The 72,089-nt window shown below is 45.1% G+C and overlaps 1 protein-coding gene and 2 pseudogenes across 2 annotated transcripts; all 3 read left to right on the top strand.

The window, feature by feature from the left end:
- The first annotated feature begins 338 nt into the window (after positions 1-338).
- Positions 339-38,968, top strand: LOC136508493 (putative F-box protein At3g23260). 2 transcript variants are annotated; one of them, XR_010771986.1, is made up of 5 exons: positions 339-687; positions 6,473-6,589; positions 6,768-6,874; positions 38,215-38,291; positions 38,430-38,968. XR_010771986.1 is itself a non-coding variant. In XM_066503176.1 (2 exons), exon 2 carries the CDS (start codon positions 853-855, stop codon positions 2,035-2,037), a length of 1,185 nt encoding a protein of 394 aa, XP_066359273.1. In that variant the 5' UTR covers positions 339-687; positions 844-852; the 3' UTR covers positions 2,038-2,223. The 2 variants fall into 2 exon arrangements, 1 of the variants encoding a protein (XP_066359273.1); XM_066503176.1 differs by lacking the exons at positions 6,473-6,589; positions 6,768-6,874; positions 38,215-38,291; positions 38,430-38,968 and adding an exon at positions 844-2,223.
- Positions 38,969-41,065: 2,097 nt separating this feature from the next.
- Positions 41,066-44,215, top strand: LOC136508970 (F-box/LRR-repeat protein At2g43260-like; annotated as a pseudogene).
- Positions 44,216-52,814: 8,599 nt separating this feature from the next.
- Positions 52,815-54,205, top strand: LOC136509580 (putative F-box/kelch-repeat protein At1g62270; annotated as a pseudogene).
- The last annotated feature ends 17,884 nt before the right edge of the window (positions 54,206-72,089 follow it).

Genomic DNA, 72,089 nt, shown 5'->3' on the forward strand with positions numbered 1-72,089 from the left:
ATTTCTAGCATATCTTCTAAGTGTTCATCAGCAACTTCACAGCTCCGATGTCTTTCTTTAGGTATTTGACAATGCAGGTACTTCTAATGTCTTTAGCAATTCCTCGACCAGTTTGATAGATTTATGTGGTTGATACTTTCTCCCCTCTCAAATTGACACGCGACATAATCCCGATCACATCCTAAGACAATAATAGAGCAAATAATTAAAAGAGTACTCCATCACAGACAGTAAAAGCACGCTCAATCAATCCTCACTAGGCTCCAACTAAAACACCCTCTGTCCATCCAAGAGATCCCATCTTCTCACCTACCTAATGTCGAAGGGCATGGGCCAACTCCACCCACGGCTTCTTCCAGCCACCTTCCGTGGTTCACCGGTTCCACCTACCTTAAGCTTAGATAGTCGACACAGATCGGAAGTGATTGACCTTCTTGTTGACTCAGGGACAGCATAACAGTGTTCTACGGGCAGACAGCATGATAACAAGAGGCAGTTCACTTTCTTCTTCCTAACCCGCCGCCGCGCCGTTGACTTCCAACGCCACTGCTGCTTGCCTGGTTCCCTCGAGCAAGAAGCTCATCTCCCGACGGCCGATCTAACGCCACCGGGCCGGGGAAAGCGCGAGCCGTCCTCGATCTCTTGCGGGCAAAGAGCTCCGGCGCCGGAGTCCATCACGATCCCTTGGTAAGCAGAGAACATCGCATCCCCCCTTTATCTGCTGTCTCTGTCTGCCACACATCTCCGTTCCTGAACTGTTGCAACCCAAATCGATGCGTTCCTCTTCCTCCTCGGCGTCCTCGCTGAGGTTATGGAAATGACCTCACCTCACCTTGGCCCCAGGCCCCAGCGATGGCGTCGTCGTCGGATGGGCAGGGCAGGCGCGCCAAGCCCGTTCGCGCCGCCACCAGCATCGGCGTCGGTGCTCTGCCCCTGGACACCCTGTACGACATCCTGCTCCGCCTCCCGGCCAAGGAACTCTGCCGCCTCCGCCTGGTCTGTCGGTCATGGCGCGCCCTGCTCTCCGACCCAGCGTTCGCCGCCGCCCACGCAGCACGCTACCCTGAGCCACTCATCCTCGTCGGCAACAACGACAATCCTTTACTAGATTCAGAAAACGGTGACTGGAAATACCAAGGCGTCATCAGCGTTATGGATCTGTCCGGGCACGTAGTCAAGAAACTGCGTGTGGACGGTCACATCACGAGCATGTCGCTCCACCTCGCCTGCGTCAAGAAGACCGGGGACGGCAGCTGCCGGCTGGTGAACCCAGCCACCGGAGCCGTGCACCACGTGCCCAGAGAGGATCCGGTTTATGGCTACAGCGACAGATTGTGCCCGTTTGGGCAGGTTGCCAGCACGAGAGAGTACAAGGTGCTTCGAAAGGTTTCGTATTCGCTCAATGGCAACTCTCGTGTTCTCTATGAGATCTGCACCATTATCGGCAGGAGCAGTGCCGTTCATGGTCAGGCGCAGTGGAGGATGATTCAGGATCCTCCATGCTGTATTGATATTGATTGGTGCGCCAAGGCCAGTGTGGTCATCGATGGAGTTGTCTACTTCCTAAGCAAGAATGCATATTCTGCTGGTGGTTCTGAGCAGGATTGGATAGCGTCATTTGACCTTGAGACAGAGAGGTGGAGAACAAATATCAGGGGACCCCAAGGCCTTATCGTCTACAATGGACTGGTTGTTGACAAGAAGCTTTCATTAGTCAACCTAAATGGCTCACTGGTTATTGTTCATCTCCCGTATCTCTTTATGGACCTTTGGTATCTGTTGGACTCCGACGAGGGCCTCTGGGTCAGGCAATACAGCATTCCGATCAAAGAGTACTACCGCCGCAGTATTTCCAGTTCCTTTACTCCCTTGATTGTGTTAGACGATGGGAGGATAGTGATACATATCGATGGGTTGGGATTGGGAATGTTGAAGATTTATGACTCAAAAACCAACAAGTTGTCGAGTGTTGCGGAGACGGGTCTCAGCAGTGCAGTTAGTGTGTACACAGGAACCTTGTTGAGCTTAGAGTGGTGAGGCAAGTATGTATCTTGTGGTACTGTATTTATTTGTCCGTCTGGTTTATGTGAAAGACACTGGCTTTTATACTTTCTTTGGTCCTTATCACTATGATAGAAACTGTTTCTTGTTTCTGTTGGCGAGGAGTTTGTGAACTGAAACATGCATGTTCAGAGAGTAATAATTTCTGCCTTTTAAACTAAACTGCACCGTGTCTAGATTTGCTGTCATTGCTGATTACTGTTGCCAAGGCTGACAAGGGCTATGTATGCTCCTTTCTCCATTGTTATCAATCCGTTATTAATCACCATTAGATTAGTTTTGTTTAGAGATTCCCATTGACAAGAAGTCAGTCGAGTAATTGTCAATGGAAGCCCCCGTCCCCGGGGAGAATTTTGAAAATGGCATGCAAGGTGAGCTCTTTTCTGTAGGTGGAGGGTATTCCTGTTAGTTATGGAGCAAAACAGAGATTTGATTGTATTCTAATAACATGAATTGAGTGGTATTATGAAAATATAACATCATGTGAATTGGTCTACAGTTTGTATATCTTTAATGATAGAAGAAGGAGCGATCAATATATTCTTGACTTGGTTCTGAACTTCTGATCCCCAGCCCAAAAAGATCAGGCTGTGAAAGTCCAGCTTGTTGGATCAGGCTGTGCAAACTGTAAACTCACTCTCTCAATTATTAATTGAAGAGCTATTTGGTTGCCTGTTTGGTTCTACTGCACCACAACGTTTCTAGCTCTGGTGGCCTGTTTACATGGTTTTGTGAAACTACATACATACAAGAATTGAGGTTAGTAAGTGACAAGATCCAGAATACTCAAGATTTTGCAAAGTTGAGGTTTTAGAATGAGTTATATGTTGTAAAAAGGTTTCATTATTGAGTATATGAAAATATGATATAGGTATTGGATTGTCACTTAAGGCTTCACCTGAGAAAGCAGCGCTCTGCCTAGTGATCTGTTCACCAAGGAGGGGCACAAATCTCCTGGGACTTTGCTAAGACTGGAAATCAAATTAATTTTTTAGAACAAATTGCATGAAAATGTTTTAAGCAGCTCATGACATGACTGGATATATATTCAAACAGAAATACTCCACATCGGTCGCCTATTGGCTTAGCCATCAGTTGACCGCGCCCGTGTCCGACGCCCCGACCTCCCCCTCCCCCCCCCCCCCCCCCCCCTCTCTCTCTCTCTCTCTCTCTCTCTCTCTCTCTCTCTCTCCGGCGACCTTCTCTCGATGGCCGCAGCCACGCCTGGCGAGCTCCTCCTGCGCCCGCGCCGGCCATGGCGGATCCGATAGCGGCCGTGGAAGATCCATTGAGGTAGGCCTCTACCTCCTCCTCCTCCTCCAAGCTAGGGTTCCTCCGGTCTCTCCCCCTCTCCTTCCCAACTCCGGCGGGCATAGAAGGGCCTGGGCGGCCGGGGGGAGGCAGGGCGGCCAGGCGATGGGGAAGGAGGCCGGGCGGCTTAGGGGCCCTGGCGGCGGTGGTGGCGGCTGAGCCAGGGAGGGCAGGGGCGCCATGGTCGGAGGGGGAGGGGAAGAAGGCGGCCGCCGCCGGCGCTAGGGTTCCCTAGCTCTCGTGGCGGGGCGGTGGGCGGGGGCGGGGGCGAGTACAAGGACAAGAGCGCGGCCGTTGGTGAGGAAGAAGAAGACCAAGTGGGTGAGTGCGAAGACCAGGCGGGTCGGGAGGTTGAAGACGACTGCTGCACGGTGGATTAGGATCCAATGGATCTCACCATCGCCTGATGGATATGCAATGTTTTAGGCGACTGCGCCGGAGACACACCCATATCTCTTCTCTCACAACTAAAAAAACTAAAGAGTGGACAACGTTTTAGTGCGACGTTCTATCGTGGGTCCATCGTTCTACGTATCGTTCTGGATCCCGCACCCGTCGCTCCTATGCCCGTCCCTTGCGACAAAAAAAGGAAACAAACCTCGCTCCGTGATTTCATATGGAAGGAAACAAACCTCGCTCTCGTGATTCGTCTGCCCGGCTCCGCATCCACCGCGCCCTCATCGTCACCCTCACCGCGCCTCCGCTGCACGCGCCCACCCAGCTCCCGCAAACGCACCGGTCCCATCGCCGCCGCCGCATACCGCCCCGTCTACGGCGTGCCGCCGACCGGCCCCTGCCCCGTCGAGGCCGACGCCCGCCCCGGTCCCGTCACGACGCCGCCGGCCCGTCTGCATAGGCGTTCGGTCGAAGCCGCCCGCACCGGTCCCGTCAAGCCACCGTCGCAGACTGCCACGCCTATGGAGGCGTCCAGTTGCCGCCACCCCGCCAAGGCCTCCGCTCCCGACCTGCCCCTGCAACGCCTTGTCTGCGGAGGCATTCAATGTCGGCGCCGGCGGCTGCTGCGTCAATCTCCTCAAGTTTCTAACCTCCGCCTGCCGCTGCCGAGGAAGAGACTGCCTCCACCTGCAGCTGCCGAGCCTGAATGAAACAAGAACGGGACGACCCAGTGGTGGAGCGTGCAGCCCAAGCAAGGGGGGACCATTTTGCAAGCATGTGATGAATAAGAAGACACCTTGCGGCAGTCCGAGAGCTTTGTAGGCTGGCAAGAGCTCTATTGCGGCATGCCAAGTGCAGAGCCATCTGCAGTGAGAGATGTATAGCCATGGAGACACTGCCACTCTGACGTAGAAAAGCAGAAGGGAGAAATGGAGACTGAATGTGGATTGCGTTGTTTGCCATGCCTACGGATGGACTGATTGCTTGCTAGCTGCCATGACTCTGTACTATTATTAAGTCATGGCCTTGTATTTGTATTTCTATTCTCTCTGAACAGTATATGGACTTTAGAAAATTTCCAGAATCAAGGGGGGGGGGGGCCATGGCCCACTATGGCCCCCACGTAGCTCCGCCGTTGGGACAACCTGAAGCAATAGGTACCAGGAAGATGAAATTTAGTTCTTTTTATCGCATCTACAGTTTTTTAATTGGCTGCAAACGACTAAACAGAGAAAGAGAACAAATAACCAATACATTTCTATTGCATCTACAGTGCAAAACTAATAAACGGAGAAAGAAAACAAGACCAATACATACATCATTTCTTAATTGATTTGAGTTTGTTTCTTCCTAATAAGATAGGCGTACAACTTAGGCAGCGAGTCGCATGTTTTGATATTTATTGTGTGCTGCAAAAATTACATTCCATATGATTATTGAAAGAAGGGCTTTATGGGTTATCTATATATATGTACTGACATAGCAAATGATGAATCAGAACCATACTCTGCAATATCGCACTAAACTGAATGTGGCAACTGAGTCTAAATTCTCAAACCAAATCAATCCTGAAGAACTGAAATACAAGCCATAGATTTAACAGAGCTTAGCTCCACCCATAATCAGAGCTTAGATAACTCAGATGAGAATGAACCCAAACATGAAACCCAGCATTCTTTTAGATTGAGCTCTGATCCTCTTCTTCTCTATGTGAAAAGCTTACACAAACTTGAAAAAAAAAATTGCAGTAGAGAATTCGGGAATAGAGTAGAGCTGGGATTTTAGATAATCTCATTATGCCGCCATCACCAGTCTCTGCATATTAGCAGAACAGTTTACACACACATGCAGACAGATGAGGGAGTACTTGCCTACTTGGACGTCTCATTTTTTAAAAAGACTATAAATATAAAAATTCTAAAAATAAAAATGATATTAATACTTGTGTGTATATGAGTCTCCCTTAACTGAGCCTTATTTACATGGAACAAAGGTATACATTATATCAGTTATTTTGGACATTATAAAAAAACATTGATCAGCTTCCTTGACATGCTCCTCCTTTTCCACACAAACTTCATTCTTGGTAAGTTCAGAAGCTTCTGCACAGCAAAAGGTTATCAGAATTGGTGATGGTGACACTCTGAACCTCCTTAGCTACTGAACATTTAGGAATGGAGACTGTGGGTTTAAGTTCAACAAAAAACCCATAACTCAGTAGCGTTCCAAGAAGAAGCGCAGTCAACAGGAAGACAAAAAGAGAGTAAATAGAGAAGGGCAGAGTTTGTGTAGGAACAACAACCCAATGCCAGAGTGCTACAGGATATTTAGAGCCTTAGATCCATTTTTTGTTCCCTTGAAATTCAGTGCAGATCTAAACTAGAAACAGAAAAAGGTGGCAGATCAGTATTGAAAACAACTATGTTATGAATCCAAGTCTCATTTGTTATTGCCCTGCTGGTATTGAACTGATCTCATGATGTAGTATAATTTCATACAGCAAATGACACAGTTTACTTGAAAAGGAAGTATGTTGCAGTACGATTTCGCTAAGCAAAAATGACACTATGTTGATGCTTTATAAAGTAACATTCGTAACAAAATGGTGTAGGATAAGATGGGAAGCCTGTAGACTATTACGACAAAGGGTGTTTTCATGTGTTGGGTGACTCCAAGTGTTAACATGTAGTTGTCCCTTTTATAGATAAACAGTGAAGACAAAAGTTGACAATAGACAGTGGAGGGCGTGTGAAAAGACAATATCTGTGCCTCAAGAACCTATATCACTTGTGGTCTAGGCTGACAAAGACAAGATCCTCAGGTAAGAGGTCTGTTAGCCTTAATTGTGAACAGATTCCCTTTGTATCTGCATCTGATTCATTTTGCATTAATTAATTTTAGTGATTTTCTCTTTGTATTTGCATCCGATTCCCTTTGCATTAATTAATTTTAGTGATTTTATACTGGATCATGGTTCTCAATACTTTGAGCTTATTCAGCAACGTGGACTTGCACCCTTACCACCGGCCATCCTGCAGACATGGTAATGACTTCCCCACGCTTGATTCTGCAGCAACCAGCCTCCAACAGTCGTCCTTATCAACAGGTACAATTTTGGGCTTTGTTTTTACTCTGTATAATTCTTGGGTCGAGGCAGTCAATGGACATCCATGGTGCTTCGACAACTGGGCAGGAAACAGGTGGCCAACTGCTAGCATGCTAGCTGCCACCTGACATGCAGCACCATCACCTGTAGGAAATTGAAATGATAATGTGCCCATCTAAATATTCATTTAAACAATATTGATGCTAGCTAAAGTTTCGAATCCCTGTTCTAAATTTTTTTAGACAACCTTTACTCTGTATCTGACAAGGTAAGATGAGTTTTCCTTCTTACTGCCATATAGATGTTAGATTTGGCGTTTCATGCCTGAAATTGTTAATGATAGTCATGTTCTACTCATCCTAGCACATCACAGCACAAGGTGAATCATAGCTGTTATCTACATAGCTGGGATCTTACTAAAGTGAAAGAAAATAGAAAGAAGAAATTTGACAGCCAGTAGCTGCAGCCACAAATATGAACTACTCTGAATTTGTATATGCCTTTGATGTTCAGGTTAGGCAACTCCTGTTGTTGGTCTCTCAAGATATCTAACGGGGACCGAATAATGGGGTACCCAAAGAGGAGGAGCTAATAACCATCAAACGTTGATACTTCCGAACAGACAAGAAAGCAACTACACGTTTGGCCCAAACGACTGAAGGTCGGCTCCGCCTCGTTCGACCCCTGAGGGCTAGCTCCGCCTCGCCCGACCCCCGAGGGCTGGACTCCGCCATGCCCGACGTCTAGGGGCAGACTCCGCCTCACCCGACGACTGAGGTCTGGCTCCGCCACGCCCGACGTTCGAGGGCAGGCTCCGCCTCACCCGACGTCTGGGGGCAGGCTCTGCCTTTCTCGATGTCCGAGGGCAGGCTCCACCTCTGTCGACGTCTGGGGGCAGGCTCCGTCTCGCCCGACATCCGAGGGCAGGCTCCACCTCGCCCGACATCCGAGGGCAGGCTCCGCCTCGCCCGATGTCCGAGGGCACACTCCACCTCGCTGACATCTATGCGCTACTCCTTCATAACTATGCGTGTAGATAAGGCGGGGCACTCAAGTCAACCGCAATACCGAGGACCATACCCTGCATGCCTGCAGGAAAGTACCATCAGGATATGACCAGATGGGCGCTTTAAGCCCTTCCAGGCATGTCAGAGCCCAAATAGTATTATGGGCGCCGACATTTGTCCTACAGTGTTATGGGCGCCGGCATTTGCCCTTGGACACAAATCCTAACGAAAACATACGACAACCACTACGGTCCAGGAGAAAACTCATGTCATCTATAGTAACGAACGTGGGGCCTCAACGCCGTCTACTCCCCGTAGGGTCAAGACTCGGCACCCTAGTGCGTCGCGCCACCCGCCAGGGCGGGATGAGACGTGACCACTTGCTGAACGAAGCCAGAGCATGGCCCTATCAGGATCACCGAACGTGCTATCCCTAGCACCATCTGCCATGTCAGCAGGGCAGGCTCAAAGGAAAAGGAAGACCCAGCACCTTCGAAGGACCTTCTTTGCCTCTGGTTTTTCTTCTTTCTTCCATCTGTAATCCCTACTCCCCCTTGATCTATAAAAGGGAGGGCAGGGCACCCCACTAAAGGGATGGATCAATTCAACACACCACGCATCACATAACACACAGCTGAGCAGCAACCAAGCTCTCAACGCCCTTTCAACCTTTCCATCAGAGACTTGAGACCTGTCCCTCTCTCGACCGTTTGTACCCCGTACTACGAACCTTTTAGTGCTAATAACACAAGCAACAACAAACTGGACGTAGGGATGTTCTGCTCAAACCAGTATAAACATTGTTTCCTTTAGCACACCATCTGGGCCCAACGTGCAACAAATACCAATTTATTAGTTGGTGTTTACTCGAAACACCGACAGTTGGCGTGCCATGTAGGGGACCTTTGCACGTTCTGACATTAACATCAGGCCATAGATGGCTAGCCATGAAATCAGTTGGGTCCCAGGTGCACACGTGCGCTTCGGTGACCTGGACTTTATCGTCACGGTGGGAGGAGAGTTGGCGTTGGCTCACGCTACCATCCAACCTCTCCCCTCCATCGGCCTCAACTACGGGAGGCTTGAGCGCCAGCTTGGCGTCTCCCTTGGGCCCCAGCCGTCCAGGGAGGACCCGCGCTGCCTCACCCTCTCTCCGGAACACCCTACATGGAGCGCCCTGATAGCGCTTCCGTTCGGTCTCCGCAACGCCGCGCGCGACCGTTAGCCACCTTGTGGCACAGCGCATGATCCCATTCCCTACGAACAACGAGTTCATGGGGATGATCAAACATGTCACGTAATCTCTCCATGGCCTCCTCGTAGAGGAGCCAGGGTCACCCTCTAGCTTTGACTCCAGCAGGGGGAGCCATCACCCCTTCCGGGAATGCTTCATGGCGGGTACCCCCAAGGAACACGTTGAAAGCATCTCCGTGGAGGAGGCTACCCTGGCGAACAACCTCGGCAACAAGGCCGAACGGGAGACAGCGGCCCCACCTCACTTGGGGGTGGAGCAGCTGAAAGCCCGACACCGGGAGATCGAGGAAGCACAACTCCAGCTCGAGCGAGAATGCGTGGAGCTTGATTAGGAGATCAAACGCCATAGAGACGGTGGGCGCACACGCACCATGGCCCGCGATGTGAACCGGAGGATCATCGTAGGCGATGAAGCCCTCCGTCGCTTCGCCTGGACAAGCCAGAACATCGCCGCCGCCGCGGCCTTGCTCCATGGCCTTCTAGAGGCCATGACGTCCGAGGATCGTTGGGCCCACCATGAGATCCGCACGCTACTCAAGTGTGCAGCAGCGCAGCAGGCTGAGAGCTCGTTGTCTCGACGATGCGAGCTTGACTCTAGCCATCATACACCCTCAGAGCGTCCCGGCTAGGACGCATCGGTCCACCAGGCACCACATAGCGGCAGGCAGCGCGCCACGGTCCCGGTACATCAGCGTCTCGGCCGCAACCGCGATGCACGCATGACCCTCGACGCCCACAGACGTACCTATGGTGACCCAAGAGAAGGATCCCGCCGTGGCTATCATCCTTGTCGCAGCGGACGCTACGACAGCAGCAAGGACCAAAGCCCGAGCCCCAGCCTGCCGAGCCCTTAGGCCTTTGGCCGCCACATCCTCAACGCTGTTTTCCCGCCAAGGTACCAACCACCGACCAATATCCCAAAGTACTTTAAGGAAACAAACCCTAGATTATGGCTCGAAGACTATTGGCTAGCATGCCAAGCCAGTGGTGCGGAAAATGATGACTTCATTATCCGCAACCTTCCACTGTTCTTAGCCGATTTGGCACGAGCGTGGTTGGAACACCTGCCGTCCAACGCAATCCAGAGTTGGGCGGATCTGAAGGAGATCTTTGTGGGGAACTTCTAGGGCACATACAAGCGCCTCGGGAACCTATGGGACCTCAAGAATTGCTGACAGAAGACTGGTGAGACCCTCTATGGGTACGTCTGGTGCTTCTCCTGGTAGTGCAATGAGCTACCTAATGTTGTCGACGCCGATGTTATAGGAGCTTTCCTATCCGAGACTACCTACGAGTCTTTAGTTCATAAGCTAGGACGCAAGGGCCCCGCGAACCACCAAGGAACTCCTAGACATCGCCACCAGCCACGCCTTAGGAGAAGAACCGGTCAGAGCGATCTTCGATCATCTCGAGGGCAAGGCAAGGTAGGACGAGGGCGCCGGCGAAGGTGCCTCCAATCGTTCTGCCAAAAGAAAGAACAAGAAACAATGCGTGGGGACTCGCTCGTGGCCACTAGTGGCCGCAAGGGTGGTCGGAAGCCCACGGAGGGCACTCCGAACCATTTTGAAAAATTACTGGAGGGGCCATGCTCGAACCATGCCTTCCCGGTCAAACATCTGTACAAGGAATGCAGCCTCATGTGATAGTTCTTTTCTGAGGGCTCCAACAAAGGGGAGCACAGGAAGGACCCTGACCCCACTACAGACGATGCTGAGGAGAAGGACAGTGGCTTTTCGACACCAGATGGTTGCCTCATGATCTTCGGAGGATCAGCGGCCTATGACTCCAAACGTCGTCAGAAGGTTCGAAGGCTAGCCCACGAAGGTGTAGGGTCGAGATGGCGGACTAGAGGGGGGTGAATAGTCCTTTCTAAAATTAATCGCGTTGGCTAACCGAAACAAGTGCGGAATTAGAACTATCGGTCTGGCCAAGACTACACCCCTCTATCTATGTTCTCTAGCACCTTCCAAAGATACTAATTAAGCAACAAAGGTGCCAGGCTAGCTAAAGCTCACCTAACCAATTCTAGGAGCAAGGTCACACAAACCTATGCCACTAGTACTTTAACCAACAAGGGAGCTCCTACACATGCTAGTAAGCAAAAGCACAAAGCCACCTAATGCTCACTAGCAATGCTCAATAACAAGGCAACCAATGCCAAATTAGAGAGCGCAAATACTTAGCTATACAAACTAAGCAAAGTGACTAACAAGGTTACACAAACCAAATTAGCCACGCAAGGGAGCTACTTCTATGCTACACAAACAAGAAGGTAACTAGTAAGCTACACAAGCTAACTAATTACAAGAGCAACTACACAAGCACAATATATATGAAGGTAATTACAAGCTTGTGTAACGAGGATGCAAACCAACGGGAAGAACAAGGTTGACACAGTGATTTTTCTCCCGAGGTTCATGTGTTTGCCAACACGCTACGTCCCCGTTGTGTCGACCGCTCACTTGGTGGTTCGGCGGCTAATTGGCATCACCCGCCAAGCCCGCACGTCGGGCACCGCAAGAACCTACCCCAATAGTGAGGGTAGCTCAATGACACGCTCAACTAGAGTTGCTCTTCGCGGCTCCCACGGGGCGAGCACAATGCCCCTCACAAAGCTCTTCTCTGGAGCACCGCACAAGCTTCTTGCGGGCTTCGACGGAGACCGCCACCAAGCCGTCTAGGAGGTGGCAACCTCCAAGAGTAACAAGCACCACCGGCTTGCAACTCGATCACCTAGTGCCACTCGATGCAACCTCACGATGCAATCACACTAGAATCGCTCTCTCACACAATCGAATGATCACTATCAAGTATATGTGAGATGGAGGGCTCCTAAGCACTACTACACAAGCCACCAAGGCTCTAGTGTGCTCAGCTCTTGGCCCAAGGCCGACCATGGCTTCTATTTATAACCCCACAACAATAGAGCCGTTACCCCTTCACTGGGCAAAACTCGGGACGACCGGACACTCCGGTCAGATCGACCGGATGCTGGACCTCAGCGTCCGGTCGTGCGATGCATGCCATGTGTCCCCTTCTTCAAACGCTGTTCACTGGATCTCAACGGTCATCTATCGACTAGACGCTCTAGCTTGAACTGACCGGACGCAACAACCCCAGCATCCGATCGTTTCCAGTAAGGTACCAGACATGACCGGACGCGTCTGGTCGGTCGCGATAGGACGCAGCACCAGCGTCCGGTCACCTCCAGCAACACTGCTCTGCCTACGTCATCACATGTCACCTTGACCAGACGCACCCTGTCAGCGTCCAGTCACTTCCAGTGCTAGCGTCCGGTCGAAGACCGACGCCTGCCCGCTGACTGCCACTACTGACCGGACGCTAGAACCCAGCGTCCGGTCACTACGTGACCAGTGTCCGGTCCACTCTGTGAGACCCTATCTTTTTGGAACAAGGCGCCAGTGGAGTTCCGAACCCTTCTCACCTCCGTTCCATCGCCGAGTTGATCCACATCAACTCCAACTTTATCTCTTTTGTAAATGTGCCAACACCACCAAGTGTACACCACCATGTGTATGTGTGTTAGCATTTTCACAATCATTTTTCAAAGGATTAGCCACTCAACTTGCCACGCCACTCAATCCTAGCGACAATGCAAAGTTAGCTCACTCAAGTGGCACTAGATGACCGATATGCAAACAAGTTTGCCCCTCTTGATAGTATGGCCATTTATCCTAAACCCGATCATAAACTTCTCTACACACCTATGACCGATGAAATGAAATGCCCTAGGTTATACCTTTTCCTTGCGCATTCCATTCCATCTCCTCCAATGTCGATGCAACACATGCACCAATACAATCAACAATGATATGATCCAGTTCATATCATCACATAATCATATTGGTTCATCGATCTTGACTACACTTGCTTTTCACCGTTGCCTTCGTCTATCGGCGCCAAGTCTTGCTTAAGCTTCACCGCCACGCGGTCCATCGCTCCAAAGCCTCCAACTTGCCCTTCACGCTTGCAACCGGTCCATCAAGCCAAGTCTTGTCTTGATCTTCTCCACCTTGATCACATGACTCAATGTCATGCCTCATGTGCAATGAGCTCCTTCATCATCACATGTGTGAGCTTTGCAACATCTCCAAGCCATTTTCACCTTCATGGCATATGTTGCTCACACATATGTATCTGTGGACTAATCACCTGTGTATCTCACATAAACACAATTAGTCCACCTAGGTTGTCACTCAATTACCAAAACCACACAAGGACCTTTCAATCTCCCCCTTTTTGGTAATTGATGACAACTCTACAAAGATATGGAAATTAAGCTCTTTTGGATTCATGTTGCTTGCCCAAGCAATTTTACCATGTGAAAATGATTTTGGACAAGTACCACAAACCCGAGATGGTAGTATTAGCTCCCCCTACATATGTGCTAGAGTGTTTGATTTGAAGGCTGCACATTTGCATAGATTAAAATTGTGGGAGAGTAATTACTACAAAATGATGCTAAGGTGTATAGAATAAACCTTTGAAGCGTGTACCAATCGGAGTTGCATCTTTAAGTTCATCCTTAGCACCATGGTTAGCTAGATATCACTTGGAAATAAAAGCACTAGATACCTTGTGAGATCAACATTAAAAGCAAGGTACTAGCATTACTTGAAAAGCATACCAAGTGTCTAGCTATCATCCTATGCATGCTAGTTATCAAATCATCATTTAAGTTCTACAACTAGCATACACCACACAAGCATGCATATTGAATTTGAAAGATTATGCAATGCAAGCAAGCACATGAATATGCACATATCAAATGCAATCAATCAAAGTTCATGAGCTTGCTCCCCCTACTTGTGTGCTTCTCTTGTCCAAGAAATTTTAATCCATCTCTTTTCTTCAATGTTGCTCTCTCTTTGTCCATATCGATGTCCAACCTCTACTTCTTTGAGCTTTTATATCTTATCTCTCCCCCTTGTATAATCTCAATCTCAAAGCTTTCATATCTTTGTACAATCTCTCCCCCTTTGTCATCAATTTCCATAAAAGGTGAGCTTCTCATTGATGCAAAGGTATACGTTTGGGGTAGATGGTTGAGGCTTGAATCTTGCATTTTTTATGGACATCACTTGATTGTTGGAATGACACCACTTGTAGATACCACTTGTATCTTGTGTAAGGCTTCTTGAGATACCACACATAGGATCTTTGATCTTGATACCAATTTGTGTGACACCTCCCCCTATGTGATAGCATGGGTCATCTATTTGATACACTTGAGCTCTTGTAGGTGAGGGATGCATTCTTCATTTGATGATCACTTAAAGTTGAGGATCACTTGTGGAACCATTCTCTTGCATGATTGATATTATGTGTAGATGTGATATCACTTGAAAGAATCTTCTAGTATGGAACCACTTGTTGGATTTTTCAATAAAAACCATTTCTTGAACATTTGCTATCTTCATGAGTACCACTTATAGGATATCACTTGTGAGTTGATCTAGACATCATTTGTAGATTCTTGATAAAATACTTGAGTCTAGATACCATTTGAAACAAACAAACTAGATATCCATTTGCATTGTTGTCTTGTGCTTGTACTCTTATCACTATCACGAGCTTCTATGATTGACTTGAACTAAATTGATTTGCCTAAGCTTCCAAGTCCGGTTTGAACCAATGACAAGCTTCTTCACACCTCTTGCAAGGGTTATCTTGCCAATGTTGTACTTGTCACTTGTTAACAATCCAAATTGAGTCAAGTACTTGGGTTCACTAGCTCATGAACAAATCCATGTACTAACCACTAGATCAAGTAATCATTCAAACAATAGTGGTAGGCTATGAATTTAAGCATTTCATTTGTTATGCATGATCCTATGAAGTATGTACTATATGCACTAACCGCATACTAGTAAGGGATGAAATGATCATGCACATTACAATGATACATTTGCTATGTTGGAGTAGAGGATAGTCACATAGATTCCAATTCATTACTCCAATAGCAATGTGAAGTCCAATTATAAGCTTGGTGAAGACCAATAGATACTATTTTTGAATTCCATTCTTTACTCATATGAAATGAATATCACTTATGATCAAGTGCACTTTCTTATTGTGGTTGGCTTGCTTTATCTTTTGATCTTTGCTTGCATGAGAGCATCAATTTGAGAATACCACTTCAAATATCATGACTAGCTCTCTTTTGAGTGTTGCTTGCTTTTCTTGATCAACCTTTTGATTGCTTCAACTAAGCATCTCAAATGTTCCTCGGATCACCACTTCCATGTTAGCCTTCCATGTACCACACTTGGTTCACCTACACATAGGCGGCAAGCCCCTACACTAGGGAGAAGTGACCTCTCTCCAAGAATCATTCTTGATACTCACTTGAAATGACTTGATTGATTGATCCAAGTGATGGACTTAACTTGGTGAGTAACCTTGATTCCTTCTTTAAGTCCTTTTCTTTCTTCTTGTTTAAGTCCTTTTCTTTCTACCAAATGATTTCCAATAGTCACTAGAACTTAAACTTCAACTTCATCTTGAGTTTGATCTTGATCTTTCAATTTGAGTACCGAATATGTGCAAAGTACACTCTACAATCAAATAGCCTTGTACTCTTTGCTTGTCATGCTTCTAGATCATCTCAAAACCAAACTTAGGTGCCTCAATTACTTATAAACATGTTTTCAACTTGAGGACCTTTCAATCAAAGTGACTCTTGGTTAGTTCATGATCATCCAACTAGCAAGCTTCAACTTAATTATTTACAAGTCATCAAATATATCCATTGAATTACCAACAACTTGAATTATAGCACTTGTATGTTGATAGCACTTTGGACTTCACTCAATTTTCACTTGGCATTGGGTTTGGATGTGCACTAGGCTTTATATCTTGACTCAACATTTGATGATCAATATGAAATCAATTGAATCAAGTCTCCAATGCCGATGGTACCTACAATCAATCATCCACTTTTTGATGGTACCCAAATAAGTTTGGGTCCTCTTAAGTTAGGAGCAACATACTTAGGCAACACCTTAGTATGAGTAGCGGGATATTTTAGCAACCATAGAGGTACCATTACCATCCTTTCTAATCATATTATTATCAACAGTTGAAATAGGCTTAGGAGCGTTACCTAGGGGACATGAATGTGCCATGTGTCCCCTTTCCCGGCATGAGTAGCACTTTCTCTTTGATTGAGCCTTCTCTTCCTTGCTCATGTGGTGCTTCTCATTGCCTTGCCTCTCATGGATTGCTTGAGCCTTCTTCTCAAGCTTGGTAGGACACTTAGAGGCAAAGTGTCCCATACTTCCACACTTGAAGCACTTGATGTGAGCATAATCTTTCTTCTTATCTTCATTCTTGCTCATCATCTTGGCATCTTGAGTTTGCATTGGATGCCTTGCCTTTCCACCCCTTCTTGTTTTCTTCTTCTTCATCATTAAGTCACCACCATCTTCATGGTTGATCTTGATTTGCTCTTGGGGTGTCTTCTCTTGCTCAACTTGTGGCTTTGGTTGAGGCTTCACTTGTTGCTTCACCAATTGCTTGGTTGGGCACATTGAGGTAAGATGACCCCAAGTGCGGCACTTGAAGCACTTGACATGCTTGAGCCTCTCTTCTTTTATCTTCTTGAGCTTCTCAATGTTAGGGCAACCATTTGCAAGGTGTCCCGCTTCATGACACCAGTAGCACATGGTATGAGAAAGCTTTCTTTGTTGTAGCTTCTTCATCTTTCTTTCTCTCTTTCTTTCGCCCTTTATCATCTTCTTCTTGAAGCCAAGGCCACACTTGTCACCATAGTTTCTTTGAGTCTTCAACATATGCTCAAAGGTGACTTTTGAGTTGTAGCACCTCTCTAGCTTGTTGCTCAATTTCTTCACTTCATTTTTGAGCTCATTGTTCTTCTTCAAAAGGTTAGTCTCACAAGACATAGAAGTAGAACAAGCATCTAATTATGAAGAGCATGGCATATCTAATAAATCATCACAAGAGGTGGATACATGCTTCTTGCCTACATCACAAGGGTTAGCAACATTTTGCAATTTATCATTTGATCCATGTGATGAGCTCTCATTATTTTTAAGTTTCTTTGTAAACACTTTAATGAGAGAAGCATGTTGTTCTAATAATTCATCATGAGAAGCAAGTAGTGTCTCATGATTCAATTTTAGCTCATCATGTGAAGATTTATAAGCATCAAGTAATTTCTTATGTTCTTCATAAGAGTTCTTTAGAAATGAGTTTTTGTTTTCTAAGTTCAATATTTTAGCTTTCTCATTTTCTAAAGACATGGTCATGCTAGCAAGTCTACTAACAAGCTCATCATATGAATCAACATGATCAACCACATTATCATTTGTTACCTTGGTGTCACCTTGTGACATGAAGCAATGTGGTGATGTAGTTGGAGAGCTTGTAGTAGCATCTTCATCATGGCTTGAGCATGAACCATCATCACCATCAAGTGTGCATGGGGTAGCATCATCACTTGCAACACTTGTGGCATCATCATCAACCTTGTCAAGTGAACTTGTAGTAGATCGATCATCATCATCATCACTTGACCATGAGGTGGAGCAATCTTCCACAATCACCAAATTGTGGTTATGCTCAACACACTCATGCACCTCCTTCTTGGGCTCATCCTCCTTCTTGAATTTGCCATCATCCCATGTGGAGGAATCACCGAAGGTTTCCTTGATGGACTCCCATATCTCACGAGCGGTTCCCTTGATGTTTACTTGTTTCATCAAATCAAAGCTTAAAGCATCCATTAAAAAACAACAAGCATGTGCATCAAATTCATAGAGAACTCTTTGAGCTTTGGTGAGATTTCTATGGTCCAAGACATGGGTGAGACCACTTGTGACAACCCACCAAAATTTAGGTCCCTTTGCATGAAAATGATCAAGCATGTGATTTTTCCAAAGTGCAAAGTGTGTGCCATCAAAAATGTGTGCCTCACAAACATCTAGCCCATTAGATGCCATCCTCTCGGGTCCATGAAGACCACAAATGAGAGACCTCACTCTGATACCACTTGTAGGGTCGAGATGGCGGACTAGAGGGGGGGTGAATAGTTCTTTCTAAAATTAATCGCGTCGGCTAACCGAAACAAGTACGGAATAAGAACTATCGGTCTAGCCAAGACTACACCCCTCTATCTATGTTCTCTAGCACCTTCCAAAGATACTAATTAAGCAACAAAGGTGCCGGGCTAGCTAAAGCTCACCTAACCAATTCTAGGAGCAAGGTCACACAAACCTATGCCACTAGTACTTTAAGCAATAAGGGAGCTCCTACACATGCTAGTAAGCAAAAGCACAAAGCCACCTAATGCTCACCAGCAATGCTCAATAACAAGGCAACCAATGCCAAATTAGAGAGCGCAAATACTTAGCTACACAAACTAAGCAAAGTGACTAACAAGGTTACACAAACCAAATTAGCCACGCAAGGGAGCTACTTCTATGCTACACAAGCAAGAAGGTAACTAGTAAGCTACATAAGCTAACTAATTACAAGAGCAACTACATAAGCACAATATATATGAAAGTAATTACAAGCTTGTGTAACGAGGATGCAAACCAACAGGAAGAACAAGGTTGACACGGTGATTTTTCTCTCGAGGTTCACGTGTTTGCCAACACGCTACGTCCCCGTTGTGTCGATCGCTCACTTGGTGGTTCGGTGGCTAATTGGTATCACCCACCAAGCCCGCACGTCGGGCACTGCAAGAACCTACCCTGATAGTGAGGGTAGCTCAATGACACGCTCAACTAGAGTTGCTCTTTGCGGCTCCCGTGGGGCGAGCACAATGCCCCTCACAAAGCTCTTCTCCGAAGCACCACACAAGCTTCTTGCGGGCTTCGACGGAGACCACCACCAAGCCATCTAGGAGGTGGCAACCTCCAAGAGAAACAAGCACCACCGGCTTGCAACTCGATCACCTAGTGCCACTCGATGCAACCTCACAATACAATCGCACTAGAATCGCTCTCTCACACAATCGAATGATCACTATCAAGTATATGTGAGATGGAGGGCTCCCAAGCACTACTACACAAGCCACCAAGGCTCTAGTGTGCTCAGCTCTTGACCCAAGGCTGACCATGGCTTCTATTTATCACCCCATGAACAAATAGAGCCGTTACCCCTTCACTGGGCAAAACTCGGGATGACCAGACACTCCGGTCAGATCGACCGGACACTGGACCTCAGCGTCCGGTCGTGCGATGCACGCCACGTGTCCCCTTCTTCAAATGCTGTTCACTGGATCTCAACGGTCATCTGTCGACCAGACGCTCTAGCTTGAACTGACCGGATGCAACAACCCCAGCATCCGGTCGTTTCCAGTAAGGTACCAGACATGACCAGATGCGTCCGGTCGGTCGCGATCGGACGCAGCACCAGCGTCCGGTCTCCTCTAGCAACACTGCTCTGCCTACGTCATCACATGTCACCTTGACCGAACGCACCCTGTCAGCGTCCGGTCGAAGACCAACGCCTGCCCGCTGACTGCCACTACTGACCGAACACTGGAACCCAGCGTCCAGTCACTACGTGACCAGTGTCCGATCCACTCTGTGAGACCCTATCTTTTTGGAACAAGGCACCAGTGGAGTTCCGAACCCTTCTCACCTCCGTTCCATCGCCGAGTTGATCCACATCAACTCTAACTTTATCTCCTTTGTAAATGTGCCAACACCACCAAGTGTACACCACCATGTGTATGTGTGTTAGCATTTTCACAATCATTTTTCAAAGGATTAGCCACTCAACTTGCCACGCCACTCAATCCTAGCGATAATGCAAAGTTAGCTCACTCAAGTGGCACTAGATGACCGATATGCAAACAAGTTTGCCCCTCTTGATAGTACGGCCATTTATCCTAAACCCAATCATAAACTTCTCTACACACCTATGACCGGTGAAATGAAATGCCCTAGGTTATACCTTTTCCTTGCGCATTCCATTCCATCTCCTCGAATGTTGATGCAACACATGACCAACACAATCAACAATGATATGATCCACTTCATATCATCACATGATCATATTGGTTCATCGATCTTGACTACACTTGCTTTTCACCATTGCCTTCGTCCATCGGCGCCAAGTCTTGCTTAAGCTTCACCGTCACGCGGTCCATCGCTCCAAAGCCTCCAACTTGCCCTTCACGCTTGCAACCGGTCCATCAAGCCAAGTCTTGTCTTGATCTTCTCCACCTTGATCACATGACTCAATGTCATGCCTCATGTGCAATGAGCTCCTTCATCATCATATGTGTGAGCTTTGCAACATATCCAAGCCATTTTCACCTTCATGGCATATGTTGCTCACACATATGTATCTGTGGACTAATCACCTGTGTATCTCACATAAACACAATTAGTCCACCTAGGCTGTCACTCAATTACCAAAACCACACAAGGACCTTTCAGAAGGGCCCGAGGCTGCCTCACGTCGAACAAGAGCCCGGGGAGAAAACATAGATGAGCCTCAGCGGCCTTCGCCCAACCCGCATAGAGGTGGATAGGGTCATATCAACCTTCTCGTTCGATCCAAGCTCTAGCTGAGCCCATAGAATCCCCATTGAGGAGGAATCTATTGGAAGGTGGGTTAAGGAGCAACGGAATGCCACCGAGGGCTTTGCCGACCCTATCACAAGCGATGGGACCGGATTCCATTCGAACATCCCCATTAGCGAGCTCATCAAGCACGTCACTCGAGCCATTGAGGCAAGTGACGTCGCTTCAACCCCTTTGGTTGCGAAAACCATGGACAGGGCAACGGTGACAAAAACAAGCCGACCCTTGACCGAATCCCTGCCACACATGGGGGCTCGAGGAAAGTTGGACTTACAAAGAGACCAAATGCACGGCCATAGAACAATAGCTAAAATCCTAAGGAAGGGGTACGTGTGAGTAAGGGGTTGGATCTTCAGTGACATTCGACCCCAGCAACCGCAAGGGGTCGGATCTCACTCGGGGGCTGATAAAGGTATAAATACCTCCTTTTTTGAAACGGTTGCTGTGTCGGAGCTCTTCCTCATGTTAAAGTTAGTGGCAAGGTTTGCGGGAACAAATAACCGAGCGTGCCAGGTCAGACTACAAAAAACCCATGCCCAGACGGCTATGGTAACTTTGCTCACCAGCATAATCAAAGTTTCCCTCGTATACACCTCGGGCCCTACGGTCTTAACGAATGGAAGGGTCGGATTGCATGAGCCCCTTTTTTCAAATACAAAAAGGGAAGAAAGCAAGTTCAACCAAATGAAACAAAATGACGAATTTGTTTAAATGAAACAAAATTACGAATCTATTTTCAAAATACAAAAGTGCCAACACTTGTCCACAGATTACAGATAATGTTCATCAAACCTTTTTGACTAACTACCCCCTCCGGGGGAGAACTATATCTTCAACTTTGCTCATCGGGGTTTCCACAAGAGGAGCCACCGCTGCTTCTATTTCATCTAGCTCGGAGGCTTCGTAGCCTGGCGCGTAATTGAGGCTCATCGCCTCCAAGTCGATGCTTTCATCGTAATGCGAGCGAGCGATGGTGAAGGTTTAGGTGATTCCCAAGCGAAGTGCTCCCTTCTCTAGCTGGCGCACCCACGCCGTGATATCTATGGCACGCGCCGTGAGCGAGCTAGTCCCCTCTGCCTGCACCACCTACAGGTCGTCGTAGACTACACCAAGGGCAACCTTCAGGACATCGAGCTCATCGCTCTCCGCCTAAAGAAGACTCCTCGCCTTGGCAAGATCCATGGCCAGTCCGGCAGCGGCGCCCTCGGCCTCCAGCTTATGGGTTTTCATGGTTCCAAGCTCGGCTTGGAGGGAGCTGATTCTCTGCTACGCCTTGTCGTGCTCTCAGACAGCCTGGTCGCGCTCCCCACGGGTTGTGCTATGCTCCGAGCGGAGCCTCTCTATAGTATGGCATAGCTCATCTCGCTCCTTGCGTAGCCAGGTGACTGCCTCGGCATCCAGTTTTGCCCTCTACTCTAGGGTTGCGGACCTCTCCTCGGCTTCAAGCCTAAGATCCCGCTCCTTCTCGGCCTCGGCTAGGAGGTCGATGATCTGCTGGCGGGTCTTGGCATCCCGCTGGAGCAGCTCATCCCGCTCCTTCCGCACTCTGGCGGCCTCCACCTCATCTCACCACACCCTCTTTGATAATTCATCAAAATACTTCTCGGCGTCCTCCGTGTCCTAGCGGGCCTTGGCCTCCTGCCATCGAAGATTGGTCGCCTCCACGACAAGGGGAGTCAACTCGGCCACCCTCTATCAGAGCTAGGCGATCACGTCCCTATGTAGTCATGCCTCATCAATGAGGCAATCCCAGTCCTCATTATGCGCATGAAGGAACCGAGATTTCTCTCGGCTGCGAGCAATAAGAGACTGAAAAAAGATGGTGGTCAGAAAACAAAAATAGATAAAGAAAGAAGAGAGCGAAAGGCAAGATTAAGTGAACACCCGGCCGGTGGGAACGATGACGTCTCATAGGGTTCCCCTAGCCTAGTTTAGAGCTTCCAGCAAGGCCATGATCCCCGCATTGAGACTCTCTCGCTCCATGCCCTCGGTGGCATCATCGAGGGTGAAGAGTTCTGATGACGGGTCCCACGGACTCGCCCACCAGAGCAGGGGCTCATCTTGCGTGGGCGGGTGGTGGCCCTCCGATGTTAGGACTAGGGACAACTCCCTACCGGTCTCATCAGTAGCCGCCGCGGTGTCCGGGGGTCCCTCGGCCATGACCTCCTTTGTCCTGCCTACCACGGGCATTGTCTCTAGGGCCACCGGTAGCATGGGACGTGCTGCTGCCTTGGGCGCCGCCACCATAGCTTCTGGTTGTGACCCATCCATCATAGCCACCATCACCTTCGCCTCCATCAGTGGGACCTTGTCTGGCTGCGCCATGCCCGCCGTGGTCGACTGAAAGGTCCTAATATGGCTAGAGGGGGGTGAATAGCCTATTTAAAAATCTACAAAACAACTAGAGCAATTTGATTAGTATGACAAATAGTGTAATGCAAACTTGCTCTAGCTCTACAAGGGTTGCAAGCCACCTATCCAACAATTCTAGTTGCAATGAATACTTAGGCACACAAACTTGCTACTCTAAAGAGCTCAACTAGATGAATGTAAACAATAAAGCAAGCTCTCAATTCTAATTACACTAAAGAGCTTGTATCAACTAGTTTGCAAGAATATAATCAAGTAAGTAGGGTGATTATACCGCCATGTAGGGGATGAACCAATCAGAAGATAAAGATCAAGCTAATCACCGGGAGAATGCAAATGACAAGAGACAATCGATTTTCTCTTGAGGTTCACATGCTTGCCAACACGCTACGTCCCCATTGTGTCGACCAACACTTGGTGGTTTGGCGGCTAAGAGGTGTTTCACAAACCTCATCCACACGATAGGACACCGCAAGAACCGACCCACAAGTGAGGTAACTCAATGGCACAAGCAATTTACTAGAGTTACCTTTCAGCACTCCGCCGGAGAAGGTACAACTCCCCTTACAATCACCGGAGATGGCCATGAACAATCACCAACTCGTGTCGATCCTCCACCACTGCTCCAACCGTCTAGGTGGTGGCAACCACCAAGAGAAATAAGCGAAATCCATAGCGCAACACGAATACCAAGTCCCACTAGATGCAATCACTCAAGCAATGCACTTGGATTCTCTCCCAATCTCACAATGATGATGGATCAATGATGGAGATGAGTGGGAGTACTTTGGCTAAGCTCACAAGGTTGCTATGTCAATGAAAATGTGCAAGAAGTTATCCCTTGAGCCGACCATGGGGCTATAAATAGAGCCCCCATCAAATAGAGCCGTTATACCCCTTCACTGGGCAAATCGCGGGCCGACCAGACGCTGCAGTCCTACTGACCGGATGCAGCACCGGACGCGCCGGTCGTGAATACCGGACGCATCCGGTCGGCATATCAGACATGTCCGGTAGCCCTAGACTGCCATGTGTCCGGTTCAAATCATCATAGCCATTGCCGCGCATACGGCCGATGACCGGACACTCACACCGGACGTAGACACTCAATTGATCGGATGCTCTACCGTCGAGTCCGGTCGAGTCCAGTAAGCCACCAGGGCCGACCGGACACGTCTAGTAGAGACTGACTGGACGCTGAGCCTCAGCGTCCGGTCGAGTACAGTAAGCACCCATGGACGACCGGACGCGTCCGGTCACATCGGACCGGACGCTGCCAGCGTCCGATCGACTTCACTGCGGAACACTATTTTTCTGAGTCATACCAGACGTGTCTGGTGTGGCGACCGGATGCATCCGGTCGCTAAGTCTGCCGCCGAATACCAGACGTGTCCGGTCATCATACCGGACGCGTCCGGTCACTCTGTAACCAGCGCGACTACCTTCTCTTCGACTCTATCTTCTTCACCCTTTCTCAAATATGCCAACCACCAAGTGTATCACCATGTGCACATGTGTTAGCATATTTTCACAAACATTTTCAAGGGTGTTAGCACTCCACTAGATCCTAAATGCATATGCAATGAATTAGAGCATCTAGTGGCACTTTGATAACCGCATTTCGATATTAGTTTCACTCCTCTTAATAGTACGGCTATCTATCCTAAATGTGATCACACTCACTAAGTGTTTTGATCACTAAAACAAAATGGCTCCTACTTTTTTTATACCTTTGCCTTGAGCCTTTTGTTTTTCTCTTTCTTCTTTTCCAAGTTTAAGCATTTGACCATCACCATGCCATCACCATTGTCATGATCTTCACCATTGCTTCATCACTTGGAGTAGTGCTACCTATCTCATAATCATCTTGATAAACTAGGTTAGCACTTAGGGTTTCATCAATTAACCAAAAACCAAACTAGGGCTTTCAATCTCCCCCTTTTTGGTAATTGATGACAACCCTTATACAAAGATATGAATAAAAGTTCATTTGAATCCATGTTGCTTGCCCAAGCATATTTACCATGTGTAAAGAATATGAACAAGTTACACGAACTCCAAATGGTAGCAATTGCTCCCCCTACATATGTGCTAAGAGTTTGGATTGTAGCTTTGCACATATGATTAGATAGGAAATATATGAGTCAATTTCTACCAAATGATGCTAAGGTATAAGAGATGGACCTTTGAAGCGTGATACCAATCGGAGTGCACCAATATACCATCCTTAGCACCATTAGTAACTAGACATATACAAAAAAAACTAGAATACCTCATGAGATCAACATGACATGCAAGGGTCTAGTTTCTATAGAAAGAACATAAGTCTAGTTACTTAGCCTATGCATGCTTGTTTTTCATTTCAACATTCAAACTTACAACTAGCATACACCACACAAGCATGGATATTTGGAATTAAAACTTATGCCATGCAAGCAAACATATGTAATGCTCATTCAAATGCACCATACAAGTTTATGAGCTTGCTCCCCCTACTTGTGTGCTCAAAATTTTAATTGATCCCTTTCCTTTAGCATATCTCTCCCCTAATGTCCAATACTCCCCTATCACTCATATCTTTGTTTCTCTCCCCCTTTGTCAACAATTAGCACAAAAGGTGAGCTCAAATTATGGATAGGTTGGGGTGAAACCATGTGAAATGAGGATCATTTTCCCAATTTGGTTCAATCTAGATTACTTGCACAAGATATTTAACTCGGTTTGATCCAAGGACAAGCTTCTTCACACCTCCAAATAAGGGTTATCTTGTACCATGTTGAGTTAAATACTTATAGCTCATTTTCTAAATCAAACACTAGGTTTACAAGCCCACAAACATGTCATATGCTACCACTAGATCATTCCAAACATACAAGCAATAGTGGTCCCATACAAGCATCAAATTCATTTGATTTTCATGAATGAGCCTAGGACATGATGGGAATGACTAGATGCACTAAACACATCCTTAGTAATGAATGGATGACATGTCAATCAACTTTACCTTGCTTTGCTCGAAGGAGAGGCATGTCATATAGTGGGGGTGCATCAACTCATATTGGAGAAGTAAAGTATGTTCAATTCATTCCTTAGCTTGCAAAACTTCTTCTCATCAAGTGGCTTGGTGAATATGTCGGCAAGTTGATCTTCGGTGCCCACACTCTCTATGCAAATGTCCCCTTTTTGTTGGTGATCTCTTATGAAGTGATGACGGACATCTATATGCTTTGTTCTTGAGTGTTGAACCAGGTTGTTGGTGAGCTTTACGGCACTTTCATTGTCACATAGCAATGGCACTTGTTTGAACTTGATTCCAAAGTCACTCAAGGTAGCCTTCATCCAAAGTAATTGAGCACAACAACTACCGGCCGAAATGTACTCCGCTTCGGCGGTTGAAAGTGCTACACTATTTTGCTTCTTTGATGACCAAGACACAAGTGATCTTCCCAATAGTTGACATGTGCCCGATGTGCTCTTTCTCTCAACTTTGCATCCCGCATAATCGGAGTCCGAATATCCAATCAACTCAAATCTTGCTCCTTTGGGATACCATAATCCAACATGTTGTATATGCTTCAAGTACCTCAATATTCTCTTAGTTGCCTTCAAATGACTTTCTCTTGGTGAGGCTTGAAATCTAGCACACATGCATACACTAAACATCACATCCGGCCTTGATGCGGTCACATAGAGTAGACTTCCAATCATGGACCAATACATCTTTTGATCCACCATGTTGCCACTTGCATCACTATCCAAGCTTCCACTTGTCCCCATTGGTGTACTAATAGATTTACTCTCATCAATTTCAAACTTCTTGAGCATGTCCTTGATATACTTGCCTTGACTCACAAATGTGCCATTCTTCATTTGCTTGATTTGAAGACCAAGGAAGTAACTAAGTTCTCCAATCATAGACATCTCAAACTCACTTGCCATCATCTTGCCAAACTCCTCACAAAATTCTTGATTTGTTGATCCAAAGATAATATCATCAACATAAATTTGCATTACAAACAAGTCATTTCCAAGCTTCTTGGTGAAGAGAGTGGTGTCAACCTTTCCCATCTTGAATCCCTTAGAGAGTAGGAATTCCCTTAATCTCTCATACCATGTTCTAGGTGCTTGTTTCAATCCATACAAAGCCTTTCTCAACTTGTAGACATGGTTGGGTTTCTTCTCATCTTCAAAACCGAGAGGTTGCTCAACATACACAAGCTCATTGATGTACCCATTTAGAAATGCACTTTTCACATCCATTTGGTACAACTTGATGTTGTGGGCACAAGCATAAGCTAGCAAGATCCTAATTGCTTCCAATCTTGCAACCGGGGCATATGTTTCTCTAAAGTCAAGGCCTTCAACTTGAGTGTAACCTGGAGCCACTAATCTTGCTTTGTTCCTTATTACTATCCCATCTTGATCTTGCTTGTTCCAAAAGACGCACTTAGTTTCAATCACATTATGATCCTTAGGCCTCTCAACTAAATCCCATACATGATTTCTTGTGAAGTTGTTTAGCTCTTCATGCATAGCATTGATCCAATCAACATCCCTCAAAGCTTCATCTATCTTCTTAGGTTCAATGGATGACACAAATGAGAAATGCTCACAAAATAAAGCCAATCTTGATCTTGTTTGCACACCTCTTGAAATATCACCAATGATAGTGTCCAATGGATGATCTCTTGCAATATTGGTTGGTTGAAGCACTTGCACTTGATTGCTAGCATTTGATTGATCACTTGGTTGAGATGATGAACTAGCCATTTGTTGATCTTGCACATTGCCATTAATAGTGCTTGCTTGTATTTAATCATGAGAACCACTAGCTTGCACGTTTGAGTTAGAGAGCACTTGATTCTTGTCATCTTCAACATCAATCACCTCTCTAGGCCTTAACTCACCAATGTCCATGTTCTTCATTGCATTGACCAATTGAGTGCCTCTTACATCATCTAGATTCTCTTCTTCCTCTTGGGAACCATTTGTTTCATCAAACTCCACAACATGAACCTCCTCAAGAGTGCCACTAGCCAAATTCCAAACTCTATAAGCCTTGCTAGTAGTGGAGTAACCAAGCAAGAAACCTTCATCACATTTCTTTTCAAACTTGCTTAATCTAGTGCCTTTCTTCAATATATAGCATTTACAACCAAAGACCCGGAAGTATGCTATGTTGGGCTTTCTTCCATTCAATAGATCATAAGGTGTCTTTTCCATCATGGGGTGACAATAGAGTCAGTTGCTATAGTAGCAAGCCGTGTTGATTGCTTCGGCCCAAAATGAATGACTCACATTGTACTCACTCAACATTGATCTTGCCATATCAATTAAGGTTCTATTCTTTCTTTCAACTAGCCCATTTGATTGAGGAGTATACTTAGCCGAGAATTGATGTCTAATTCCAAATTCATCACATAACTCATCAACTCTAGTGTTCTTGAATTCACTACCATTGTCACTTCTAATTTTCTTGATTGTTGTTTCAAACTCATTGTGAATGCCTTTGACAAATGATTTGAATGTAGCAAACACATCACTCTTATCAACAAGAAAGAACACCCATGTGTATCTAGTGAAATCATCCACAATCACAAATCCATATTTGTTTCCACCAATGCTAGTGTATGTGGTTGGTCCAAACAAGTCCATGTGCATCAACTCAAATACCTTAGATGTGCTCATCATGCTCTTCTTAGGATGTGTGTTACCAACTTGCTTTCTGGCTTAACATGCACTACATAACTTATCCTTCTCAAATGTGATATCTTTCAAGCCTCTAACTAAGTCATGCTTAATCAACTTGTTCAACTATTTCATTCCAACATGACCAAGCCTTCTATGCCATAACCAACCCATGCTAGACTTAGTGATCAAACATGTTGACAGTTGAGCTTCTCTAGCATTGAAATCAACTAAGTATAGATTCTCATATCTAAATCCTTTGAATATCAAGTTAGAGCCATCTACACTTATGATCTCTACATCATCCACACCAAATATGCACTTGAAACCAAGATCACACAATTGAGCTACCGACAATAGGTTGAAGTTCAAGCTCTCTACTAGTAGCACATTGGAAATGCTCAAGTCATTTGATATTGCAATCTTACCAAGCCCTTTGACCTTGCCTTTGCCATTGTCACCAAATATGATACTATCAATCCCATTGCTCTTGCTTTCATTGATTGAATTGAACATTCTTGAATCACCGGTCATGTGTTGTGTGCACCCACTATCAAGCACCCAATGCCTTCCTCTGGCTTTATAATTTACCTACAAAAGAAGATCAATTCTTTTTAGGTACCCAAACTTGCTTGGGTCCTTGTAGGTTAGTCACCAAGGTCTTTGGTACCCAAATGGCCTTCTTCTTTGGGCCCACAATTGGTGTACCAATGAACTTAGCCTTCACACCATTGGCACCCTTATAAAGCATGTAACAAGAATCAAATTTGATTGAGGATACATTAGATAGCTTGTTCTTGTTAGTCTTGCAACTTTGCTCTATATGCCTAACTTGCTTGCATCTATTGCAAAACCGACCATTGCCCTTCACAAAGCTAGCTTTGGGAGTGACAAAGGCTGCCTTGCCTTTCTTGGGGGTATAGCCTAATCCCTCTTTGTTGAGAGAAAATCTTTGGCTACCCAAGCACATTAGCAAGTGGGCTTCTCCACCATAGGCATTGCCTAAGGCACGAGTGAGCTCATTTACCTCCTTCTTGATGTTCTCATTTTCCACCATTAGTGATGTATCATTCATAGGTGGAGTAGAGGTGGTAGTGCTACAAGAAGTGTTAGTAGGAGCAACAAAAATAGATTCATTAATAAGATCGCATGTTAGTCCCACATCACATGTTATGATCATTTGCTCCTTCTTGGCTTCCTCCACTTTGACTTGCTCAATGAGAGAGGAGTGAGCCTTTTCAAGCTTAGAGTGAGCTTTGCCAAGCTTCTCATGGGCTTCCATTAGTCTCTCATAAGTGGCATTGAGCTCATCAAAGGATAGCTCAAGAGATTTTAGCTTCTTGCGCAATTCTTTGCACTCCTTTCTCTTCATCTCATTGCAAGCGTGCACTTGTTCACACATGTCCAAGAGCTCCTCCTTGGAGTATTCCTCCTCCTCATCATCATCATCATCATTATCATTCCTACAAGAGTCACTTTCACATTCATCATCATCACTCTCATCATATTTTACCTTGGTAGGCTTTGCCATGAGGCATGTTGATGGAGTGTCAAAGATGGAGGGCTTGTCGTTGATGGCGATGCTTGCTAGTGCTCTCTTGATAGACTTCTTGCCTTCATCACTAGAGTCATCACTATCCGATGAGCCATCACTATCCCAAGTGACTACATAGCCTCCACCCTTCTTCTTCTTTTGGAAGGTCATTCTCTTCTCCTTCTCCTTCTTTTCTTTCTTATCCTCCTTGTGCTTCTTCTTCTCATCCTCATCATTGTCACTATTGTATGGACAATTTGCTACTACATGATCGGGGCTCTTGCAATTGTAGCATCTTCTCACATACTCTTTCTTCTTGGTGTGATCTCTTCTCTTTCTTGCACCATAGCCCTTCTTCTTCATGAACTTGCCCATCTTGCACACAAAGAGAGCCATAGCCTCATCATCAATATCACTTAGATCTTCATCATCACTTGATTCTTTCTTGGACTTGCCCTTGTTTTTGTATGATGATGAACTAGCCTTGAATGCTATGCTTTTCTTCTTCTTGTCCTCTTCTTCCTTCTTGTCCTCCTTGTCATCCCCCTCCCTTTCCACACGGTATGTTTCTTGTGTCATGACATCACCTAGTACTTGGTTGGGGGTAATGTCCTTCAATCCTTCTCTTATGATGAGCAATCTTAACATCTCAAATCTTGGAGGTAAGCACATCAAGAATCGATGGGAGACATCATCATCCTTGATCTTCTCTCCCAATACCTTCAAGTCGTTGACAATGACTTGCAATCGATGGAACATCTCTGGAATGCTCTCATCTTCCTTCATCTTGAAGCTTGTCAATTTATCCTTGAGGATATACAACTTGGCACTCTTCACCGCCGGTGTGCCCTCATATGTTTCCTCCAATCTCTTCCACACCTCATTTGCTCTATCACAATCCTTGATTTGCTCAAACACCTTGGAATCAATGGCATTGTATATGGTGTTGAGAGCCATTGTATTGCATTGCTTGTTGATCTTATCTTGATTGGTTGGATCATCGGGATCAATGATAGCATAGTCATTCTCGGTCACTTCCCATACTTGATCATTGATTGAACCAAGATACATTCTTATCTTTCTCTTCCAATAACCATAGCATGTGCCATCAAAGAACGGTGGTTTGCCCCCCACATGGTTGAATACAACTTAAGCCATAATTTGACACCGAGGTTGTTAAGCCTTTAATCAAACGGTGACCACGGCTCCGATACCACTTGAAAGGTCCTAATATGGCTAGAGGGGGGGGTGAATAGCCTATTTAAAAATCTACAAAACAACTAGAGCAATTTGATTAGTATGACAAATAGCGTAATGAAAACTTGCTCTAGCTCTACAAGGGTTGCAAGCCGCCTATCCAACAATTCTAGTTGCAATGATTACTTAGGCACACAAACTTGCTACTCTAAAGAGCTCAACTAGATGAATGTAAACAATAAAGCAAGCTCTCAATTCTAATTACACTAAAGAGCTTGTATCAACTAGTTTGCAAGAATGTAATCAAGTAAGTAGGGTGATTATACCGCCGTGTAGGGGATGAACCAATCACAAGATGAAGATCAAGCCAATCACCGAGAGAATGCAAATGACAAGAGACAATCAATTTTCTCCCGAGGTTCACGTGCTTGCCAACACACTACGTCCCCGTTGTGTCGACCAACACTTGGTGGTTCGGCGGCTAAGAGGTGTTTCACAAACCTCGTCCACACGATAGGACACCGCAAGAACCGACCCACAAGTGAGGTAACTCAATGACACGAGCAATTTACTAGAGTTACCTTTCGGCACTCCGCTGGGGAAGGTACAACTCCCCTTACAATCACCGGAGATGGCCACGAACAATCACCAACTCGTGCCAATCCTCCACCACTGCTCCAACCGTCTAGGTGGTGGCAACCACCAAGAGAAATAAGCAAAATCCGCAGCGCAACATGAATACCAAGTCCCACTAGATGCAATCACTCAAGCAATGCACTTGGATTCTCTCCTAATCTCACAATGATGATGGATCAATGATGGAGATGAGTGGGAGTACTTTGGCTAAGCTCACAAGGTTACTATGTCAATGAAAATGTGCAAGAAGTTATCCCTTGAGCTGGCCATGGGGCTATAAATAGAGCCCCCATCAAATAGAGCCGTTATACCCCTTCACTGGGCAAATCACGGGCCGACCAGATGCTACAGTCCTACTGACCAGACGCAGCACCGGACGCGCCGGTCGTGAATACCGGACATGTCCGGTCGGCATACCAGACATGTCCGGTAGCCCTAGACTGCCACGTGTCTGGTTCAAATCATCATAGCCATTGCCACGCATACTGCCGATGACCGGACGCTCACACCGGACGTAGACACTCAATTGACCGGACGCTCTACCGTCGAGTCCGGTCGAGTCCAGTAAGCCACCAGGGCCGACCGGACGTGTCTGGTAGAGACTGACCGGATGCTGAGCCTCAGCGTTCGGTCGAGTACAGCAAGCACCCATGGACGACCAGACGCGTCCGGTCACACCGGACCAGACGCTGCCAGCGTCCGATCGACTTCACTGTGGAACACTATTTTTCTAAGTCATACCGGACGTGTCCGGTGTGGCGACCGGACGCGTCCGGTCGCTGAGTCTGCCGCCGAATACCGGACGTGTCCGGTCATCATACCGGACACATCCGGTCACTCTGTAACCAGCGCGACTACCTCCTCTTCAACTCTATCTTCTTCACCCTTGCTCAAATATGCCAACCACCAAGTGTATCACCATGTGCACATGTGTTAGCATATTTTCACAAACATTTTCAAGGGTGTTAGCACTCCACTAGATCCTAAATGCATATGCAATGAATTAGAGCATCTAGTGGCACTTTGATAACCGCATTTCGATACTAGTTTCACTCCTCTTAATAGTACGGCTATCTATCCTAAATGTGATTACACTCACTAAGTGTCTTGATCACTAAAACAAAATGGCTCCTACTTTTTTTATACCTTTGCCTTGAGCCTTTTGTTTTTCTCTTTCTTCTTTTCCAAGTTTAAGCATTTGACCATCACCATGCCATCACCATTGTCATGATCTTTACCATTGCTTCATCACTTGGAGTAGTGCTACCTATCTCATAATCATCTTGATAAACTAGGTTAGCACTTAGGGTTTCATCAATTAACCAAAAATCAAACTAGAGCTTTCATCGACACAATGAGTGCGACCGGCAGCTCTAATCGCGCCTACATCGGCAGTGAAATCACTTCCATTGCTGGGTGCTCGGCGATCTCTGAGGGCTCTCCCTCAGCCTCACCGACCGCTTGACCCGCCGAGGGCATGGGCACCACCACAGGCGATGCCTGACTGGCCGATGAGGCTGTGACACTAGCTCCGCTCTCGCTCGAAATGGGAGCGATGTCAAGCGACGGCTCCAGCCCTGCCTAAAGGGCGACGCTCTTCTTGGGCACCAACGCTAAAGAAGTGCCCCGTCTGACCCGTCTCCCGATGCTGTAGAAGAAACAAAAGGCATGAGTCACGATGAAAATAGACAAAAACAGATAAAAACAAAGAAAACAGAGAAGCTGATGACTTACGTTGGTGTTGTTGGGCGGTGGAGACGTTTGGGGGACGAACCCCCGGGCCCCTGCTCCGCCTCATCAGGGCAGGACCGTTTTGAGCCTACCCCTGCTCCTAGGCAAAGGAACCCGCCTCCCTTGCATCTGGGAGCACGACAGTGGAGCCACCCCCCTCCACCGACACCTCGGGCATGGCGATAGATCCGCCCGTGTTTGACAGCTCTTGAGATGTGGCGATAGGGCCACCCCCCTGCACCAACACCTCGACGCGCAGCAACAGACCCACCCGCGCCTAATAGCTCTTGAGATGCGGCGATGGGGCCACCCCCCTATGCCGGCACCTCGGGCACGACGGTAGACCCACCCGCTCCTGCTGTCTCCTAGGGCAGGCCGACAATTCGGTCTATCTCCGCCTGCCCCGTAGACATGCTTTCCCCTGCATGGAATAGGAAAGGCCCCAGCATGGATGAGTATATACCTGCCAGTGTATCCTCTCACCAGGTCATCCCACTCAGTGTCGGCAACTACCTCATCATCGTCATCATCGTCGTCATCACTGTCTGTCTCCTCTCCTCGCTCTCGTGCCCACAACTTCTGTTGTTTCTTCCTCCTCTTGTCCTCCTTGGCCTTCTTCTGCCACTTGTCCACGGTGCGATTCACCACCACCATGAGCAGGTCCTTCGGCAGCGGGGCCGGGCGATCTATAAAGACGAGTCTATTCGGCTGGTCCTGCTATCTCAATATCAGCATCAAGGGGCGGGAGTTCAATTAAAAAGGAGGCACGGGAAAAGAGAACTTACAAAGTCAATGTACCCAAGTTCCGGCCACATTGGGGGATGCCCCGGCACCGGATACACAAAATATAGAACGGCGCTGGTGTCATCCCACGAAGGCTCCATCACCTCAATGTGCTGCGCCACTTCAGAGGGGGAGAGCGCTCCCTCGACGAGCGTCATCCCATCGAGTGATGTTGCGGGCGCCATCATGTGTAGGGGAAGCACGTGCCTCATCAGTGGCGCCACTCTTCACGTATGGTAGGCGCCGATGATCCCCGACCCCTTCATGCCCCTCTCCTTTAGAATTCAGAGGGTGGCAAGATGGTCCTAGATTTTCTTCTTGTCTTTATCTAGGACCCCCCACTTCCTCCATGATTCCAAGACCTCTTCGATGAGGCGCCCAGTGAACGCTGGCAAGGGGGCTGCTATGTCGTTAATGATGTAGAACCAATGTGAATGCCACCCCTTGTTGGAGGTTGACAGATGCATCGGCGGGTACTCGTTGACCCGGTTGTTGCAGAGCTAGATGCCGGCGCATCCCATCGGCACGTTCAGCTCTTGCCTCTTCTCCCGCTTCTTCAGGAGGGTGACGGTGAAGAAATACCGCCACAGGTCAAAGTGGGGACTAATCCCCAAGAACCCCTCACACAGGGCGACGAACGTCGTAATGTGCTGGATCCCATTGGGAGTAAGGTGCTGTAGCTCCACCTTGTAGTAATGCAGCAGCCCCCGAAGGAACTTATGGGCGGGGGTGGTGAATCCTCGCTCGTGGAAGTGAGCGAAGGACACAATGTAGCCTTCGGGCGGCGACGACGCGTCCTCATTGCCGGGCAGCCACCACTCCTCGGTGGCGGTCCGTGCGCAAAGAAGGCCATGGCGAATGAGGCCCTCCAGGTGCTGGAAGGTGACATCGGATCTACACCATGGCTCCATTAAACGATTGGGGTGGATGGATGCGAACTCGACAGCGGCTGAGATGCGGATGCGGGAGGCTTAGGCGATTGGTGGTGGAGGTTGTAGATGCAAGGCAAGGATGTAATGTACGAAACCCTGTGGGCGAACCCTTTGATTTTATGGGGGCGATAAATGCGAGGAAGGCAACCGTCTGCCTAGATCTCTATGCCTGCCATGATTCGCCACCACGTCACCACGCGGGATATGCGCCCCTAATCCCTAGCCTTTCCCACCAAAGTCACGCCGGATGTTTTGCTTTCCTGGGCAGACCAAGACTCTTTACCAGCAAAAGGATATGAGTTAAAAAAGCGTTCCTCTAGCCCGCCTAGGCCTAGGAGTTCAAGGGCTAGCCCATCAATGGTTTCGACGACCATCCCAAGGCAGCCTTACGATGAAGGATGGCCCCGCGAGCGGCCAAAACCCAGGCACACGAGTGCCACAATTATCTCAACCCACGATTGAGTCTCAACCAGGCTAACTCTTGCCAGATCCCCGCGAACGGGATACCGACACTCTAATCGAACTATCCAGTTATCAAAACACCAAATCTCACAACCATACCCGCGAAGGGTCCGAATTACCCCTCGGGCGATTCTATCCGAATCACCTAGGGGCTCGGGAGCTACACCCGATGGGTGCGCTCGCGCGCACCCTCTAGCAAACCAAAATACCCTCCGGGTGATTCTATCCGAATCACTCGGGGCTACACCCATTAGGTGCGCTCATGCGCACCCTCTGGCAAATCAAAACACCCCCGAGCAATTCTATCCGAATCACTCAGGGGCTCGGGGGCTACACCCGTTGGGTACGCTCACGCGCACCCTCTGGCAAGTCAAATCACTCCTGAGTGATTCTATCCGAATCACCCAGGGGCTCAGGGGCTACTGTCGGGGACCGAATAATGGGGTACCCAAAGAGGAGGAGCTAATAACCATCAAACGTTGATGCTTCCAAACAGACTAGAAAAGCAACTACACTTCTTACCTAAACGACCGAAGGTTGGCTCTGCCTCGCCCGACCCCTGAGGGCTGGCTCCACCTCGCCTGACCCCCGAGGGCTAGACTCTGCCTCGCCTGATGACTGAGGGCTAGCTCCGCCTCGCCCAACATCCGAGGGCAGGCTTCGCCTCGCCCGACGTTTGAGGGCTAGCTCCACCTCGCCCTACGTCCGAGGCCTGGCTCTGCCTCACCCGATGTCTGGGGCAGGCTCCACCTCATGCGACGTCCGAGGGCTGGCTCTGCCTTACCCGATGTCTGGGGGCTGGCTCCGTCTCGCCCAACGTCCGAGGGCAGGCTTCGCCTTGCCCTACGTCTAGGGCAGGCTCTGCCTCACCCGACGTCCGAGGGCTAGCTCTGCCTCGCTCGACGTCTAGGGACTGGGCTCCACCACGCCTGACGTCCAGGGGCAGACTCTGCCTCACCCGATGTCAGGGGGCAGACTCCGCCTCACCCGATGTCAATGCGCTACTCCATCATAACTACGCGTGCATATAAGGCGGGGCACTCAAGTCAACCGTAATACCGAGGACCATACCCTATACGCCTGTAGGAAAGTACCATTAGGATATGACCAAACGAGTGCTTTAAGCCCTTCTAGGCATGTCAGAGCCAAACAATGTTGTGGGCGCCGACATTTGTCCTACAGTGTTATGGGCGCCGGCATTTGCCCTCGGACACAAATCCTAACGGAAACATACGACAACCACTACGGTCCAGGAGGAAACTCATGTCATCTATAGTATGAACGTGGGGCCTCTATGCCATCTGCTCCCCGTAGGATCGTGACTTGGCACCCTATTGCGTCGTGCCGCCCGCCGGGGCGGGATGGGACGTGACCACTTGCTGAACGAAGCCAGAGCACGGTCCTATCAGGATCACCGAACGTGCTATCCCTGACACCGTCTGCCATGTCAGTAGGGCAGGCTCAAAGGAAAAGGAAGACCTGACACCTTCGAAGGACCTTCTTTGCCTCTGGTTTTTCTTCTTTCTCCCATCTGTAATCCCTAGTCCCCCTTGATCTATAAAAGGGAGGGCAGGGCACCCCACTAAAGGGATGAATCAATTCAATACACCACGCATCACATAACACACAGCTCAGCAGCAACCAAGCTCTCAGCGCCCTTTCAACCTTTCCATTAGAGACTTAGGACCTGTCCCTCTCTCGACCGTTTGTACCCCCTACTACGAATCTTTCAGTGCTAATAACACGAGCAACAGCAAACTGGATGTAGGGACGTTCTGCCCAAACCAGTATAAACCTTGTGTCCTTTAGCACACCATTCGGACCCAACGCGCAACAAATACAAATTTACTAGTTGGTGTTTACTCGAAACACCGACAATATCCTTCTAAAAAATCAAGCACATCCATCCATTTGCAGGTACACATCCTAATTCTGTTCAATGCCAAACTTTTTGCTATCTATCAAACTTAGAGGTAAGGAAATTGAAGGAATCAAGATAAGTAGTTTACTAAACCGATGACCCAACCCTAACTTAAGCTAATTGGTTATTTGTATTCGGATCTGATCTAATTACATTTGTGTACATGCATTATGCCTGCCAACTTTGACCACTTTCATAGATTAATTTGTGATTGAAACTAGGGATTAATTTTGTGTTCAGTTTCATCATAATGGAACCTATGCAAAATAATGAAGGTCGTTCACCATTTGCAGACTTGACAAACACCATCAATGGAGGTAATTGTTTATACACATGTCCATAGACGCTTTCACTTGTATTGTTTGTGGTGATTAAGTAAATATCTATCAACTTATTTTCAAACAGCTAGTCAGACAACATCAAATTCACAAGCGTAAGTTGATGAACGTGTGCAGCGTAAAAGGGAAAGAGAAAAAGCATGGCATGCAGCAATGACTCAAGAAGAAAGGGATGAAAAAAATAAAAAACATAGAGAAAAGTATCATCTAAGAAAGACAAAAACTACACTAGCTGCTGGGTCGAGAAGTTCGCTGCATTCTGATTTTCCTTTTCTGAATTCATTATTATCATTTTTAGTTTATTTAATATATATTGATGTATATGTTCTAAATGTATATACATTGAGCTAAAAGTTTTGTGCAAATTAGGAAAAAAATCTGATGGAATATAACTTTGCAAATTAAGAAATTTTTTTGTTGTGTATGAATGATACCACCTACTTGCATCAGTCATTGGTTCGCTTGTTTGTTGTGTAATTATGTTGTACAAGTTGGAGTTGAATCAATCATGGAAAACACTGATGGCTATGAAGATAGTGATTGGCTACATCGAAACAACTCATACAAGCCCATGCAGACAATTGATAAAGATAACACATGTACCATTTTGGTTTTTTTATTCCTGATACTAATTATTTTTTCTTGTGTTTGTATGATGCTGAGGCCAAGGTTAATATCAGTGTTGAATGAAAGGTACTTGTTTAAATGTGACAGATAGTAGTAGATTGAAAATTTTATCATTGGTCGATGGTATGAATTTTTTATTGTTCGATGCTAATCAATTATGTAACTCGTAGGTACAACTGCATCATAATAACCGTCAAACATACACACATATTCCTTCACTTATAGGAATGGTGGCGAGCGGCATCAGAGTTGCGCATTTTAGCTACCCTCCATATACAAATAAATAGAATGAGAGGTACTGTATCACCGATGTCCTCATATCTATTAACTAATTAAAATTTCAAGTATTACATTTTTTTGCTTGTGCATGATAGACGGAGTGACCACTACTGATTTCAGCAAAATGGTACTTAGTCCTATTTGTAATCAGATGCATGTTTTCAAGGTGAAGTTCTTTTGGGGTAATTCAATAATTTAATTTATTGACTATAGCACTGATCTAAAAGTTTTTTTTTGTTTATAGGCCTACGCAATCGTCTGCTTGTTGATGAAGTCAAACGTCGTCGAGTTCAAGAATTTGCCTAGGACATTGTGTTGCGTCTCATAGATTTAGAGAATTAAATAATATTGAGACTATTTGCACGCTTGTGACATGCACTTTAAATATATGATGGACATGAATTTAGTTCAATATAATAGTCACTTTGTGCCTTTTTATTGGTCATAAAGATTTAAAATATGTGGATTGAGCAATGTTTGCCAACATATTTGATTGCTCCATTTAGTTTGTAATAAACAAAACAATGTTTTTCTAAACGGTAAACGGTCTTTACATGGTCGCCCTTCGTTTAGCGTTTAGGCTGTTTACACGGTGTTTAAACGAAGTTAAATGGTTTTGTACTTTTTGAAAAAAACATATAATTATATATGTGCATGTAAAAAATCAAGTATTCTAGAATTTATACATATTTATCTGAGTAAAAATTAATTATTTTAGTATATATATATATTTATGCATGTGAAATGAATCAAATATAGATATTTATGCATATAACATATCAAGTGTACACATTTATAAATATAATAAACTTAAGTATATAAATTTATCCATACAAAACTGAACTAGATTTACCTCGTGTTCACCTAAACAGCCGTTTAAACAGATGTTTAGTTCGTTTAATATAGTTTATCTCCGTTCTGTTTAGGCCGTTTAGACCGTTTAAACGGTCAACCGTTTAATTTTCGTTTACCCCCTAAACAAAACAGTTTACCACCGTTTACTGTTTAGTGGCCGTTTAGGCGAACACAGAAACAAAGTATCCAGACTAATTCGATTGCCGACGTTATTATCTTATCGTACGATCCGTGTGTTTTTAGTACAAAATATTAACTATCCCGTAGCAACGCACAGACACGCTATCTAGTTCAAAATATATGTGGCTGACGTTTGTGTCGCATGTCTCCAGAAGACCATACGAACATCACCTAGAAAATCTCGCTCCTAAAATATCAAAAATAATTTTGCATTAGTAATCTTAGACTATTTTGAAATCACTATATCCATTTTTATGCTTTTTTCTCTCTCTCTCCAATACATTTACAAACCCTATTCTACTCTTTATTCTTCTCCGGGTCCTTCCATATCCAGATTAGCCGATCGATTTTCTACGCCATTAGGTCAATTTTCTCGTGTGGAAAGATTGGGAGTTGTTGGGGAGCCGTTTTTTTCAATCTTGCAAGAAAATCAAGATTAACAGAGGGTCTTGAAAACTCTTGGAGATGCTTTGAGTGCTTCAACTTTTATATATAGTTTTGCAAATTTTCAATTGCAAAAAAGAAATAAAATAAATAAATAAAATAAAGCCTAGGCACGACTCCTGTAGCCCTGGACAAATTATCCACTACCCAATACCTAAATCTGAACTACCCGAACCCATACTCAAACTATCCGTACCAGGTCTACCTGAACCCATACTCAAACTATCCGTACCAGATCTACCCAATTACAATTTTGAATAGCGACTGTGGATATTCGAAACCTTGCAGTACCCGAATTACCTGTATTACCCGATATCAGATTTCAGAGCCCATCAACCCACTACGGCCCAGCTTCCACTTCCCTCGATGCCTCGACCACCACGCAGCCGAACCCCCAAAATCGCCGATTCCGCCAAGGTCCCAGCGCCAGAACCCCTCCGCGCCGCCCCTCAGGGGCTCCGGCAGCAAAACCTAGCCCTAGCTGCTCGGCGCCCGCCACCCCGCGCCCCCGCCCGCCGCCCCCGCTCGAGGTGCGAGGCCGACAGCGACCGCCCGGCGCCCGACGCCCGACGCTGCAGCGCTGCCTGTGCCCGACCCGCCGTCCACTTCGTGCTCCGGCCGTCACATCGGTCAACGGCGCGAGCGCGAGTGCGAGTGTGTGACGCAGCTCACCACCTCCGCTTCGGCCCACTACTTGGAACTACAGATCCAACCCAAGCACGGGGCGTCGTCACCCCCAACCCAACTCGACCCACGCCCCGCCGCTTCCGCCGAATTCGAGTACCCCAAAGCCGTGCGCCATGCCGGAGCGGCCCATCGTGCTGGCTCCAGCCGCATCCGACATCGGCATGCCGGAGCGGCGCATCGTGCCGGCTCCAGCTGCATCCGACATCGGCGTTCTTCCCCTGGACGCCCTGCGCGGGATCCTATTGCGCCTCCAGGCAAAGGAGCTCTGCCGCCTCCGCCTGGTCTGCCAGCAGTGGCGGTCCCTCCTTTCCGATCCGTACTTCGCCGCGGCCCACGACACGCGGCATCAGGCGGTGCTCATCATCGCCGGCTACAATGACGACGCGGGGCGCGACGTGCTGGTGGATATCATGGATGTCTCCGGGCAAATCGTCAAGAAGGTGCACCGAATGGAGGGCGACAGAACCGTGAGCGTCGCCCTTGACGGCGTCTGTGTTAGGAAAATCGACGACAGCTGCAGCAGCTACCGACTGTTCAACCGGATTCGCCAAGAATTGTATTACTTACCGGACAGATTACTCGATCCGGCTACTGGAGCTGTGTATCGCATACCAGACAGCTTTGCAGAAGAGCATGTGGAACTCGCTTCGAGCTTGGTCACTGAGCCCAAGTATCTGTTTGGACAGGTCGCTCGCACAGGGGAATACAAGATATTTCGAATGCTATTCCATTTTTCCATCGGGAACGGAGGTGAGCAGATGTTTGAGTTCTGCACACTCAACACCAATAACAGTAGCAGCTGTGCAGGGTGGAGGAGAGCCACGCCCCTTGAAGAAGGCATTCAGATGAGTAGGTTTACCAGTGTGGTAGTTAATGGGGTTGTCTACTTCCTATGTTTTGATCCACACCGTTCTATCACCTTCGATAACCAAGTTAGTGAGAAAGATTTGATATTTACATTCGACCTTGAGACCGAGGCATGCCCCCCCACCCCCCTCACCTTTCCTGATGATGCTAATCTGATGTTCTACTGCCTTGGTCTTCCTCATGTAAGGCAACTGACAGTAGCCAACCTGAATCGCTTCTTGGCTCAGCTCCGTATATTGACGTTTGGGTTCTACTGGACTTTGCTAAGGGTCTCTGGGTCAAAATGTACAACATAGAGTTTGAAGAATATGCCATTCTTCGGCCTGTACATCCCTTGTTTGTGTTTGGTGACGGGAGGATAATCCTATATAAACAAGACCGTGACTATTTACAGATTTATGATCCAAGAACCAGCACACTTACTAATACAGTGGAGTCAAAGCATTTCTCTGCTGTTGCTAGGTACGCAGGAAACCTATTGAGCTTAAAGTGCTGAGTACTAATGAGGTGAGTATTCTATTGTACTTGTTTTTGTAATGAACACTTGTCATTTACTGATGATAAGAAAAATGTATTGATAACTGATGGATGCTTGAGAGTAGCTTTCCTCTTTAAAGGTGCTATCTGCATATTGGTTGTTAGTGTTTATTAATTATTATTGCCATGGGTGATGACACTTTGCACATCCCCCTTCTGGTATGGGTGCACCAGTTTGCAATGTATGATCAAAAGATCCTTTTCTAATGTGGGCTTTGTGCCATGCATTTGAAAAATGTGTTGGAACAAGTAGATGTAATGGCCGTTTTGAGTTAATTAATTTCCTTAAAACTTGTGCTTGAATGGGTAGTTTTAATGGGTCTGTTGACTTTAGATGTGCTATAGGCACGGTGCATAAAATAATTATATTCCGTGAATACCCATGTTGAAAATGCATCCTCTTAGGACATGGTGCATAAATAGAAGTTTTATTTGTCTTACTGAAAGTGTACCCACGATGACATAAGGATGAGATAATTCGTCCTCTTAGAGTCTTAGTTTCTTTGTTTAGTCACTGAATGGTGTTTACTTGAAAGCACTGGAACATCTCCCTTCTACTGTTACATATCCTCGTTTTCATCATTCTGCTTTAGGGCAGACTGTATTCTTGCTGGCCAAATTTCAATTGTACAACTTAAAGATACCAAATGGTTGATTAATGTGGGTTCTTAAGTCTCATCTGGAAATAGATTTATGACTGATTTTCCATCTGTTGGTTTGAGATTTGTAGTGTTTACCTTTGAACAAAACTAGGAATTGCGAAGCGAGATTATATCTCCGTCTGGTTTCTGTGTATTCATATATGCCACCCGCTGATTTCTATCATGTTGATTTCTGAGTGATATTACTTTTCCACGTTCTTCATGTTTTTATTTGTTTATTGCAGGTTTTGTCCTAGTTAAGGTTTATATGATTTAAAAGTTCAAATATGAACTTCATCTTAGATCCTGACACCACTATGCTCCTATCCAGGTAGGCTGTGCAAGCGGTAGAGTCTTACCGCCTGTGACCGGAAGGTCCCGGGTTCGAGTCGCGGTCTCCTCGCATTGTACAGGCGAGGGTAAGGCTTGCCACTAACACCCTTCCCCAGACCCCGCACAACGTGAGAGCTCTCTGCACTAGGTACGCCCCTTTCTTAAGCGGTTGTGCCTTTCTCAAATAACTGAAGGAAGATATGAATTAGGTTCTTTTGATGAATAATGTCAAAAAGAAATATTATGTTCTTCTGTTGTGTATACTTGGCAGAAGGAATGGACAATCCATGATATGGCTATGCTATGCAGCTTAGGTGATTGCAACAGTACTACAAGTGTTTTTATTTTTTTTCCTTTTTTGCTAGGCTATTTTGTCTATTACATCATCGGCACAACTACTCTGTGCATTGCTGTATATATTGATTTATTTGGATTAATTTTTCAATTTGCTTTGGTGCATTTGTGCTGGCCTGATGCAAGCGGTAGAGTCTTACCGCCTGTGACCGGAAGGTCCCGGGTTCTAGTCGCGGTCTTCTCACATTGCACAGGCGAGGGTAAGGTTTGCCACTAACACCCTTCCCCAGACCCCGCACAGAGCGGGAGCTCTCTGCACTGGGTATACCCTTTATTTTGTCTATTACATCATCGGCACAACTACTCTGTGCATTGCTGTATATATTGATTTATTTGGATTAATTTTTCAATTTGCTTTGGTGCATTTGTGCTACTACCTCTTCGTTTTTATATAAGTCATATCACTGTGAATTTGCTTAGGAATAAGTCTATTTTGCTTCAGGCCATCCACTTTTCTGGTTACCTTCTCTGAAATGGTAGAGCAAAGAATTTGCAGGGAAGACCTTTCTGAAACTAGGAGTCGCTGCAACATGCTCTAAAAAGACTGATTATCACATTAAATGTTCATTGTAAAATTGCGTTTCTCTCATCAAACCAGAAGCATTCACACCAAAATTTTGAGAGTATAATTTTTTTAGTCGATTGGGTTCATGAATTACCTTTCATGTTCAGAGGTCTGCAACAAGATAGCAGCTACATTCTGCTTCCAGATCATTAAGATGCTGTATTTTTCGCTTCCAATCTGACCAGCGCTGGGCCGCTGGCAGACATATATCTCTACCAACTACCATATTATACTTTTGTAAGCGTTGGCCGCCCCCACCCCCCTTCGCTAATCCTGCCCCCACCGTATCATGCCCTTCGCTAATCCTTCCTCACTCATTTCGAGAAGCAGTAACTTTTCCAAAAGCACCTCGTAAAACTCATCTCTGCTTAGTACTTCCTCCATACCTAGATTAGTTGTCGTTCTGGGCTCTAGGCCCGTTTTCACAAAGAGTGTCGATGTTGCAGTATGCGGTTGATGCTTGACGCGTTTGCCCCTGGCCAAGCCACACGTTGCGCTGCGCGTCTGTTCCGCTGCCGCATTCAACGCGTGCGTGCTCTCCTTGTTCGTCGCCTGCATTCATCGCTCGCACGCGTGCCTCTCGCGACTCCCTTCTTCTCCGCAGCCGCTGCACGCTCTCCCACAGCAAGCTCGCCTCCTTCATCTCCCTCAGGACGCTTGCCGTTGGATGTCGTGGTGCAGGATGTCTCGTCGGACTCCATTGTGCCGCAGGACGTCGAGCCGCTGGACAAAGTCGAGATGGCGTCGTAGGAGGCGTCGGACTCCATCGCGTTGGACACCGTCGAGGCTCTAGACTCCGTCGATGAGGTGCCGGACTCCGTCGAGGTGGTGCAGTGTCCTTGTTGCGGCACGTTCCACGCTGGCGGCGTCTTCGGCGAAGCCTGCTTCTAAGCTCGCCGCGAAGCTCGTAGGTGTGCCCGTTGTGGCCTTTTACATGAAGACTACGATTTGCCAGCAAGGTGGTTGCATAAGATGGAAAAGTTTGATTGCGAGGTCTACATTCCCGATGTGGACAAACTTCAAATGAATGGTAACACAATACTTCTTCCTGAGCATGTTGTCAAGAAGTTGGAGAACTTTAATACGAAGAAGTTGGAAGAAGCAAAGATGAAGCAACAGTGCCATGCAAGAGTGGACGACGGCATACAAGATTAGTAAGGTGCACAAGCTAACATACATGCATAAAATAATTTGTTCATACAATTTGGTGCAAAAGCTAACTTGCTTCTTCTAACGGTTTCATGCATGAAGACTAGCAAGTGCTTGAGCTAGCAACGAAGCTTCACAAGACATTTGCAATGGCAGTCGATCTTCTCTCTCTAGTCTCTGTTTTTGCATGTGAGGAATCTTGATCTTGTTGCATCCTTTTATCTTCATGGCTTCCTTCAAAACACTTTGTAGTGTCACAAAGATCCTATTTGCTTTGCGTGGTGAGTACTCTAGGAATGCTTACAGAAACATGTGTTCAAGAAATGAATCAATGAGTACTCCATTTAGTAGTTCAAGAAACAATGTAACAAGTGAACATGTTATCAATTTACCTGCTGCACGGCTAGAACTAAATCTTTAATTGTTTTTGCATCCTTCTTGTACTGAATAGCTTGAATAGCACGAAAACCCCCAAGTCTAGAATGTTGAAATCCGGAGAATTGGGTGGTTGACAAATAAGCCGAATGTCAAACCCATCTTGCTTAGCAACCTCACAAAAAACAGGATCATCCACTTTTAAATGAGAAGGTGCATTATCTTGTTGTATGAAAATTGGCTTGTTCACATCTTCTCTTGGCCATTTGGCCCGAATGGCAGGCAACACTTGATTTAGCATGAAATCTCTAATCACATCCCTTGTGATTGAAGTTATTGGCTTGATAACTTCTTCACCACGAGGACGGTTATGACTTCTAATAGCTTGTTCATAAGTGACAAGTGGAAAACAATCGATTTTCCCATCAAAAATACACTCTCCATTTCTAAATCTTGGCCGAGCACAAACACACAAAAACATGATCCTAGGAATGTAATTCTTGTTCTTGCAAGTGCGATGTGGTTCATCTCCCTCGGGTAGCAAGTAGTAGTTCTCAGATTTTTTTAGAGAGGTAGAACCATTTCTCATCAATGAACACAAAGTCAAAAAAATCCTTAAACTTTGGATCACCAACCAAACCATGCTCAATCATGTCAATGCACCACTTCAACCTAGTCTTTTTGTTAGCATCAATGATGTAAGGTTTGATGCTACTAGAGTGGTGCCTAAGTAAACCCTTTTTCAAATACCTTTGTATCCTAGATTTGGTAATACCAAGTCTACTAGACACATCTTCTATGGTCATTCTTTGCTTGAGAGGAATGTTGCGCAATTGTTCCAAATCAAGAGGCATTGCCTTGCGGCCACATCTACCCTTCTTTAGACTAGCAACCATGACCGGAATGTTTTGAGCAAGTTGGGTTTTACCTTGCTTCCATATGCGCTGAACCGATCGAATGTGAACTCCAAATTGATCGGCAGCAATTCTTGTATCTTTCTTGCCTAGTTTCTCATTCTTGCTTCTAGCCAACAATGCTTGGTACACTTGTTTTCTAACTTCTTCAGGAATGTCATGCTTTGGATGGTTTACTTGAACGGGAGCTTCAACATCTTGTTCTACTAAAGGAAAAAAACAAGCACATTCATAGTAATAATTAGCCACGGCATGTTGTAGCTATAGGAATAAAACAAGCACATTCATACAATACTTAGCCACGGCATGTACTAGCTATAGGAAAAAAACTTACCGGGCAGGTTTTGTACATAATCAAAATCAACCGCGCCAAACTCGTCTAGTGGCAAGTTCAAATCAAACACTGTCCAAAAAAGCAGAAAGAAAATGAGAAACAAAACTACACGTTGTTGCTTTGAATATCAAAAAAAGAACAAACAAACTGAGTACATTACCATATGTGGTGTGATCCTCCAATATTGCCTCATTGAATGGAAGATTGTCGTCGTTATCTTCTTCTAAACGAACGTTCAAATCGAATGGATTAACCATTGCAGTACATGGAAAGAGAAGAAGTGGAGAAGGAAAGAGTGGAGCACGGCACAGATGGAAATAGAAGAGGTTGAGATGGAAAGGATGAAGCACCGGTTAAATAGGAAGGGGTAGATGGACAGACGCCTAGAGAAATGAGAGCGCGCACGGTGCCATCCAGTGAAAAAAAGCGACAAAGAACGAGCTGTAGGCAAGCCATTCAAAACCGGAAAAAAACGCGCGCGCGCATAAGCAGCAATGCGCCCACACCCGACCCAGCGAGCGCCATGCAAGCAAGCCCCAGCACAGTGCCATGCAAAATGTCTTACGGACATCATAAAAAAAGCACGCCTACGGGGACTTGAACCATCAACCTCCAACCTCAGGCCGCGGCGGACTAGCCACTCGAGCTACACAAGATTGTTGTAAAGGTGACATCTGCAACGCTATTTAATAAGGGCAAAGGAGGGAAAATACCCTCTAATTAATCACTCATTGGTAAGCACAATCATATCCTAAACGACAACTAATCTAGGTATGGAGGGAGTATAAAATGCAGATCAGCTTGAAGAAGCTACCCTGTTAGCTTTCCAAACAGGGCCTCATATGTCGTTCCCAAAGGCGGTACCCTTCGCTAATCTTGCCACAACTTGATTCTTTGACATACGCGTGGGTCCAATTTATTTTTCTGTCTCACCAATCCTTCTTGCCACAACTCGTTTCTATCGTGTCGGCCTCCGTGTCCGGTGCAATCTGTGCTGCGCTGATCTGGTCACACACCATGAGTGCTAGATCGCGTATGCCGTGCAAACGCGGTGATGGCTGGCGAAGTTGCGAAGCCCATGAACGTCTCTCGGGAAGACCTATTGGGGAGGTGCATTTGGTGTTGATTTAGGGTCGGCAAGCCACCTAGATCGCCCATGAATCTTGTCGGGAGATGCATAGGACAAGTACTGAGTGGTGGAAGAGCTAGAGTTTGGAGGAATAAAGAGTAGGGTAGACTTGTGTTTTTCGATTGTGCTAGATTGAAAGGTCCTAATATGGCTAGAGGGGGGTGAATAGCCTATTTAAAAAATCTACAAATCAACTAGAGCAATTTGATTATGCAAACTTGCTCTAGCTCTACAAGGGTTGCAAGCCACCTATCCAACAATTCTAGTTGCAATGATTACTTAGGCACACAACTTGCAATGTAATTACTCACTAAGAGCTCTCAAACTTACTACTCTAAAGAGCTCAACTAGATGAATGTAAATAATAAAGCAAGCTCTCAATTCTAATTACACTAAAGAGCTTGTATCAACTAGTTTGCAAGAATGTAAATAAGTGAGTAGGGTAATTATACCGACGTGTAGGGGATGAACCAATCACAAGAAGAATATATAGCCAATCACCGGGAGAATGCCAAAGACAAGAGACAATCGATTTTCTCCCGAGGTTCACGTGCTTGCCAACACGCTACGTCCCCGTTGTGTCGACCAACACTTGGTGGTTCGGCAGCTAAGAGGTGTTTCACAAACCTCGTCCACACGATTGGACACCGCAAGAACCGACCCACAAGTGAGGTAACTCAATGACACGAGCAATTTACTAGAGTTACCTTTCGGCGCTCCGCCGGGAAAGGTACAACTCCCCTCACAATCACCGGAGTTGGCCACGAACAATCACCAACTCGTGCCGATCCTCCACCGCTGCACCGAGCCATCTAGGTGATGGCAACCACCAAGAGTAACAAGCGAAATCCGCAGCGCAATACGAATACCAAGTGCCTCTAGATGCAATCACTCAAGCAATGCATTTGGATTATCTCCCAATCTCACAAAGATGATGAATCAATGATGGAGATGAGTGGGAGGACTTTGGCTAAGCTCACAGGGTTGCTATGTCAATGAAAATGTGCAAGAGGTTCTCCCTTGAGCCGGCCATGGGGCTATAAATAGAGCCCCCATCAAATAGAGCCGTTATACCCCTTCACTGGGCAAATCGCGGGCCGACCGGACGCTCCGGTCAGACTGACCGGACGCTGGCCCCCAGCGTCCGGTCGCCCGATGGACGCCACGCGTCACCAGCTTCAAACGCTGTTCGTCAAATTTTAACGGCTACGAAGCTGACCGGACGCTCTGGCAAAACTGACCGGACGCTGAACCCCCAGCGTCCGGTCGTTTACAGTAAGGGTCGAAATCCGGTTTTCTTCGACCGGACGCGTCCGGTCCACCTCGACCGGACACAGAACAGCGTCCGATGCAATACCCTCAATACTGTGTCGTTAAGCCAGCTTGACCGGACGCAGCCTTTCAGCGTCCGGTCGCTGAGCGACCCAGCGTCCGGTCATAAGACTGAAACGCGCACCCTCTGCTGCCACTGACCGGACACACCGGTCCAACCGAGGCTAGCGTCTGGTCACTTGCAGTGACCTCCAACTTTTCTGTCTAGGGCGTCGGTGGCACCGTCGAACTGTCCGCACTCTACGGGCGGACACTCCGCCGGTGGAGTTTTTTACCCTTGCACCTAAACTTCACCACCCTTGATCAAATGTGCCAACCACCAAGTGTATCACCTTGTGCACATGTGTTAGCGTATTTTCATAAATATTTTCAAGGATGTTAGCACTCCACTAGATCCTAAATGCATATGCAATGAGTTAGAGCATCTAGTGGCACTTTGATAACCGCATTTCAATACGAGTTTCACCCCTCTTAATAGTACGGCTATCTAACCTAAATATGATCACACTCGCTAAGTGTCTTGATCACCGAAACAAAATGGCTCCTACTATTTATACCTTTGCCTTGAGCCTTTTGTTTTTCTCTTTCTTCTTTTCCAAGTTCAAGCATCTGACCATCACCATGCCATCACCATTGTCATGATCTTCGTCATTGCTTCATCACTTGGAGTAGTGCTACCTATCTCATAATCATCTTGATAAACTGGGTTAGCACTTAAGGTTTCATCAATTAACCAAAACCAAACTAGAGCTTTCATAGATGCCTCAATCGACGGTGTACCTCTCGTACATATACAAAGGGGGTTAGTCTTATTCCACTAGAAAACAAATTCATGTTGAAATTAGCATGTTTCCTAGTTTTGTTATTCAGACTAGGCAAAACCATCTAGGCCAGCTTTGACCAATAGCAAATTGGCCTAGCCGACCTCCAAACCCGGCCTGGCCGGTTTCACTTCCCAGTGTCAACATATATCCACTGTTTTTAGGTGAGGTTGCCCGAATCTAAAAACACAACAATAATATGAATGTTGTGAAGCCAAGTGCGCAATTTGTTCTAAGGACGATATATGTATAGTCCATTTCTTAGAAAGCACCTTGGCTTCTTGCCATTAATTGCTTTTGGAGACTATTGTCTTGCAAAGTCTCCGACAGATAAAAAAAATTCCAAATACCACTTTGTACATACCTTCCCAACTTGAAGACCACTTACCATACTTATTGCTTCTCGTTCTAAGTGGTATAACGGTCTTCCAAGCCAGATGCCCAACTTGAAACGATTTCCCCTTTAGCTTCTTGTTGTAAGCGCAGGCAATTTGAGCTTTATCCCTCTCAATTTCCTTTAGAACTTTAATTTTTTTACCCATCACCTCGTCGATATTATCAACCACAATTTCATGGTGCATGGTAGCAAATAGATTTTTTGTTTTGCCAATTTATATGCACCCAAATTTATTTTGACGGGCAACACAACTTCCTGTCCATGTACCAACTCAAAATGTGTAGCTTTAGTTGCACCATACCTAGAGATATTGCTTGAGATAAAAGTTCATGCCATCTCCTAGGATTGACCTCAAATTTTTTTATGGGCTTGATCAAAGCCTTATTACTAGACTCAGCTTGACCATTGGCCTGAACATAGTATGGAAAAAGAATTGAGCAACTTAATCTCTTGTAATTTTGACACAAAAGGTGGCCCTTGATTCGTAGTTAAAGTTTGTATGAGTTATTATATATCCTTTTTTTGGAAACAATTATGAAAAAAGTCTACATCACCCCATGAGGTTTGGAGAGGTGTCTACTTAACCCCCTCAAGTATAAAACTAGGTATTGAACACATTAAAGTTTGCAAAACCGGTCAATTTACCCCCTAAGGTAGTTTTGCCACACTGGCACGCTGAGGTGGACTCTTATGCTGATGTGGATGATTGACGAGTGGGCCCCGCTTGCAAGTGACAGGTCCTTCTCTCACCGACAGGTGGTCCCCACCTGTCATCCAATACCTCCAGCTCCTTCGACCTCTAGCGCCTCCCGTCGCAGCCTGGCTGAGCAGGGGCCGGCGCGACCTCGCGGGCGGGTGTCGCCACGCCGAGCGGGCGTGGCCTCGTCGGGCAGATGCGGCCGCGCGCGACGGCGGGGCTACGGTGATACACACTACAGATGTAATCCCATGGTTATCACCCATGATAATAATAAACACTACCGAAACTACTCTTCAGATTTTTTTCAGGATTTTAAATGTTCTTTCATTAGTAGAGATTGTAATAGAGTTGCCCATTTGCTAGCTAAGCAGGTCACAGGTGATACACAGTCCGGGTGGTGGCATGAATGCCCGGCGTGCATCATTAACCTGATGTCTGCAGATTGTAATCCCGGTTCGAATTGATGAATGAATCCCCAAGTCGCAAAAAAACTACTCAACAGATTTTTGTGTCAAATATTTTTTTTCTAAAATAGTTCTAGCTCCAAAAAAAAAAATGCCCAACGTAACAAAAGCCTGGCCTGACCTGCTGTCCCTTGGGCCTTGGTCAGGTCACACAAATATCCAATCCTGAATTATGCACCGGGCCCAGTTGCGCTGCAGCTCCACAGACAGCCCAACAACATCGTGTCGTCGTCCCCGAACGCTCAAGACCTAACTCACCGCCGCCGCGATTGTGACCGGCGTACTGATCGCCGCACTAGGGCCTCGCGCCTCACCGCCCCGGCGAGAGCGCCGAGTCGTTACGCCGCCGGCTAGCTCCGGCACGGGAACCAACCACGATCGCCCTGGTAAGCCATTTGCGCCCTACGCGCGCACCTTCTGCGATCGCGGTGATCTAACCTTTCCTTCTGTGGCCACCTCGATGTGCTCCTCATCACAAATTAAAGATCCCTTTTTTTTTCTCCCGATCCCACGTAGCGATGGCGTCGTCGTACAAGCCGCACGCCGCGCCGAAGACGCGCGCTCTCGCCGCGTCCAGCATCGGCGCTCAGCCCTGGACCCCCTGTACGAGATCCTGCTGCGCCTTCCCGCCAAGGTCCTCTGCCGACTGCGCACGGTGTGTCGGTTGTGGCGGTCCATCCTCTCTGACCCGCAGTTCGCCGCGGTCCACGCCACGCGGCACCCGGGGCCGCTCATCGTCGCCGCTGTCGATGCAGGGCCCGACGTGCTCGTCAACATCATGGATCTGTCCGGGCAAATCTTGAAGCGTGTGCGCTGCGTGCCGGGTCAGAGAGTCATGAGCACGGCCCTTGACCTCGTCTGTGTCAAGAAATTGGAGGGACCGAAAATGGATAGCAGCAGCAGCAGCTACCGATTCCGCAACCCATTTACTGGAGACGTGCGTTACTTACCAGACAAATTGCTCAACCCAGCAACTGGAGCTGTGTATCAAATACCAGACAGCTTCGGTGAAGAACATGTGGATCTCGCATTGAGCTTGGTTTCAGAGCCCAGATATCTGTTTGGTCAGGTCAGCAGCACAGGAGAATACAAGGTGTTCCGGAAGCTAAACCATTATTCCCTCCAGTTTGGAGGCCGGCAGCTATCCGAGGTCTGCACAGTCAACAGTAGCAGCCGCACAGGGTGGAGGACAGTCACGCCCCTTGAAGAAATCCGGTATAGTGTGGGTGTGGTAATTAATGGAATCGTCTACTCCCTATGTTCTGAACCGCATAACGATCACTTTTGATGACCGAGTTACTGAGAAAGACTTGATAATTACGTTTGACCTCGAGACTGAGAAATGGAGGCCATTTATGCGAGGACCCCCGATCAGCCTTCCCGATGCTGCTGCTCAGGTGTTCAAGGACCTTCCAACCATAAAGCAGCTAACATTAGCCAACCTGAATGCTCTTTAGCTGTTGTGCATGGCCCAGCTCCCAGTATGGACTTTTGGATTCTGATGGACTCTGCTAAGGGTCTCTGGGTCAAACAGTATATCATACAATTTGAATAGTATGCCATTTATCATCATGTGAATCCATTGGTGGTATTAGGCGATGGAAGGGTGGTCGTATATAAAGAAGGCATGCGGTTTTTACAGATCTATGACCCAAGGACCAACACGCTCACAGATTCAGTGGAGGCGTGCCATTTTTCTGCTGCAGTTGCTTTGTACGAAGGAAATCTACTGAGCTTATAGTATGCGAGTGTTATAATGATGCGAGTATTCTACTGTACTTATTTTTTGTTTGTTCAGGTCTACTGTACCAGTTTTTATTAGGTTTTATGTAACTTCATTAAGACATGTTGTTTCTTCCGTTAACATTACATTTTGATCATTTATCATTTGCCTATGGAAAGAAGTAGTCTACTGATTATCATTTATCATTTGCCTTAGAAAGTACTCTGCCCTTTAAAGGTGCTCTCTGTGTGGAAATTTGTAGTGTTTTGATTATTGTTCTTGAAGATCACAAAAACATTCACATCCCTTTTTTTGTGTGAGTATGCCATTTAAAGATGTATGACCAAACAACCTTCTTCTAATGTTGGTTTTGCATGGTGCTTTTTTTTTCTTGAACGAATGGCACAAGGCTGTGTCAATTTCATTGAATAAAACAGATGTAAATACAAGTAAGTAGCGATGGAAGGCTACAAACAGACAAAAAGAAAAAGGCAATTGTGACAACACAAACAACACACGCAATACAACCTAAATGCAATGAATGCGCAACATGTAGAAATTCTTTGCTGAAAAATGTTGTGCTTGAACGAATAATTGTAGGGGATCTGTTAAATTTAGAAGATTGTGTATTGACGAATTTTGTTGGTTGACTGAAACAGTGTACCCATGAATGAGGATAATCATCCTTTTAGTTTCATTGTGGAGCCTTTAACAATACTATTTCGCTGAACTTGCCATTTTACTTGAGAGCTCTTGAGTAGGGAATCAGCATATTCTCATTGTTAGAAGTACTCGTAATATATTTGCGTATTTGACATCCCTTTTCTTCTGTTCCTTGTTCAGCTTTTTGTCGCTGGGCATAATTTAGGGCAAACTGCATTCTTACCGACATAAGCTCCAAATGTAAAGCTTAGTACGCTAGTAGCTTAGCTAATAGGATAGAATTCTCAAATCTAATCTGGTAATAACCAATGTTTTCTTAAACAGTAAACGGTCTTTACATGGTCGCTCTTCGTATAGCGTTTAGGCTATTTACACGGTGTTTAAACGAAGTTAAACGGTCTAAACGGTTTTGTACTTTTAAAAAAAATACGTATAATTATATATGTGCATGTAAAAAATCAAGTATTCTAGCATTTATACATATTTATCCGAGTAAAAATCAATTATTTTGGTATGTATATATATTTATGCATGTGAAAAGAACCAAATATAGATATTTATGCATGTAACATATAAGTATACACATTTATACATATAATAAACTTAAGTATACAAATTTATCCATACAAAACTGAACTAGATTTACCTCGTGTTTGCCTAAATAGCTGTTTAGCTCATTTAATACAGTTTATCTCCGTTCCGTATATGCCGTTTAGACCGTTTTTCCGTTTTTTGACAGTTTAGACAGTCAACCGTTTAATTTTCGTTTACCCCCCAAACAAAACAGTTTACCACCGTTTACCGTTTAGTGGCCGTTTAATCGGCCGTTTAGGCGAACACTGGTAATAACAGACTGGATAGCTGATAGATTGATATTTGAAGTGTTTATCTTCTTGTTGGACAAGGTCAATTTGACTCTGACCTGAACATCATCAGCTATAGGAAGAAATTAAGAATTCTGAACCAAGACTAAGGTGATGTTTGGTTGCCTCTCCTAAATTTTAGTCGTTGTCCCATCGAATGTTTGGATGAGTATTAAATATAAACTAATTATGAAACTAATTGCAAAGTTTGCAACTAATTTGCGAGACGAATCTTTTAAGCCTAATTAGTCCATGATTTGATAATGTGGTGCTACAGTAAATATGTGCTACTGACGGATTAATTAGGCTTAAAAAATTTGTCTCGTGGAGTACTAACGGATTATGTAATTTGTTTTTTTATTAGTATCCGAATACCCCATGCAATATCCTCCCGACATACCTCCTAAATTTTAGTCACCGGATCCAAACACCACCTAAATTCGGGATTCATACATGCCACAGAGCGATTTGTATCGTAAAATAATAAAGAGAATTATGTATTTGACACTAAAATAAATCGGTCTTTCATATTTGGTACTAGAAATTTTGAACTTCCTTATCTAGCGTCGAGTTGAAATTTTCTTTCGTAAATAGCACTGCCATCCATTTAGACTAGTAACGGTGTAAGTGGCTAGCAAAAATGACATAAATGCCCTTATTGTAGCAAAAGTCCATGGTGCTAAGTAGGAAAAAAAAATAAATAGACAGGTTGTCAAATAAGAAAATCATAAATATCATAAATATACTTTGAACTAAAATATGGATTTTTGATAATTGAAGACTACAAATAAATAATTAATAAATTTCAAATTGGTAATAGCAGGTATAGATTATGCCCCTCACACTTCCTTTCATCTCGGCCACTGATCAAGGATGCATGGCTGCTGGTTGAAATACGTAACTTATATTTTCAAGGTATTTATCTTTTAGTTTTCTAAAAGAAACGAAGAGTATATGCGGTCATCATAACATCATGGCTCAAGAGCAGAGCACACCGTGCATGGCTCGGCCGGCGTTTGTGTAAGTGCAATCAAGCCCTATTGTGGGTTTTGGTATTGATGACCACCAAATTAGAGGACTAATAAGATTTATCGAGATGACAAGCAGGGAATCAAAGAATGAGGATGATGTACAGGTTGCAGGTGTCCTAATTACAAAAGGTGGCCAGATCTAGCTCAAAGGAGGTTTAAATTCTTTTATGTTTTGAATTTGAATTTAGGGAAAGCTGTACTATTAAGAGGGATTTTAGGACAGTTGGTCAACTGTTGAATCAGATGCTCAAATTCACAGATCTACATCCTCCCACCTAGTCAAAACAGCCAGCCAAATTTGATATCATATTACCTGTTTTGGCTAGGGCGGCAGTGCCACCCTGTTAAGAGCAACAGTGCCGCCCTTAACTGACCGTTGGGCTCAGGGGGTATTTATACCCTTCAGGCCCGGCCCACAACGGTCATCTTCTCCACTGAGTCATTCAGCTCGAAACAAGATAGAACCATAGCTCACCTCTCTCCTCCATTGTTGCTCCTCCATCCCTCGAGCTAATCCTTAATTCTAACCATCAAAACTTGAGAGAAAAGGCAGCGAAACTCGATTGGAGAGAAGATCCACTGATTCCCAAAGTCTAAGAGCATTTGGTTTATGTTTGGCCGGCGGTTCTAGGGTTTGTTACTCTTGGAGCTTGCTCCTAGCCGGCTAGGCGTCGTCCTTGTGCTTGCCAACTTGTGTGGCAGCCTTGGGAGGTTTGTAACCTCATTCAACCCCTCACTTCAAGAGTTCACTCTCTTGATTTGAGAATGAGGGTAAGGCAAGCCTTTGTGGCAAGCTCAAGCCTTTTGTGGCTTCCTCAACAACGTGGACTTAGGCAAACCTTAGTGGTGAGCTGAACCACGGGATAAATCTTGTGTCTCGCGTGCTTTATCTTTACTATACTTGCAGTTCATCTTATTGCTAGCTGTTGCTAGGGTTTAGTTGCTCGATTCATTATTGTGTGAAGTTTCTGTGGTATCTAGTCTTCGAACTGGATCTTGGCTTTATATTGCAGGATTAAGCAACTAGTGGGGTCAGGTTTATATCTGTTAAATCTCAACTGTGTTAGATTATTTTTCGTAGAGTGACAGTACCGCCCTGTAAGGCCGGCAGTGCCGCCCTATGTTCTAACAGAGTTTTGAGTTGAATTTTTACAGGCCTATTCACCCCCCTCTAGGCCTTCTTTATCTTCCTGTAGATCCTACAAGTGGTATTAGAGCGAGGTTGCTTCGCATACGCTTCACCGCGTGAAGTATGGAAGAAGGAGAAGGTTCGAAGAACGTTCGCATTGCGGACGCAAGTGGTGTGCACGTTGAGGATGTCGGCAGCAGCAGCGAGCTATCCATGTCCACAGCTAGTGATGCCACCATCAAAGAACCCAAGACCACCGATGCCGAAAGAAGAAAGGCAAGAAAAGAAAGAAAAGCCGCAAAGATTGCAACAAGAGAAGCTAGAGAAAAGAAGAAAGAAGAGCAGCGACTCAAAGACAAGAAAAAGAGAAAAGAAGCTAGAAGAATCACAAGAGAGGTAAGAGCTAAGAGAAGAGCAGCAATAGCTCAAGAGCAAGAGAAGAAGGAGTATGATGCATCATCTAGTGAGCTCTTTAGTAGCTCGGATGATGGAGATGATGATGTGTCATACCATGCTTCAAAAGATGGCAAGGAGGTGAAGAGTAAGGACAAAAAGAAGGATAGCAAGAACAAGGGCAGCAACAACAATAAGAACAAATATGCCGCCGTATCCTTTAATTATTCTTATTTGTCTAACCATAACAAACGGTCCTTTGTCAATGTTCCCATGGGAAAGTTGCCTCATTTTGATGGGACAAACTTTGCCAAGTGGAAGCACTTGATAAGTGCCTATCTTGTAGGTCTTCACCCCGGTCTTTGGGAGATTGTGGTGAATGGATTGCAGCCACCGGAAGATCCCGAAGTGCCAACAAATGAAGAGCTAGCTGCTGTCCATCTCAATGGCCAAGCCACAAGTATTCTTCTTAGTGTCTTGGATGGAAATGAGTACAACCGAGTGATGAATGTCAATGTTGCAAAACATATTTGGGACACTTTGCATCTAGCACATGAAGGTGTAGATAAAGTGAGAAAAGCAAAGATTGATTTGTTGATGGCCAAGCTAAATAGGTTCATGATTGTTGATGGAGAGGGACCACAAGAGATGTTTGATAGATTGATGACCTTGGTGGGCAAAATTAGAGGCTATGGATGTGATGAGCTTGATGATCACAAAGTGGTGAAGGTTATGTTGGAAGCTTACTCACCAAGAAATGAGACCGTAGTTACTTTGATTAGAGATAAGAAGTTTGAGCACTTCACACCTAATGATGTGCTTGGAAGATTGTTGACATTTGACATGCAAAGAGAAGAGACAAATGAGAGGAGAAGACTTGGTGAGTTGCAAGCCAAGCTAGAAGGCATGAAAATCAAGGAAGTAGCTCTCAAGGCAAATAAATCAAGCAATCAAGGCACCTCCAACAAGGCAAAGGGCAGCAAGCAAGCATCAACAAGTCAACCCAAGGAAATCAGGTCAACTCCACAAAATGATGATCCAAGTTCATCCTCAAGTGAAGATGAAGATGATGGGGCTGATTATATGAAGATTGATGACATGACCTTATTCATGAAGAGCTATCACAAGGGGTTGAAAAAGAATGGGTATAAAATAGTGCAAAGAAGGTTCCCCAACAAGAAGAAGACTTGCTACAATTGTGGCAGCATGGAACACTTCATTGCTAAGTGTCCCTATGACAAGAAAGAAAACAAATACAAGAGGGACAACAATGAGGGCAAGCATGAGCACAAAAAGAGATACAAGCAAATGGGAGAGGCACACATTGGGCATGAGTGGGACTCAACTAAAGAGTCAAGTGAAGAGGATGTGAAGATTGCAACCGTGGCCATTCAAAAGCCATCCTCTACATCAAGGCTCTTCAACAACATGTCCGATGATGATGACCACCGCTCCACTCACGTTTGTCTTATGGCAAAGGGTGAGAAGGTAAAACGAAGAGCTAAATCTCCTCCACCTCCTAGTGACATCTCTAGTAGTGAACTTAGTGATTCTAGTGATGATGATACTAGTGATGTTGAGAAATATGCTAAATTGACTAAAAGGTTAGATTCTAAAACCAAGCTCTTCATCATGAATCTAATGGAAGAACTAGAAAGTGTCTAAGTCAAGCTAACCGATAGAGATGATTATCTTGAGGAAACCGAAAAGATGCATATTGGCTGCAAGGAAGCTCTTGAGTTAGAGAGAAGTGAGGTGGACTCTTTGAACAAGGCCTTGGCCGAAGAACAAAGAGAACATGCTCTGACAAAGAAGGCAAATATTGCACTCAATGACAAGTATTGTGTCTTAGTTGAAAAGCACAACAAACTTGAGAAGCAATATAACCTTCTATGCGAGAGCACCCCACTTCCCTCCAACACAAATGACATGTCTATTCCCTCCACTTAGCCAAGGATGTCGAAAATGCTATAATCTTGACTTAAATGTTTATTCCACTAACCTTGTAAACTTGGAGGTCATGAAAAAGGAGATTGCTAGGCTCAATGCTATGTTAGGAAAAAGGGGCATGGAAGGTAAGAAACCTACTGGTGGAAAAGGTGAAAAACCAAAGAGGCCACAATACAAAGATGGAAAGAATCCACGCATCAAAGACGGCTTGGGCACACTCATGGAGGTAAAACCAATGGGAGAAAAGTAATAAATGGATATGAGTGTGTTCAGTTCGTGAGCAAAGGGCAGGAAGGTACATATAGGTCTACATAGAAGGTGGCACAAGGCCAGCCCAGAGTAGCACCGCGGCCTATGGGTGGCAGTGCTGCTGTGAAGGGCGGCAGTGCCGCCCCCACAAAAAAGGGAAGACCACCTCCTACTCCTCTGCTCATGTCAAGCCCAAGAAGAAGGTGTCACTTCCAGAGCAGGTTGTTCAGAAACCAAAGAAATCTATCTGGGTCACTCCAAATAGATATGCTTATCAACCAAAGGCAAAAACACCTTCTCAATGTTTGGATTCTAACTTTGTTTTGCAGCACAACAGCAAGGGGGAGGTGTTTGCTAAGTTTGTTGGAAATGGTCGAAATGTTTATCATAATACTTTCATTTGGGTTCCTAAAGTTCTTGTGACTAACATGCAAGGCCCCAAGAATATTTGGGGACCTAAGACTAGGAACTAAACTTGTGTTGCAGGCATACTCCTCCGGTGGGTCAAGTTGGGTGCTTGACAGTGGCTGTACAAATCATATGACCAGAGAAAGGAGTATGTTCTCATCATATTCCCCAACTACAAATTCAGATGAGAATATCATATTTGGTGATAATTCAAAAGGGGGTGTGATTGGACTTGGTAAAGTAGCTATTACACTTGATCATTCAATTACAAATGTCTTACATGTTGATTCCTTAAAGTACAATCTACTGTCCATTTCTCAATTATGTGAGATGGGCTACAATTGTCTCTTCACGGATAAGGGTGTGGAAGTCTCTAAGAGGGAGGATTCCTCTATTATCTTTACGGGTCATCTCAAGAACAAGCTTTACTTAGTTGATTTCAGCAAAAGTAAAGCTAAGCTTGAGACCTGTTTAGTGGCAAAATCTAGCATGGGTTGGCTATGGCATCGCCGACTGGCTCATGTTGGGATGAGGAACTTGGCCAAACTCCTAAAAGACAACCACGTTCTTGGACTAGCCAATATTCAATTTGAGAAAGACAGGATTTTATAGTGCTTGCCAAGCCAGAAAGCAAGTAGGTGTACCTCACCCACCAAAGAGCATCATGACTACCACACAACCGTTGGAGTTGATTCACATGGATCTCTTTGGACCGGTCGCCTACATAAGTATCGGGGGTAACAAATATGGTCTAGTTACTATTGATGATTATTCCCGTTTCACTTGGGTGTTCTTTGTTTATGATAAGTCCCAGGTGAAGAGAAAGTCAAGATTTTTGTGAGAAGGGCACCAAGGGAGTTCGGTCTTCCTATCAAGAAAATAAGAAGTGACAATGGGACCGAATTCAAGAACACTCTAGTTGAGGAGTTTCTTGATGATGAGGGCATCAAACATGAGTTTTCAACTCCTTACACCCCTCAACAAAATGGTGTAGTAGAGAGGAAAAACCATACACTTCTTGATATGGCAAGGACAATGCTAGATGAATACAAGACGTCGGACCTCTTTTGGAGCGACGCCGTCAACACCGCTTGCCATGCCATCAACTGTCTCTACTTACACAAGAAACTCAAGAAGACTTCATATGAGCTTCTAACCGGTAACAAACCAAAAGTGTGGCAGAACCTCCTAAATTATAGGGCCCACATGCACTTGTCACTGTCCACGACCTTTGACATCCATGCACATGTTCTAGGTAACTTAAGAAGACTATCGGGTGTCCTCGGGGAACCCCGAATCATCCACGATTTCCGAGCAGGATCCCATTACAGAGTCATTGCAGTATTACAACATTTATTCAAATATCTACATCAGAGTAAAATTGCGGAAGTCTTACAATAACTTAGTTTATAAAACAGTAGTTTCAAACCTCACAATTAAGTTCGATGATTATTACAACACGAAATAGTGGAGTGGTATTATAATATAATAGAAAACACACAATAAAACTGCCCTGTCCAAGGGCCACACATTTACTTCTCATCGTCAGATCGAACAATAGTCATGCAGCATGATCCAAAATAGATCTGCTCATGAGGCTCACCTGCAACAAGGGTCAATGAACCCTGAGTACAAAAGTACTCAACAAGACTTAACCAAAATAAGAACTGATAAATTCAGGAATGCAGACTCAGGGATTCAAGGTATGGCTTTAGCAATACTCAAAGTTCTTTTGCGTAAAAGCTCTTTAACAAAATTCTTTACTTCAACATATAAAACTTTATAAGAACCACATATGAATCTGCCATGATCCGTAATGAGATCATGAACTTCATATCAAACTCTTTCTCAAATCCAGCTCAAGTTTCATTTATTAACTACGATGATGAACAGAGAAGTGAGTCTCCATAACCGAGGAGCAATGATGATTCGAACCGATTAAACCCAGCTGGGGATTCCAGACCACACGACATATGTAGGTCCCCGACCTACATATACCAACCTACCCTCAGATCCTCTAAAACAAGAATGGGTCCGCGCCACCCGAGAATACAGTACTCCACCAATCTAGCCCATTGCCATGTGGGTACATGCTATTCCTGCCATCTCTCCACTCCCAGTGCGCGAGTAGCCATTCTCGTGATAGAATAGCCAAGTTAAGGCTTACCGGAGTATGTGGTTAGTACTACAAAGTCTCACCTCATGCGGTTCAACAACGGTATGGGCCTTAATCGACATAGGCGGAGAGAACCCGCTCACAAGACCTCCATGTCTTGTGGCTCACACACATCGAGTCCGCCTGGTCTAGATTTCTTACTCCACATGCTCATATCACATGATAACATAAGTAACCAAAGTTCCATTTAAAACTTGCAGATGATAGGTAATCACCCGACTTTCATCGTTCTAAGCATAGCTAAGCAAAACTAGGCATATACGAATTAAAACTGGTAACAAGGTAGATATGGAAAACAAGATTGGTAATGCATCAATTAGGTTCTCACTTAACTCCTAATTACTTAATGTAGTAAAGAAGAGCAAAAGCGAAATCAATTTGTAAAACACAAGGTAGGTTTAAATGCATCCGGGGCTTGCCTTCGTTGACGGAAAAGTCCTGTTCTGGAGTCGCAACACAATTATCCAACCCGACCTCAACAGACGGATTAACCTCCTCAACCACTTGATTAACTACCACGTGCTCACCTTCGTTCACTACACGTAGTAACAATGCCATGTTTAACATGATGCGAGATATAAAATATGATGCTAGATGATGGATGCAAAAGTTAACAACTTGAATACAACTTTCCTTCGCGGTACAGTTACAAGTCAAACTAACCAAACCTTTTTCTTACTACTAACATCAATTGCCAAAGATCATTACCAACCAATGACCCAAGGACATCACTCAATCAAAAATTCAATCAAAACCTAAATCATTAAAAGTTACTATTTGCTTTTATGAATTAATTATTTAATTAAGAATTATGAAATAAATCAACTTATTCCAATTGACCTCAAAATTTTTGTAAATGTTCATCACATGATAACTAAGTGGCAAAACAATTTTCATAATTTTTGGATAAATAAATAAGCCTAGAAAAATCATGGAAACTCATTTATTTGAGCAATTTTTATCACATTCAAAAAGTACCGAAAAGCAATTGTTTCCAAAAACTAGAGACAAACTGTGTACCCCTATCTGACACAATGGTCTTTGGTACTCCATGGAGACTCATGATTCTTGCTAAATATATCTTGGCATATTGGATAGTGGAATATGTATTCCGGACAGGAAGAAAATGTGCTGACTTGGTTAGTCGATCCACAATAACCCATATTGAGTCAAAGCCCTTTGATGTCTTGGGTAGACCAACAATAAAGTCCATACTTATGTCCTCCCACTTCCAAGATGGAATAGGTAATGGTTGTAATTCACCAGCAGACCTCAAATGTATAGCTTTCACCTTTTGACAAGTATCACACTTTGCTATATATCTAGCAATCTCTATCTTCATTTTAGTCCACCAAAATCTTTGTTTCAAGTCATGGTACATCTTGTTACTTCCCGGATGGATAGATAACCTAGTAGCATGTGCCTCTTCCAAAATTGACTGCTGCAACTCAGGAACCTTTGGTACCACCAGGCGATCCTTGAACCATAACACACCTTCATCATCTATGCCGAAGCATTCCGCTTTTCCATTCCTGACCCTTTCTTTGATATGGGCTATACCCTTGTTTTCTTTTTGAGCAACAATAACTTGATCTCGAATAGTGGCTTCAACAATTATGTTGGTCAAGCTACCTTGTTGAATTACCTCTACATTCAACTTCTCCATTTCTTGACATAAAGTCAAACCCATTGTTCTCACTGCCAGACAATTGTAATAACTTTTGTGACTGAGGGCATCTGCAACCACATTTGCTTTACTGGGGTGATAATGTACTTCCAAGTCATAATCTTTTATTAGTTCTAACCATCTTCTTTGTTGCATGTTCAACTCTGACTGAGTAAAGATATACTTTAAACTCTTGTGGTCGGTATAAATATGGTACGTATTACCAAGCAGGTAATGCCGCCAAATCTTCAGAGCATGGACCACAGCTGCTAACTCCAGATCATGAGTCGGATAGTGTTCTTCATGTTGCTTAAGTTGCCTGGATGCATAAGCAATGACTCTGCCTTCTTGCATCAACACACATCCAATACCAATACCCGAAGCATCACAATAAACATCAAATGGCTTCTCGATATCAGGTTGGGCTAATATTGGTGTAGTGGTCAACAGTCTCTTCAAAGTCTAGAAAGCTTCTTCACAATCAGATGACCAGACAAACTTGACGTGGTTCTTCAACAACTCAGTTATGGACTTTGATACTTTAGAGAAATCTAGAATAAACCGACGGTAATACCCCGCCAATCCTAGAAAACTCTGAACTTGATGAACTGTGGTTGGCGGTTTCCAATCAAGCACATCCTTCACTTTGCTTGGATCAACTGCAACGCCTTCAGCTGACAAGACATGTCCAAGAAATTGTACTTCCTTAAGCCAAAAATCACACTTGCTGAACTTGGCATATAGTTGATGTTCTCTCAAGCGGGTCAGAATAATTCTGAGATGTTCCGCATGTTCTTCCTTATTCTTGGAATATACTAGAATGTCATCAATAAACACCACTACAAACTTGTCTAGCTCAGGCATGAATACTGAATTCATCAGATACATGAAATGAGCTGGAGCATTTGTCAAACCAAAAGACATTACCAAGTATTCATATAATCCATATCTTGTGGTAAATGCCATTTTGGGAATATCTTCAGGCCTAATCTTGATTTGGTGATATCCTGACCTCAAATCTATCTTGGAGAAAACTTTAGCATCGGCCAGTTGATCAAAAAGCAAATCTATCCGAGGTAAGGGATACTTATTCTTGATGGTCACTTCATTCAACGGACGATAGTCAACACATAACCTCAGGGTCTCATCTTTTTTTTCACAAAAATTGCCGGACATCCCCAAGGTGATGAACTAGGTTGGATAAACCCCTTCTCAATCAATTCTTGCAACTGAGTCTTCAACTCGGCTAATTCCTTAGGTGGCATCCTATAAGCTCTTCGAGAAATCAGAGCTGTTCTAGATTTCAACTCTATGTTAAACTAGACATCCCTATCAGGTGGTAGGCCGGGTAAATCTTCAGGAAACATGTTCGCAAATTCACACACTACTGGGATATCTCTAATCTCTTTGATGGCAGTTGCACAAATTTTGCCCACTGATCTTCTTAAGGTTGGAAGTTGGATGAGAAGTTGAGAAGTACTATCTGGCAAACTCACCCTTATAGTTCTATTCAAAGCATCTATAACAGCCTTATGCTGATACATCCAATTCATTCTCAAGATTACATCTATATCCTGATCCTTAAGGATAATCATGGTAGTGGGAAAAATATGCCCACTCAAGTTTACGGGTACCTGGTATACCATTTCCTTAGTACACAGACGTCCCTCGGGCGACTGTATAAAGAAATTTTCCTTTGTTGCCCCAATTGAAATTTCATGCTTTACCACAAATGTTCGATTGATGAATGAATGAGATGCACCCGAATCAAAAAGTATAACTGCAGGGTGATTGGCCACAGGAAACATACCCATCATCACTGGCTCCCCTTCTAGAATTTCCCCAGCTTGAATATAGAACACCCATCCTATCTTTCTTTCATCTTTGCCTTTCTGTGTATTCTGATTGTTATTCTTGTTCTGTGCCTGACCCTGTTGTTGATTTACAGGGACCTTCTGATAATTTGGATTAGACTGCCTTGGATATGGACATTCCCTCAAGAAATGACCAGGCTTGCCACAATTGAAACAGGGATACTTATGACCCTAGGGTGTTGGAGCAGAAACCCTAGAAGCATTTGTCGGTTGTGGATTCTGATAAGTTGTAGCAGGGCAGACATTTGATTGCTGACCGGCTTGAAACTATGGCGGATGATAAGGAGGACGATTATGATTTACTGGATGATAAATCACCCTCTGCCTCTTTTGATTTCCCCCAAAAGATCCAAGCGGCATACTCTTTTTCTTCTTGAGCTCCTTATGCTGCTGATACTTTCCCTCTGAAGCAATTGCAATATTCACTGCCTCATGATAAGTGACATTGGTACAAGTTGTCATCATAGTCTGCAATTTGGTATTCAGACCTCTCATGAACCATTTCTTTTTCTTGACATCTGTGTTGATATGTTCAGATGCATACTGCGACAGATGATTGAATCTTCCCACATACTGCATAACCGTCTGATCCCCTTGCTTCAAAGCAAGGAATTCATCCAGCTTCATAGCCATAACTCCCTCTGGGATATAATGGGCTCTGAAGGCAGTACGGAACTCAACCCAAGTTATTGGAATGCCAGCTGGTTGCATAGCCACTAAGTTTACCCACCAAGCACTTGCTGCCCCTCGAAGTTGCTGGGCGGCAAACGCAGGTTTCTGATACTCCGTGCATGGAATAAGATCAAATTTCTACTCCATGGTTCGAAGCCAATCGTCAACCTCCAGTGGTTCATCTGCCTTGCTGAACACCAGTGGTCTTGTGTCTGTAAAATCAACATATGTAGCCTCCTGCCTGTTATGATGGCGACCACGGTTTCCTTGCATCTGATTCTAATTACTTTGAGCTATCTCATGAAGCAAACGAGAATTTTCAACCGTCACATTAACAAGTGCGGCTATAGCATCAGCCAAGTTTGTTGGAACTAGTGGCAGATCTGGAATATCGTCCTCATCTTGTGAAGTACCAGGAATATGTGAACCCCGCGTACGACGCATCTGCTCATAACAAACCAAACTTTACTCACAAGTCTTTATTGAATTGCAACAAAAGCTTACTCCAGACACATTACATAGGGTTTACTAATTTAAACACAAACCCGCATGAACCTAAACAAGACTACTTAACTTAACTAGAACTAACTATTATACAACTCTACTCCTTTCCTCGATCACTTCAAACTTCAGGCTCGGTATCCATTCCGGAAATATTACCGCCTTCATTATCACTTTCATCGATCATTACTAATTCTTCAGGATCTTCTTCTTCCTCTTCCGATTCGCCATCATCGGCAAGGATAACACCTGGGTCCATTGCATCAGCTTGGGGTTCATGATTTGGATCTAAGAGATTGCTTAGCCTATGAACTTCCTCATGCAGATAAGTATTATGTTCTTCTAAATCTTCTACATAGAATTCTAGCTCATGAGTTCTAGCTCTAGCTACATTTTCTCTATGCCAAGCTTCATTTCTTCCTTCCACCGTATGAACTAACATACATTCGCAGTTCCTATGTGCGGTGGTGAGACGCCTCAATTGATCCTGTAGTTCTCCTACCTGGATGGCATCCAAAGCCCTATCTCTAGTAGCTTGTGCTAACTCTGCAGAAATCCTCTGTATCTCTCCCTAGGGATCAGGCCTAGAGCTGCTACTGCTAGCACCGTCATTCCTAGGGGCAAGTTGGTGACGAGGAACTCCTTTGGGTCCAGTGGACTTATGGGGCGTCATCTTGGTACGAGCCATACTATAGGAAGCAAGGTTAATCCTAGTAAGACAATCTGACAACAGTCTCGAGAGTAGCAAGAGTGGACTACACAACTCAACCCATACACACTACCCACCCAGACTCAGAGGTGAAGGAAGTAACAAGTGAATTAATTATGATGCATGAATCGTTCTTACGAACAAAAACATCAAAGCTCATAAAGTACATAAACAACAATTGTTTTTATATAGGGCATAATAACATTACTACTCCACCACACAAAACCTTTTTAATCAAATAAGGAATGGTGAGAAAGAAATAAGATAAGTCAGAAGCAATTTGGACCAAATTAACAAGTTATATATATTTGTCCCAAATCATTTTGAAGTTTTGTAAATCAATACGACAAAGACTTTGTAACAATCGCACTCTGATACCATTCTATGGTAGAACCTCCTAAATTATAGGGCCCACATGCACTTGTCACTGTCCACGACCTTTGACATCCATGCACATGTACCAGGTAACTTAAGAAGACTGCCGGGTGTCCTCGGGGAACCCCGAATCATCCACGATTTCCGAGCAGGATCCCATTACAGAGTCGCAGTATTACAACATTTATTCAAATATCTACATTAGAGTAAAATAGCGGAAGTCTTACAATAACTTAGTTTATAAAATAGTTGTTTCAAACCTCACAACTAAGTTCGATGATTATTACAACACAAAATAGTGGAGTGGCATTATAATATAATACAAAACACACAATAAAACTGCCCTGTCCAAGGGCCACACATTTACTTCTCATCGTCAGATCGAACAATAGTCATGCAGCACAATCCAAAACAGATCTACTCATGAGGCTCACCGGCAACAAGGGTCAATGAACCCTGAGTACAAAAGTACTCAACAAGACTTAACCGAAATAAGAACTAATAAACTCAGGAATGTAGGCTCAGGGATTCAAGGTATGGCTTTAGCAATACTCAAAGTTCTTTTGCGTAAAAGCTCTTTAACAAAATTCTTTACTTCAACATATAAAACTTTATAAGAACCACATATGAATCTGCCATGATCCGTAATGAGATCATGAACTTCATATCAAACTCTTTCTCAAATCCAGCTCAAGTTTCATTTATTAACTACGATGATGAACAGAGAAGTGAGTCTCCATAACCGAGGAGCAACGACGATTCGAACCGATTAAACTCAGCTGGGGATTCTAGACCACACGACATATGCAGGTCCCCGACCTACATATACCAACCTACCCTCAGATCCTCTAAAACAAGAATGGGTCCGCGCCACCCGAGAATACAGTACTCCACCAATCCAGCCCATTGCCATGTGGGTACACGCTATTCCTGCCATCTCTCCACTCCCAGTGCGCGAGTAGCCATTCTCGTGATAGAATAGCCAAGTTAAGGCTTACCGGAGTATGTGGTTAGTACTACAAAGTCTCACCTCATGCGGTTCAACAACGGTACGGGCCTTAATCGACATAGGCGAAGAGAACCCGCTCATAAGACCTCCATGTCTTGTGGCTCACACACACCGAGTCCGCCCGGTCTAGATTTCTTACTCCACATGCTCATATCACATGATAACATAAGTAACCAAAGTTCCATTTAAAACTTGCAGATGATAGGTAATCACCCGACTTTCATCGTTCTAAGCATAGCTAAGCAAAACTAGGCATATACGAATTAAAACTGGTAACAAGGTAGATATGGAAAACAAGATTGGTAATGCATCAATTAGGTTCTCACTTAACTCCTAATTACTTAATGCAGTAAAGAAGAGAAAAAGCGAAATCAATTTGTAAAACACAAGGTAGGTTTAAATGCATCCGGGGCTTGCCTTAGTTGACGGAAAAGTCCTATTCTGGAGTCGCAACACAATTATCCTACCCGACCTCAACAGACGGATTAACCTCCTCAACCACTTGATTAACTACCACGTGCTCACCTTCGTTCACTACACGTAGTAACAATGCCATGTTTAACATGATGCGAGATACAAAATATGATGCTCGATGATGGATGCAAAAGTTAACAACTTGAATACAACTTTCCTTCGCGGTACAGTTACAAGTCAAACTAACCAAACCTTTTTCTTACTACTAACATCAATTGCCAAAGATCATTACCAACTAATGACCCAAGGACATCACTCAATCAAAAATTCAATCAAAACCTAAATCATTAAAAGTTACTATTTGCTTTTATGAATTAATTATTTAATTAAGAATTATGAAATAAATCAACTTATTCCAATTGACCTCAAAATTTTTGAAATGTTCATCACATGATAACTAAGTGGCAAAACAATTTTCATAATTTTTGGATAAATAAATAAGCCTAGAAAAATCATGAAAACTCATTTATTAATTAATTGAGCAATTTTATCACATTCAAAAAGTACCGAAAAACAATATTTCATATTTTTCCTAAATAATATACATCACATAGAAGTCACATAAAAATTTTCATAATTTTTGGAGCTCTAAATAAATCTACACAAAAATAACAAAAACTCATACTATTCATCCATTTCTGAAAATAGAAAAATTCCATTTTGAACGCTGAGTCACTGACAGGGTGACCCCACATGTCATCTTCAAGCTCCGGCTTTGACTCCGGTGACACGCGCGCTGACCGGCGATAACTCGCCGACGGCGAGACCAACGGCGAAGACAAAGGCACCACGGTGATCACCACAACAAGGCGCAACAATTTGGGGCACTAGTTCAACTAATTACGGCAAGGTTCAAGCTTGACGCCGGCCATGGCGGCCACGACTGCATGGCTGTGCTACACCGACGATAGGAGACCGGTAGCGGTGAAATAAATGGCACAGGAAGGACCAGTAGCCCACCCCGAACGTGATGGAGCAAAGAACGAGGTCGGAGAAGCTACAGATACATTGGTCGACGTTCACAGTGATCCCGACGGCGCAAGCGACGGTGACAGCGATTTTTCGGTGACTGTGATGGACAAAACGAGCAATCAACCGGTCATAGAGCATCACAGGAACAAGGCGGAGCTGGAGCTACACTGAGCAGAAGCAAAAGCTCACCGGAGAGCTCTAGCCACGATGACACGTCCGCGACGGTGAGGTTGTCGGCCGCGAGGAAGAAAGGCGTGGACAGTGGGTTCTCAGTGGAGGCAAGCGTCAAGATGGTTCGGCTGAGTGTGCAAGGAACCAGCGGAGCTGTGGCAAGCGTTACCGAGGATTGGAAGGTGCTATGGCGACGACAAAAGCTCAACGGAGCTATGGCAATGGCGGCGGCGGTGAAAACAGAGGGGGAGAAAAGAACGACGACGACAGCGTCTTGGCTTTTAAAGGACGGCCAGGAAGCCAGAGGAAGCCACGACAGAGCCTTTTCCCGTTCCAGCGCGATGCCACAGACGGCCACGACGCGCCAGGAACGCCAAAGAAGGTCGCCGGCCATGTAGCTTAAGCGGCGAGCACTGTTCACATTAATTACAGAATTGCCATCCGTCTAAATTTCCAAATTATTCCCAAATTTGTGTAACAACTCAAAAATCTCCAAAAATAAAAGTTGTTCAAAATCAAAAGTTCTACAACTTTTCTTTTATAACCACCCCCTAATTTGGCCTACATTTTGAAATGCAAATTTGAATTCAAATAGGGGACATTTAAATAATTTCGCCTTTTCAAATTACTTCAAATTTTTCATAACAACTTTGAAAAATCCAAAAACAAACTTTGTATAACTTGACAAGCTCTACACTTTTGCTTTAAGGCTCAACCCCAAAATGTGCTTTGTTTTTGAAATGTGTTTTTTGGGTCAAAACTAATCGCTGGAAATCAGGGTTTTC

The sequence above is a fragment of the Miscanthus floridulus genome, chromosome 15 (genome assembly GCF_019320115.1).
Source record: "Miscanthus floridulus cultivar M001 chromosome 15, ASM1932011v1, whole genome shotgun sequence".
Lineage (NCBI taxonomy): Eukaryota > Viridiplantae > Streptophyta > Magnoliopsida > Poales > Poaceae > Miscanthus > Miscanthus floridulus.

Bases quoted from the DNA above. Each gene is read 5' to 3' on its own strand.
- LOC136508493 (XM_066503176.1), top strand. From the start codon at position 853: ATGGCGTCGTCGTCGGATGGGCAGGGCAGGCGCGCCAAGCCCGTTCGC.